This window comes from Toxotes jaculatrix, chromosome 6, assembly GCF_017976425.1.
Source record: "Toxotes jaculatrix isolate fToxJac2 chromosome 6, fToxJac2.pri, whole genome shotgun sequence".
In the NCBI taxonomy this organism is placed as follows: Eukaryota; Metazoa; Chordata; class Actinopteri; family Toxotidae; genus Toxotes; species Toxotes jaculatrix.
Window position 1 is genome coordinate 25420632 of NC_054399.1, and position 72089 is coordinate 25492720.

Genomic DNA, 72089 nt, shown 5'->3' on the forward strand with positions numbered 1-72089 from the left:
AACACAATTATTTCACATGTCACCATAATGAAAGACACAAAGGTGGAAAATAACTATTTACGTAGAAGCAAAGTTGTTATTAATAACATTAACAGTGGCTCTGTTTAATGGAAGAGCCCATTTCCACCTGTGACTGGATCTACGTTATCTGGATAATGACATTTGATCCACGGGCCTTTGCTTTTAGACCTGGTGCTAATAAGGTTGCACTTTAACTCTGATCAGATTTCAATATGCAAATTAGTAACAGAACATGACCTGCCTGAGGCAAAGCGAGGCAGTGACATTTAGATGACTTTTTGAGAGGGAAGACTTGTTAGCTGCTGCTGCTACTTCTAGCTTTTGCAAGAAATGCTTAAGTAGCAGGAGGAGGTGGAGTTAGGTGACCTTTCAACCTTTTTATGACCTTTTTCTTAAGAATGTGGTCATAATATACACGTCACATTGTAAATTCTGCATGCATCTACACCTACATTAACACAAGTTTTTCCTTACCCAGACAGGACATCCAGATACAGATCACACGTTAATGCCAGATATAGATGCACTGTAAGTGTCAATCAGTCATGACTGTGAACGTGTGAAAATGAGACAGGACACACGATATCAGCACCCTGAAACTGAAGCAGCTAAACAGAATTCAGCCATCGTTGTTTCAAATGCGTCATTTTATTATTTACACCAGGGCCTTTCCCACTGTGACTTATCATAATGTCATCTGTGAAAAAGGCCAGTTCGCCCAAGAACTGTACTTATTTATTACATGTAGAAATACTACAAACGTGCATTCTCATTAAAACCACAACTTGCTGTTTTTGCATGCTGGTTTGTCTATGGATTAAAGGGTGTTATTAATCTGTTAATTAGTGAGCTTTAGAGGGGCTTTTTTCATCCAGGGACAGAGCCGGGCTAGCTGTTTCCCATGGCGTGCAAGCCTAAACTAGGCTAATCACCCGCCTGTTCTAGCTACATATGTAAAATACAGATATTAGAGTGGTATTAATCTTCTCATCTCTCAGCAGGGAAAAGGAGGAAGTCTGTTCCTTAAAGTGCTGAACTGTTCCTTTACATGCCTTATCTTAAATGCAATAGCCTCATGCCGAAACCTTTGTAATCATTATACAAGCTCTGCCAACTATTATTTGGGTCTCCGTTCCACATGCATCATGAAAACCAAGCTAAGGACACAGGTTAATAAACTGAACACTCTCACTCACGCAAAGTTGAACAGATCACATCATCCCTGTTACACAGTCTATGTAGATAACACCTTTCAAATTAGATCATTTCCATTTCTGCTTCTTAACTGAGCTCAGGATGATGTTGTTTGCTTGTGGATTGCTGTATGGGAATTTAGCAATTTACCTTTACTTATATTGTTTGCAAATACAGGAGTACTAATAATATGATAGTTGATTTTAGGTACAGAAGGCAAAGATGAATTATTTCAGGATTTTAAAATGCGTCCCTATTTGAGTCCAAGTCCTTGGTTATAGTAAGTCATGTTTTTCTTACTACTTTATCAATACTTTATCAAAGCAAACATTGATGGGTAGTAGTAGTAGTGGAGGTGGTGTGTGTTGCTGCAGAATGACGAGAGAAGAAGAAAACACTGAGGCTGAGTGCTGCGTATAGATGGTGTGTTGTGGTTTCCCAGAGAGTCATTACCCTGACAGTGGTCTGCTGCACCCCGAGGTGTTTCACTTCACAATTTGCCACAGTGGAGCTCTTTCTGCATCACTGTTTTTCTCTTCATTCATGGGCCACAAAAGCAGCAAAATGACTTACCACTGCTGTGATCGCTGTGTCTCCTCTCAAAATAAAACAGTACACAAAATAACAAAGTACAGACATTAAGGTCTTCAAATGAGAACAGTGTAAAATGATTGTCCCTATCAAATTTGTAGGGGCCCTCTTGTACTACAAACATCCCCAGGCATGTGAAAATACAGGGTGAGGAAATGCACTGATGTCCCCCCTGTATAAGAGTTATTACCCATCCTCCACTCTCCTATTACAGCCACGCTAAAGCTCACACTATACACCACCCCAGGGCTTTCTGTCTGTCTGTTTATTTCAGCTGGGCTTTATCTGCAGTGTGTGTGTGTGTGTGTGTGTGTGTGTGCATGTTGATGAGCATACGATCTCATTTAATGCATACAAGCACGCATGAGTAGTTGTCTATTTTTCTTTGTTTACATCTGCAGAATAGGCCTCTGTGTGTGTCTCCTGCATCTCTGTAGAAAAGCCTAATGCTCCTGCCTCTCCTTGTATTGTGTGGTTTGAACTAAAAATGTGCAAACACCTCTGGCTCTACCACCACCACCTCCAACAACTGCTTCCCTCACCAGAACCACTTGGTTTGTGTTTAATTTGCTACTTTCACACTGAAAACACATAGTTGTCTAATTCAAGTTAAATATAACCATGTCACAAAGACCCAGGATACTACTTTTGCAATGCAAAATAAACACAGGTACTGGTTTGAGTAAAAGCCGCAAACGTAAAATAACTGTAATGCAGTTTAATGACTTAATTACCATTTTGCTGAAAATTTAGTGGTTTTCCACCCAATTGGAATACTTTTTATTTGATTGAAGGGTTTTCCCCAAGTGAAAGTTAGGCCTCATTCCAATGAATCAGCCTTTCACTCTCCTATTACAACTGGTATGGCTGAAATTTACAGGGCACAGAGTTCAGTACTGGTTCCCACGCATTATGACTAATAACTGATGAACGACAAAACTAAATTACATTTCAGTTCATTATAAGTAGGCCAAAATGATTTCCCATTCAAATAATTATTTGGTCGTAGTTCAGGGACTAAAACCTTAACAGATGTTTCACCTGCTCATATAACTGAAGGCTTTTAACATTCATTTTAAAAGCATAATTATTGCAAATGTGGTTTTGGGTTTGCCCAGATTTATATTGATAAATCAGGGGGTGTGGTTTTAAAAATGAGGAAAACAGCACACATTTCCAGACAGTCTCTCCAGGAGGTCATTTGTTGTATTGCACTCTGTTGTTCAAATGAAAAATGCCACATATAGCTGTGTCACAAATGAAAAAAAAAGAGATCTAGAAAGAGAATTGGAAGAAGAAACCCAGTGCCCTCCCTAACCTCCACATAGCTGGCCTATCATGATGTGAAGTGGGTGTGAATGTCAGATCCTTGGTTTAGGAAAGTTACAGTAATGGCTGCACATAGACCACCTCCCCCAACCCATTGTTGGAAGGGTGTGGAGAGGGAAGGGGGTTTATGAAACAATCTGACCTGCTGACAAGTACTTCTGACAGAGTGTAGGCTACTGAGCACTTCATCACCCCATAGTAACTGTGTTTATATTCTGTCATTACTTCATGATACAAAAAACATTGGGAATATCTGCCTTGTTTTTTTTACTGAATACGGGACTATTCTATCTAGTTGTCATATGTAGGTTGCATTGTTTTATTCACTTGTGAGGCAGCTTTGCAGTGGAGGTGGCTTGGCTAGGTATGTCTTTCTGAAAAGGAGAAAATAACTGAGCCTTTCTTCAGCTTGCTTCATGTTGTCAGCAATGTCGACCGGAAACCAACTTAAAACCATTCCAATTTATTTAGGCAATTAAGTAGTTCAAATATAAAACATAAAAAAGAACATTATGTTATTTTGGTGTAACATTAATAAATAAATAAATATGTCGTCTAACTTCCTTTTTAAGTAGCTGTAACTTATAACAGTAAAACTAGCACACCTACAGCTACAATTAAAAAAATAGCTAATTATAACATGAGACTTAAAAAAATAAAATTGATAAAATTATTTTTAATATAATATTTGTAGGTTTGTCTGTTTGTTTTTATGTTTGTTTGTTTTTTGTGTTTCCGCCAACTGCAGCCCAACCACACCATTCTTCTCCACACTGCGACACCCATTTTGATGTTTATGTGACTGGAGTGTGCTTCCTGCAGAGCGGAGCTCAGGCCTAGCTCATTTTCGCCTGGCGGGTCAGCTGCTCTGTGTTTCAGTCTGAAGCCGTTGGCTGCTACTGAACCGTTTGGCTCTTTTCTCTACTAGCGAGCAAACCTACAATCCAGACCCAACTGTCCATCCAGCTCATTTTTAAGGGGATTTATCAATATATATGCCCGTGTATCCAAAACACATCGGTCATTGGGGATTCTCAGCACCGGTTGGCCGGGTCTGAAGGCCGTTATAACGCTTTTTTCGAGGTTTAAATAGAGCTAGAAAACAACGGTGGTGGAGGAGGAGGAGATTCCATATTAGGAGCACAGAGAAGGCACCCCCCTTGTGTGATTTGGAGCTTCTGGTGAGTTTTTATCGTCTTTTACGTTGTTATTGCCGTTATAAATTATACCCCCGTGTAGAGCGATTACATATGACCGTCAGTGCGAGGTTTGGGCGGGTTATTGTGCTGTTTTGAACGTTTATTTCTATATTTTGTTTCGGGGTGGGGGATGGGCAGCGTCAGCGCGTGAGTAGCGGCGCGCGCGCGCACAGCGTGCATGTGTTCGTAAGGCAGTTCTCGTGCGTGGTTTGTATTTGTGATCGCGCCCTTCCTTCCTGCAACTACTGCTAGGTTTGAATTAAAATCACTCCAGGGATTTTAAATTTCATCCATGAAGATATCATTCCTAAAATATATTTACCGTTAGCAGGATAAACACTGAATTTACTAATTTGTTTTACACAGCTAGCTAACTTTTACTATGCTATGTTGTTTTTGTTTTATTTTTAATTTATCTAATTTCCTAATTAAATATGGCATCCTGTATTTATTTCTAACTTTAACTACTTTTTGTCTGAAAACACTTTGTACCTGTGTTGATGTGTACTTTACTAGTATTGTTTTAAATTCAACTCAGATTATTAACACCTTTCAACTCAGTAATTACGAATCAAAACCGAAACTGTTTAAGCACAGTGAGGATTCTGTCCTGTAGTTGTACTTACCAGTTTGAGGTCTTGTTCTTTACAAACACATAGTTATTACCACTGTTTAAGCCTAGGCTGCTGTTAAACTGTGATTGTCTGCAACACCCAGTATAATCCTTAATGTGCCAAAATGCATTGTATTTTATTATATATTATTTTATTACCTTTGTGTCAATCTTATTTAAAGCTTACTAGAGTGCTGTGCAGCTGGTTGCTCCAAAGCCATGGGTGGTGTGGGGGAGGGGTGAACGCACACACGCACACACGCACACAGACACACACACACACCCAGGAGGGCCACTTGCCAACCTTGTGAAGCTCAACTCAATGACACAATGTACCAGTCCCAGATAAGCCCTGAGTATCTGTGCTGGGAAGGAAAAGGTTGGTAAGATCAACTCTGTTTAACCAGAGTTACAAAATCACATGGTAATTGGGTTAAGGTATTTGTGTGCAGTCATTGAATTTTCAATAATATCACTTGTTTTTTTTTTTTTGTTTTTTTTTTTAAACACATCTGAATACTGTGGAGTGTTTTCTAGTACAGTGTTGCTTTGTCCTGATCAAATATTGCAGCTAATATTTAAAGTGGGTTATATAAATAATAATGAATGAGGTGGTGTCCTGATGAGGTAGAAGTGCTAAATTCATTATTTAATATATTGTAATGCATTGGAGGACACTATCACTCAAACCATGGTCACTCACTGAAGGAAAAAAAGAGGCTGTGTGTGAGTAGTTTTTATTTGTTGTTTGTAGAAGAGCCCGACCAATACAGGGGTTTTAAGGTCATGCCAATTGATATTTGACATTGATATTTGGTATTTATGTCAGATATTATATTCATGTTTTGGAAATAAACAGAAGCACACCTGCTGCCAATGGCTGCCTGTAGTTTTTTTTTTTAAGTTTCAGCTATAATTGGCTTTAGTTAGCATCCACTGTTTGGCTGGTTGACCATGCTGAATGTATCCCATATATCTTGATATTTTTTTCTGCACATTTGATGAGACTGTTTTATCAGCTTTATGGATTAGCATCATTTACTACCGTCTAGTGATTTCCTCTGACACAGCAGTCAGTTGGCCGACACTCTGTGGTGTATTATAGTGCAACTTTTGACAGAAGATAGTGAGGCAACACATCCGTCAGTCTTTTGCGATAGTATGTTGAACTTGGCTTAGTGTGTCAAGTAAGGACACCTGCATTTTTAATGGCCACTTACATATGTAATCTGTTGCTGTTTAATGCTAACAAAATAATTGTTTGTACATCTCCATGAGATGGATGTTCAGACTGTCTTAGGTACAACTGTAGACATTGTTTAGCTTGGTATATGAAGTGAAACCCCTGAGTCCTTAGTCAGCAGTTCAAAATGATGCAGGAAATATTCTGTGCATAAATATATTGTAGAATGGAGGATAGAGGAACTGTAGTCAGTAGTACGCTGGCTTTGACTCTGTATACAGATGCCAATTCAAATCCCAAAAAACCCCATTCACTGAGGCTGGAGGGGATACGTTTTCGTTGATGTTGCCTCTATAGTTTTTGTTGTTGTGCTGTCATGATCACAACCCTAACTTATTTTTGTTATTATATCAGTTAATTGGTCTCATGCCGTTATAATGTTGCAAATGATTATATTTTAAGTATTAGTGACTGGTTATGACTCCTGCATAACGCAGGAATACCCAACTTTCAACTTGGATCTGATGTGGATCAAGCGCTTGTGTAAAACAGTTGTCCTGTGTCCATCATCGATGACCTACATTAAGATCAGGGTCACACCTGCACATGTAATGTGGGTTGTTTGATAAAGAAAGATCTGACCAGTTAATTGGTCAGTCACATGCACCACTCCACTACTGCACCTCCTAGCAGATCATTTTAGGAAGTAACATTCATCATAATTAAGCCTTTCTAACTAGATTGTAAGCTGTTGTCTTGGTATTTAATCACAGCTAAATGGACGCTGACATTAAGGAGAGAATCAAAACACAAAAGATATACCATATTATGAAGACCTCATGTCTGTCCTGTAATGTCTGATTGGCTGTTTGTCCTGTAACATTTTGCTGTTTCTGAACATGTCTCTGCTTGACATCATGCTGAGGCACTGGTCTCTTCTGGTCTTTCTGTATGCCACTCAGAATGTCTTGGACATTTTGGCTAAGTCTGGATGTGTTATTTGGTTTGCCTTATGAAATAATACGGATGGATCTTTAAAGAAAATGCTCAGATCAACATCTCTCCTGTGTAGTGTCTGGTCAAATCAGTTTTCACTCAGACAATATAAAATTTACAGTTTGAAAGTGGGAAGCCATCCATAATGTCTGAGGCATGTATGAGCCTGAATGATATTCACCACATAAACATCAAATTCTTTCTATGGCTGGATCATAATGTGATCCAATTCAGTATCCCAGCAATAAATCCTACCCTTTGTTAAACCCATCACTTCACAGAGTTGTTGATTCACTTCTATGGTCATCTTGAAGGCTGTAGTCCTTGGTGCTGTGGAATTGTGTAGCAGAATACTAAAAGGTGTTTCTGACATTTTGTCCATCCCCAAGTGAACCATATTTAAATAGCAAAAATCTTTTTTTTTTTTGGTGGTTTCTTTATTTAGTGATGCTCCCAGGCTGAGAGGAGAAATCAAAACATTCTCAAAGCCAAACTCTCCCTGTAGTACCCCGACCACCCTTTGATAGCAGAATACGTCAGGTGACGATGGAGGTAAATTAGTTTGCAACACCTGGCTACAGTCATTAAAAATCATCAGCAGCAAATGTTTCTGTAAATGTAAAACATAACATGTCCTGAATCTGTCAGCTTTGTGTATTGGTGGCTCCGGTGGCATCGATAGATAATGTTTTAAAACAGAAGTAAAATTATGTAAGCAACTGACAGTCTTGTGTCATCAAATGCAGTTCGTTTGGTTTCCTTTCATGATGCCACAGTGTTTTGGAGAGCTGGTGTAACAAGGATGGCTCCATTCTTGAGCAGTGTTTTCAGAGTTTTAAAGATGAGCTATAGAGATGTTATTTGAATGGCTGTAATTAACTTGTACATTTTGTACATGTCCTTCTGATGCACAACAAAAATGTGGGGAAACAAATATAATGGCTGTGGTCACCATTTCTTAACCAGCAACAGGTAGGGATGGGAATTGCTAAGATTTTATTGACAGCAATGCCATTATCGCTGTAGCTGCAGTCTGTTTCTCGTCGGCTAAAATGGATGAAATGAGAGAATATTTCTACAATATTCATTTTCAGAGTCAAAGAAAAAAATTTGGTGCTTTACATTTACCACTGTTTTCATCTTTCCTTATGTAATGAAGCAGTTTCTTCTTCTCTGTCGTGACTCCTTCTTGTCGCAAGTTTCCAGCAGTGCAGACAGGAGTTTGACGTTATTGTTTTGCAATGCACAACTGTCAGAAGAACACGCTGACATCGATTAAAGGAACCGCTAAACTCGGAGGCATACGATTCAATTTGGAACCGTTTCTCGATTCCCATCCATAGCAACAGTGTACGACGTTAACGTTGTGAGACACTGGCCTCAAAACAGTTTATGTTTACATTTCACTTGTTCAGGCACAAAAGTCACTTGTCTGGGTATAAATAACAGTAATTTCGTTTTTTAAAATTTTGTTTGCAACTGTGGAATTGAAATGAACAAACAGATGAAAGCATCTGGCTATACAGTATGTAATGTTTTCACCTCAACAGATCGTTCTCATATTCATTTGGGTAACAACAGCCAGTGCAGAGTGACACCAATGAATATACAGACAAGCCAACACAAAGGATTTTAAACAGGCTGGCCAACATAAATGTACAAACTTCCTCTGGGTCACACTGAGTGAATCCTTCAGGGCATCTGCAGCTGTCACTGAACACTTCATCTACTTCCTCTGTTCGACCCGACGCCTTGACTGCCAGGGGTTAAATCCTGGGCGACGCTGCTTTTGGCTGCAGGCCCACCACCAATCCAGCTTCAAAGTCTTGTAGCTGTGGGCCCTGCACAGACAGAGAGAGCAGCCTCTGAAGCTGGGCTGAGCTAAGGCTGCTCCTGCCGTCAGATATGATGCATTTCAGTGTTGGGAAACCCTGTCTCACACACAGCTCTGCTGACCGGCAGGACCAAGTTCACCTCGAGGAGCGTCACCAAACTCTGAAAAGATGTCAAGATAAAGGATAATATTATTAAAAGATAGTATCGTAGGTGTGACATACAGCTGGAACAGTCTCAAGACTGAAAATTGGGAAATGCCATCCTCTGTGTTTACATCCTTCTTACTCAGGAGGACCCTGAGTTTTCTGAGGTGCCTGGTCAGTGTCCTCAGATCCTCCTGACCATTCTCCCTGAACTGAGCACTGGTGTGTGACCTATCCCATTTTGGCCAGCAAGGGGGATCAAAACCTGATCTGCCACCGCATTTACTGCTGCTCCATCACTGCTAAATCCCACTCACCCGTCCTCCCTGTTGTCAAACGCTTCGATGGGAAAAAAATGCTCAAAAAAGTTGAGCACCATAAATTTAAATGTTACCGCGTGCACGCTATGTGCATTAGGAGCTGGCAGATACCATTTGGCCAAAATTGATTGTAGAGACATTGCAGTGCAAAAACATTTGATGTTATGATATTTTAGATGAAAACACTAACTGTACGGCTCTGGTATTTGTCTGTATTGGAGCAGTCTGGGAGTTTCTGGACTGTCCTGTTGATGAGTCCATGAAGTACAGGAAATTGAGCGACGGGTAGAGCCTCCTCTGCAATGTAGGCTGTGTGCATAACATTCTTCATTTTATCAAAAAAGGCCTGCTCCATTGTTCCTACTCCCCGGACTACAGCTGGCACTTCTGCATGAGGATCTTTTGCCTCCTCAGCAACAGCACAGTGCTGGTGGCGTCAGACATGACACACAGCAGTGTGTCAACCGTTGTTTACTAGTTGCTATTGTATTATTATTTTGCAGTCTGCACAGCTCTCTGAAATGTCACACAGTGGGGCATTTATAAACATAATTCTAAGTTATTTATAAGTGATGAATTTTATCTTTTTTTTTATTTAAACTCGAGCTATTACTTCCCTGTTAATGATCTTTTCCGTTGATCCTGTATTGCAAAGCACTTTGTTTAGTCTGTTTCAATATGATCATCCCTCTGATGTTTAATAATGATGATTGTGAGATTTCTGCGATGATGGTTTACATGTACACGTGATGAATTGGGTTCAGGTGCTATAAAGAGCCACAGCCATGCGTAACAGTTGCATGTAAGAACGTCTCTACATCCGTTTATATCCATCCAACCGTGGGAGTGGAAATCAGGCTTGTGTTTGTGTGACGTTCACAGTGAGATTTGTAAAACAGAGTTGGGCATACCTATGATCTTAATGTGTATACAAAGTTGTGATGTACATAGTTTCATCCGCCCTTGGGTCTGCTCCCACAGCACACAGTATAAGAAGCTATGGTCTAGTCCACTTGAGTTATTTTGTCAGAGAATATTTTCAGCACCAACAACATGACCGATTGTGTTTAGGTAACATCAACGTTGGCTAGCAAGCTAGCTCTCGCCCCTCCCCAGTTAGCTATGTTTGTAGCTTAGCCAATCTCAAAATGTGTTTTTGGGTCAGTGCAAGTTCACAGTTCTCCACATTGGTGATTAGCTAAAAGTTTTTGTTCTCTCTTTGACTCGTACGGCTCAGCTGTAACGTTTCATCTTTCTTACCCTGGCACTTGTCCGGGTCGTGGAGTCTGAAGGAACATTGCCGCCACTGTTTTCTGAGGTGAAATGTTTGAACTGCAAGTGCAGAATGCTTGGATTGACTCCTAACTGGTGAATGCTGAGTTGGACACATGGTGGGGAAAAATGCATTTATGTTAATTGAAGTAATGTGTGTGGCCCATAGCGTGAAGACTTGTTAGACACAAGAGAGGTTTCTGTTGATGACCAAACTGTACCAGACACCAGAATTTAAAATGGGCCAGTGAGAGTAATCTGTGGTGTATCTGTCTGTAAATAATCACTTGTTTCTTTCACAGTCTCACTTTGTCACTAGATGGGACCAGAACCGCCTTTGAAATATAATGTGAACCTGTCAGTATATACTGGATTTGTGCTTTCTCAGAGCAAACACTGAGTATAGGACACAGGAATATGGTTAGTTACAGAGCAGGCAGCTGAGTCATGTTAACTACACAGGACACATTGATTAGTTGGCCTTATTAAATCACAGAGGAAGAGTGGTGGAGTAGTGCCGTTATGTAACCAGTGCTCGTCAGTGCTGTGAATTGAAAAAGGAAAGACAAAATGGACAATGAAGCGCAGTGAGTGAAAATGTCTTCCTTAGTTAGGTAATGGCCTGACATGAGATGGAGAGAGACACAAATATGGAGCAGGCCCCAGATCCTGTACATGTGCACGGTTGAGGAAGGAAATTCGCCTTGATGTAGAATAAACAGAGCCTAAGCTCCACAATGAGTTTGTATGGATAATTTTGGTGACGGCAGTCATGTAAATGTTCAACTGAGTTAAATTCACCTGGAATCTAAAATCATCATAATCCCCATAAAGCAACTCTTGACTATGTACATCAGACCCAGTCCCCCTCATCGGAATACAATACCGTGTATTGTAACGATGGACTTTGAGGTGGAGGTGTGACTTAAAGACTCTTAACACATAACTGTGTAATCCAACACAGTACAATGACACCACAAAGTACAACCTCAGAAATGAGAGTTAAATGAAAATCTGACTGACACTCCTTGTTAAAAATCATTCAGTGGTCTGGTATTGTGTGGTTTGGGAAGGTCTTTACGCAAATGAATATTCTCACATTCTCTGTGGGACTTTGATGAGTTTAGACTGAGTAGCTTGATTATATTGGTGAGCTGAAGGATTATGAGGATAATTTTCAAACCATAGAAGCTGCAGTGATAATCATAAGTTATTATTTTCATACATTATTAACAATATAATCTTAACAAGTTTGAAAGAGGTGAGAGCTTTTAGTCTTGATTTTGTGTTGAGATAGTGATACGTAGGTTGGATCTCTCAGCTAAACTCTGCTGTTTTAAACAATCACATCAAAAGCTTTCAATTAAAATGTTCAGGATTTGGAGCCATGAGGCAGCTCGTCTGGTCAGCCTGTGAAGCTAACTTTAGCTCAGGCAGCTACAGAGTACATATGTCAACAGTTTCATAAAATGGCCATCAGTCAGATAATAGTTTGTATCATTACCATAAGTGGACAACTATGTAATTACTAATGACAACATCTAATGTTAGGTGATGTAGTGCAGTGTGGCGGTGAAGTGGTTAGCACTGCTACCTCAATGGCCTCATATAGTCCAAAGTAGCTTTGTGTGGTTCCGTTTCTATGTATGGTTGTATATTTTGGGCTGTGCGAGCCCTTGTATAAATGGGCAGATGAAGATTTGTACATCATGCAGACTGCTGTGGCCATGCAGAGGCTTAAAGTATAGATTAAAGGAAGATGGTCATGGGTTTGAAAATGTCTGTGGCCGTTCTGTGTGGAGTTTTCACGTTATCTACATGGCTTTCCTCTGGGTCCCCCGCTGTCCAGAGACATGCATTTTAGGTTAACCGGTGACATTAAACTACCCATAAGTGTGAGTGCTTGTCTGTATGTGTCAGCACTGTGGTAGTCTGGTGGTGCACCCCACCTCCAAGTACATATCTGTACATAAGGTTCACTGTGAAGTTGTTCTTTGTGTCAGTCTTATGAGACAGCCCGAAAGTGCCTTTATTTTCAGTTTCATCAAGAACAAAATAACTTCAAGCATGTGGGGTAGATGTTTAATAATATGAAGAACACCAATATAAGCCTGGAGCTTGATTTGGAGAAAATTATCACAGTACCATGCCATTAACTGTTTTCCCCAAATTGTGCAGCCCTACTGTGATCGTGTTTGTAATTGTAAGGTGTAAGTGTTTATTGTCTTTGGGTTAAAATAGCCAATTATCTGTCAGGTAGATCAATTTGCTCTGTATGCTCTTGTCTTCAGGACAGTTGTGTGGAAATACATTTTTATCTCACAGCTTACTCAGTTGTGATAGCATTGAAAAGGTAGACAAATTGTTAAAAAAATGTACTGTTACAGATTGTCAGTATTCAAAAATGAAATTCTTGTAGCTTTGCCTTATATTTGGTTACTTTTCAGTATATTTGTTCTAAGAAAAACATTTATTTTCTATGATTTGAAAAGATCAGTGGTCAAATATTATACATACAGAGTCTTGCACCTACAAACATACTGCGCGCGCACGCACGCACACACACACACACACACACACACACACACACACACACACACACACACACACAGAGTTGACAGCAGTCACATGGTGTGTGTGGCAACCCCAGGGGTCAAGTTCAACATTGTGAAGAATGTGTCTGTGCTTGGTTGGCCCTCCCCCTCTTTACCCTCAAGGCTCTGAATTTTACAGGCCTGCAGCCCCTCTTACCCTCTGCTGTGGAGAGACCGAGGGTGATTATTTGTGCCCCATAGCTTCTGTCCCAACCTCTGGGAAAGTCCCAGTTCTCAGTTTAGTTGACTGTATGAATTAGAGGTTTTGGACAGTCTGATCCCATTTGATTATATTAAAGCTAATACAGTTGTGGATGATAACCCAATATGATAGCAGAATTACTGCTCAGTTAATAGTGATCAATCCAACATGTTAAAAGACCATTTGGGAAGTAATTGTTGTTGTGTTTATTAATGACTTTGAGCAAATAATGAATGACCCACTGCAAGAAATCTACTACAGAGTTGAGATTGTGTGAGTTTCATTTTGCACGGGGCATCTAACAAGCAGAGAGCTCATTATTAACTTACTAGCTTCACCTAAGTTCAGACTGTACAGTTTTCACATTTAGCCTGAATCTAGACCAACAATACCAAAGGCAGCTTCCTCATAAGTCTCTGTGAGACCAGTGTGTTGGCACAGCAGGAGTGTTATACAGATGGCTCTTCAAAAAAAAAAAAAAAAAGATCCAAGCCCAACCTATAACACAATTTCATGTGAATCACAGGTTTCTGAAGCATAAGGCAGAGTACTGAAGTTGTGCCCGCATTAGCTGGCTGTTTTATTCATGCTTTACAATCACCAGCTAATTCACATCTGTGTGACTAATCACATCCATCATAGTCATGCAGGTGTGTGGTGTGGCCATGATAACTTGACACTGATCCAGTCTTGCAGTTGCTGCTGCTGCAGCTTATTTGGGCCTCTTCCTTATGTGCTTTAGTTTTTGTTATTGTTCGTTTCACTACGGTTCAATATTGAAGCATGTTTAATTATGGGGACCAGCCCCGGATCCTGTACGTGGCCCCAGGAAAACCCCTGTTTGTGCACAGACTCTGTGAGTACTCCCCCAAAGAGCAGAGCCTTTTCTGTCAAGTCTAACTGTGTAATTACATTGCTATAAATCAAGTCCTTGACATGAGTGTGTCTAATTAAACCACAAGCATCACATTTGATAGTACATTTCGATACAAATGCTCACTTTGCTCATTGGCTGACGTGAAGGCCCCAATACAGCTGGTGTCCCTGTGTTGCCAGAAAGAAATAACAAAGGGACAGTGGGCATTCCTCAGCTTCCAGGACAGGGTTGGCTCGCCAACACCACACCACACTGCAGCTGCACTGTGGGCGCAGATTTGATCCTTTAGTGTGAGCTGCTGAACTGCTTGTGGACCATTGACTCTGGCTCTTTGGTTCATTGCAATCCTGTTTTTGTCACACACATGTTTGGTTTTGTCGATATAGTGTGTCATTGTGGACATTTAGCACGACTAAAGACCAGTATCACGAATCTGATACTGGTCTTAGCCAACAGGAAGGCAGAGATAGACTTGTATTATTCACAGTTTAATTTCATATGTTGCAGTGATGTTGAAAGTTCAGTATATTTTCAATTCAGCAAAATATGGAAGGTAATTTATAATGTAAGTTTTAATTAAAACTCATTATTACTTAAACTCAATAAAGTTCTGTGACTTAAGCACAAACAAATCTCATTCAAGAAAACACTGCAGGCAAATAAAATATTTTTCTAAGGCTCATTGGTGAAGTTTTTTACTTTGTTGAAATTGACAGTAGACATAGTTTGAAGTAAAAATGATGTCTTTGTGTTGATAGAGGTGTTAAGTCTATGAACTCACTAGTTGCATTAACCATGTTTTAATTATTTGGTAGATCTAGTTGGAAATACAGACTTTTGCATTTTAGTAGATATTGCCAAAATGGAAAGATTTGAAACTTGTGCTGTATAGTGGTCCATTGTTAGGATCTGATCAGCTTATTCGAAAGTCGGAAAAGTAGTAATAGTATTTAATATAGGGGAAGTGCACCTTTAATGACTACCAGTTCCCTATTCAAATGAATGAGGAAGTAGTCCCGTTTGAGCCCCTCTGTACATGTGGTAGAGTTTGATTTGAGTGGTGATGGAGCAGACCATGCACAAAGACAAAATAACATTAAACCAGAAACATAATCATCAGGCAGTGGGACGAACAGGCACCAATCTCGCTCAGAAAATAAACACATTTGTTTTAGAAATAGAAGTTTGTGACCGACCAGTTGTTTAAACACAAGCTTTGTCCAAGTTGACGTCAGAAGCACTAGTCATGTAAAATTGGTGCCTTGGGTAGCCTGTGCTTCTAAAAGGAGCCCTGTGTTTAGATCAGTGATTCGTGCTTGTGCAGCGGAGGAGTTTCCAGTGAAACCTCAAGGTATGACAACTGGCCCGCTGTTATCTGAGTACACCTGCTGCCTCTGTCCCTGCTGTGTGTGGTTTTCTGATGCTTTTTCTGCAACAGCGCGACTTTACTTGACCGTATTGCAAAGCATGTCAAACTTTCAGTTTTCACTTGTAATTTTATAACCATCATAAAAAAATAGAAAACAAAACAGGCTATTCATTTCTAGTCATTGACCTTTGATTTCACTGGCTGAAATGATGGCATTTGCTAGCAGATTTTATCAGCTGTAGCCAGCTGACTAGCTAATTAAGGCCAACTCTGTGAGAGGGTTGAAAACCCTGTCTCTATCTGAATCTTTAATGTTTCCAGTTGATTCGATGTAAAACACATTAAAGGGCCTGAAATATGCACCTAATGGCCACATGCATAACATTATCCTCAAAGTCTCAGATTAAACCTGAAATGATATCACATCCTAATATAACCTTGTTTGATGCTAACAATAAAGCAAATACAGCATTGTTTATTTTCAAAAAGACAGGCTATTAAATGGCTACGATGAGGACGAAGTGGTGACTGCCTTGAATGTAAATTTGCCCAAATCCAATGAAGAGCAGGGCAGCCAATGGTATGGCAGCAGGTAATGCCACACAAAATAATGCAGTTAACACAAATTATAACATTCTGTGGCTTTGTAATTAACACCACGTTACTACAGTAAGTAGTAAACTAGTTAGCCAGACATGCTAATGTTTGCAGCTTAAACCAAACACACAGTTTGATCCATTTGGTATTCATTTGTTCTTGTGTTTTTGGTTCTGGAAAAGCCAAAAAGGTTTAGTTTCTGTCTTTCTCTGTGTCTGATTTCCTCTGTCTTACTAATTGATCATTATTGCACAGAACAAGTAGCTACGTTTCCACTGGGAGCAGGAGTGGCACATTTTCTGTAGATCTGACAGAGTAGATCTACAGAATGTCAGTGATGTCAGTGATATACCAGTGAACTAATAATAGTACCAGATCATCCTGATGTGATCTTACATAGTTCGGCATTACTACAATATTAATTTCCAAAATGAAACATTGCTAAGAGCTCAGGCCCAAAATATTCTACAGCCGACCTCCCCCTCTAACAAGCTGTCTGGGACTTGGATTTAACAGTTCACCAGACAGGGGTTTCTCCCCTCTCTCCCCTCTGATGAGGTGTCGCTTGTGTACTTCACGAGTGAGAGAAAGTGAAGGTGCGTTTAACTCCAGATTTAACTCTCATGGGATCCTTGCAGGGCTCTGATGTTTTGCATTATTGTCAGGAAAGCCTGGGATCAGTGCTGCTTTAGGAGTTGATGTGTTTATCTGTAATGCAGGGTTAAGTCCGTAGGATCTCATGTGGCTTTGGCTCAGCCAGTCTTAAAAGAAGACTGTTCTCATCGTGGATTGGTGGGGGTTAGCATGTACTTCTCATCTGACCCATGTTTATGATGTAGCATTGTTGTTGAGTGAAAGGCCTGGTGTCCTTAAGCTTCCTTTATATACAGGGGAGCAGTGATTTTATGTGCTGTGGCTTTTGTATGATTGTGGTTGTTGTTGATGAGTTGCCCTGCTGTTGTCGAGTTGCTTTCAAATTGATCAAAACTAACAAACATGGAACTGTGAACTGTGTGCTGAAATTGTTGGAGTCTCCAGAAGCATGAACATAGCACACACTTAAAAACACCATAAACACAATCACTGATTGTTAAAAGTTTTGGACGGTTGGAGAGAGAGACAAGGACAATATGAACACAAGGGAGAGAGAGAGACAGAGGTAGAGAGTAAGAAGAAAGGCAGAGGGCGGGACCCCTGGAGGATGAAGATCCAGATCCAAAACATCTGGAATGAGGCACCAATAGCCAAATGAGAGAGAGAGATGTCCCATGTTGGCTGAAGGATCAGAGCCTGAGTGAAGAGAGAGGGCAGGAAGGAAAAAATAGGCAGAGAGAGAGAAAAGAGAGAGGGAGAGAGAGTGAGAGAGAGAGAGAGAGAGAGAGAGAGAGAGAGAACACTGCAAGGTATTGTTAGCTAAACTAACAGAGCAGCAACAGACTTACCTGCTGCTACTAAGAATATTTTGAAATAGAAAATAGCAGATATGAAATGATATGAATTTAGCACGAAGCACTCTGTGACTCGCAGAGCACAAGTAATGTAATAAGAGTAGAGATTGGGACGTCTGAAGAGATTAAACAGAAACGAGAATGAGCAGATGGCAGTTGGCGATCTCATGGAAAATGAGCCTTTCTGTATTGTGAACAGTTGTGCTCAGATTATCACAGCCCTCTCCCCCCTCCTACCTGCCTGATGGACATATTAGCTGAAAAACTGACCTGTACTCATTCGATGAAACCGTTCCAATGCCAATACCTAAATGAACTGTGTTGGGAAGAAAACAAATCTGGCTGGTATTCCAGTTCTCTAATCTCAGTAAGTCACAGTAATGTCCCAGCTGTGCCAAGCTAAGGTGTTTTGTTATGTTCACTTAGTAATATTGGTGCTTTTTACTCTGGGAAAAAAACTCCTTCTTAGTCTCCTTAAATCTACACAGTTAGTTACTGTGCAATCCTAAAGAAATGCAATGCATCAGTGTTTCCCTGTGAGCTTTTATCTAGCAGCAGCGGGGTGGTTAGGGGATAGGTTGTTTATATTAGCCCCATATTAAAATAAATTCAGTGAGGGAAATTTATACGTTGCAAGCCCACCCTCAACCACTCCCCCTGGATGCCTCCACATATAAGAATAAATTGTTTTTTAAAGGGTTCCTGGTTTAAAGGGTTACTGATGAAGGCAGAGATAAAAACACAGGTGTTTCATATTTCATGTTCGACCAAAGTGAAAACTATCCTGACAGCCTTGAGTTGCTTACCAACCTCATTCTTGCCATGTATCCTCTAGCAAGCCCTCAGCAACCTTCAACATTTCAGCATTTCTCTGGCCACACCCAACTACCCCCGCTTTCTTTGTGGTAACATTATCTCTCCCTTTGCTCTGCAGCGTCTGCCATAGCCTCACCTCAGAGGCAGCAGAGGCAGGAGGAAGGGAAAGACAGAGGCATGCAGGAGAAGGATGACTAAAGGGAAAGGAAGGACAAAAAGGAAGCAGTGAGCAAGGAGAACAAGCCTTGAAACAAAATCTCGATGTTCAGTGATTTCCAGTGCACTTCACACTATTATGCAATCCAACACCTCTGTCTGCAATCACAGTCTCACCAAAAAACATTATAGGCTTTACAAAATGAGTGTTGGTTGCGGAGCTTTTGCATTACTTTACATTACCCAGGTGTTGCTTTTACTTTTGCATTGGCCGCCCACTGTAAATGTTGGCAGTGAACACGCTCTAACAGTGTGCTGTTGTCTCCCTCTGTCCTCTGACTGAAGAGGTGAATCATTGTTCAGACTTCTGAATGAGCGGCAGTCAGGTGGTAAGACCATTCGGTCCCCATGTACTGCTGACTGAGGCTGCAAGCTTTTGTATTAGTTTGGTAGTTGTTATGGATTATTTTATATATGGTGACCTAACAATGTAGGTACAGACAATGAAAATGTGTGTTGTTACAGTGCCTGCACCTGGTACGCAGCATGTGCACTAAAATCTGCTTTAAAGGGTCTTTGTGTAGCATTGTTGTCAACAAATGCAGTCTTACCAAAAAGCTCTGTGTGTGTCTTTGATGCATTTGCAAAGCTCAACAGTTTATAGCCAGCATTGTTTATATTTGTTTGCTAGCTAGCAGCCCTGTTCTGCTGGAAGATTGCTGCATTTATTCACATGTAACCATTACTATCAACTAAATAGAACACAGTGTCAGCACGAATGTGTATTGTTGTGTGCGCATGCACATTAAGGTTGTGACAAATGCCATTCACAGTCTCCTAAAGCCTAAGACAAGGCCTCCAAACAGTTTGATTGTTTGGCATTTCAGAACCTAAATATATTCAGTTTACTGTCAAATGAGATAAAAGATTTTTAGTGTCTGTACAGTGGTACTATCTACTGTATAGACACTAAGAGAGAAACTGTGTGAAACTTATGACATGTTTGGGTAAAATTGTTTATAGCACGATATGACCTTTAATGTTCAACAGTAGCACTGGTTTTCAAAGCGTTTTCCAAGATACTATTGTTGTCAGTTTTGTCTTATGTCCTCTAACCTAATTCAGAGTCCTCTAACTGAGTCTTGTCTCTTTTTGTTGCAGCTTCTCAGCCCATGGTACAAGGCCCTGACTGAACATACTGGTGGTGCATACATACTTACTACTGTGGTGAGTGATCTACAGCCAGGCTGGGCTGTGAAATGTTTCTACCTGCCTCTTTACACAATAGGTCACGCAGAGTTTGTTTTCTGAGCTTTGGTATGAAAATGTGAAATATTCATAACTCTAAAAAGACAAGGCAACCTGGACTTTGTAGGTTGTCCTTTCATATTACTGGTTTTTGAATAACTTGTAATTAGGTCCTTACTGATGGTTGGTTTGAACATCTTCCTTTCAGAAAACCTACACCCTTAGTGATGTTCCCACTAAATCCCTGTCTTATATCACATTTGCATTTTGAATTGCTTTTATTATGTGTTATTTGTGAGCAACGTCTTTATCTGAGTTACTGGGCAGTTGCTAGCAAACAAATTATAAGTTTTCCATTGGTGTTACCTTATCTTCCAGTCAGAGGAATGTAGCAGATATGAGGTTACTCTACAGAAGTGTCACGTTGCAGGGACACAGAAAGTAAACAGCTGAGGAAATTTCAAAATAATGTCCTATCTGCTGTGCAGTGTACTTGTTGCTAGGCCAGGTCAGACTTCCATACAGGCTCTGGCGAGCTGCTGGCAACTGTTGTAGGGCTGCAGTGATTATTTTCATTATTGATTAACCTGTAATTTTTTTTTTTTTTTTTTTGATAAATCAACTAATTATTTGGTCCATAAAATTAAAAAAGCCCATCACGATTTTTCCCAAGTTGATATATTCTGATGTTCTGATGCACAAAAAGTAATATGTGGTTTAATATCACAGACAGCACTGAAAACCAGCAAAGATTCACTGTTGAGTTGTTGGAACTTGTGAATTTTTGGCATTTTTGCTTAAAAACGTACTCCAGTTGCTTCAGTTGACTGTCAGAATAGTTCCTGGTTAATTTTCTGTAGATTGACTTATTGATTCACTGACAAATCGTTTTATCTCTCTACTGTTGATTTTGCTTATCTCCATTCTAGTCCATAAAGTGCATCAGGCTATGGGAGCTGTTCGAGGTTGGAATTCGTTTGCGTTTGTGAGTCCTCTAAAGGGTCTCGGTGCATTCGTTTTGGTCTACCCCCAACATAGATCTGGAAATGCCCAAAGCTGATGGACAGTCTGTATTACATAAGTAGCATTGTTAGTGCCAGTTGCCAGTGCTTGCCCACACTCTGACCACATTTCCCATAAACCCTTTGCCCTCAGTACCCCCCCTCCCCCACGAGTATCCTATTTTACTGAGGAAAACAAACATATTGGACATGAGTTTATTTTCACTCTTTTAGCCATCTGTGATTGCCAGACGTTTGACAGCTTCACGTTGATTTCCATTGGAAGAAGGGCGCACTCTTCCTGTTTTTTACCGTTTAAGAGTCCAGCAGATTTCCTGTGAGGTCTACACACCAGCACACAATGTTAAATGCCGGATAGGACCGGTGGAAGCGATCAGCCTCCTTGGTGACGCTTATGTTTGTTTACGTTTCGATACCCGAGGACATTCTGCCTGACTTGCTGACATTGTTCCTTTGGTTCTCTGGCTGAACCCGAGATGCTTTGCTGTGACAGCTACGCTCCTGCTGTCACCCATTTTGGCAACTAGCTGTGTTAATATCAGGTCAGTCTTATTGGAGGGCTTTGTTTTTGTTGCTGTAGAGCCCTCAGCCCTTCTTGCTTATTTCATTCATGCTGAAATATTTCAGCGCTGTAGTACTATCATCCAGCGTATATGTGTTATTTACATAAATAGCTTATAAGCACTCATGCATGATTCCCATTTTTACACCAGTCAGCACCAGAAACCAAGAACAAAGTCATTTTGTATATAGCACAGGAAATGTTTTTCTACTGTGATATTAATGTGTAACAGCCGGAGGTTTTATTTGGGGAAAACGAACAGTGATGTCAGAGGAGCATACTGTTCTCATGAATGTGTGTGATGTTGTGTGATTTTATTGTATTGTTTTTGTGTTGAGGATGGCATGTAGCTCAGCCTGCTGTGGTCTTACAGAGCAGCTCTGTTCTGAGCAGTTACTGACTTTGAATCAGAGCTCTTTAGGCCCAGAGTTAAGAAACTTTTCACCAGCAACTTCACACTAAGTCCTTGTGTTGTTTCACAAGTGTAAAATGTGACCTCAGGAGCAAGACATAATTACACAAATGGACGTAACAGATTCTTGACTTTCCTGCTACTGTTTTTAGGAGAAAGTTGGCAGGGTGTCAGACCTTACTAAATTATGAAGAGTCTTAAGAAAACATGGTGTCTGTGTTTTGCACTTTTATTGACGCAGTTTATGGAACAGTGTGTTGCTCACACAAGGCTGTTGTATGAAACAAGAGAAGAAAGAAGTCTTTGTTTTAAAATGATTCAGCCCACAGTATTGATTCAGTGCCTCAGTTTCCCTAGAAATTAGCGTGTATGCCCCCATTCTCAAAATACACCACAAATATTCACACTTCTCACACTTCTCCTCTAGTGTGTCCTAAAAGAAGCCAAAATTTCCACACCAAAGCAAAGGGCTTGTCCTTGGTTAACCCTGATGTTCAAAACCCTTTGAGTCTAAGAGAGCAAAAGAATTGGAGAGGAATGAAGAGAGAGAAAGTGAGCTGGTTAAATACGGATAAGGCCTGGGCGATAGATCGTGGGATTAGGCCTGTCACTGCTCGGTTTTCATCCCTAGCAGAGATACAAAAATATATATCTTGCAGCTTAGTTCAGGCCCTTGAATGATTTTCATCATTTATATTTGAATTTTTGTTGAGTTATAATACTTAAATAAGTGATTAGTCAGATTTGATAGTGCTAACTCACTCACACCTCTAACAATCCAACTAAACTCTGGTCTCACCATAAGCTGCCTCAAACATATCTGCTTTCGCAGTATCTTGCTATCTTCAACTTGCATTTTTTTGTTTGTTTAAGGTTATGTTTTGGAGAATGTTGACATGCAAATTTGCGGTTAAGAATGGTTTGCAGGCAGTTTTGAGACAGGATTCGCACATTCAAGTTGGTTGGCTAAAAGGTGGCCAAAAATGGCAAAATTGACTAACAAACAAAAGCCTCACACACGGCAGGGCTCCAAATAAAACATAGAAATAAGCTGGCAGAGCTGTTGTCACTGTCCAGGACTGGCAGGTCAGATTTTTCATAGCCACCTTGTTTTGTAAATTAACTTCTTGTACATGAATCATTCGTTTGACACACAAATTCTATGGCAAGTCTATGAGCAGTGCTAAAAATAAGCACATTTGTTCTGCACTGTATTAAAGTAGCGTGGTGCACTGGCAGGTCATTGGGTACTTACATAGGTAATGGAGTTTACCACGTCTTATTCTAACCCAAGACTCCAGCTTGCTCACACCTACCCCCAGCTGTCAATAAATTGGCTCATCCTGTTTGTCTGTCGCACTGCCTCCACAGTCTGTTACTGGAAATAGATGCTCGCCTGGTTCTTAGGTAATGGTATGTGGATTAACAGCTTACTACAATGAAATCACCCAAAACAGCAGAAAACTAAGGCTTTAATCTGGGATGTCCCCAAAGCATAAGGCTCATACAAACACTGCACACTGAATAAATTCACTAGCATCTCTAATTAGTGTTGAGATGTTGCACTTGTCGATAAATTAAAAATCACTAAAATTGTATGAATTCCAAGTCTAAAATATTAGAGAGATATTTTGTGATATGCTGATGCTTTGGTGATTTACGTTTAATAATTTGTATCATTGTGCTGGAGTCAGTTGATGTCCATGGTCAGATGATGGTCATGAGTTAATTAACTTCTTGATTAGATCATAGATTTAAGCCTTTCTAGCTGTAGTTGTAGTTTATAATTTATAGTATTTTATGTTCTCAGTGATTGGAGTGTTTTATCACAGATACACGTCTCACTCTTGACTTTTGGTCCCCTGTACCACAGTGGTTTTACTCTGCTGCAAATGTCCACCCGCACCTGTTTTGCTGTAGTCAGTGTGATGTCCAGTACCACTGTGAGATTTGCAAAGCAAGCGGTAACCAAGACCTCGACCTGATGTGTTCATCAGACTCGACCTGCTAAAGGGATTCTTAAAGTGATTGGGTGATGACTTGGACAAGATCTTCTAATCCAAGCCAGCGCGGCAGCTCGCTGTGAGATAACCACCACTGATTCAGTGGCCCTCAATGACCTGCTGCATTCAGATGGACACGAGGTGCCTAGAGCAGGTTTAACTGCCCGTCAAGGCCAACATGCTACCATCTGTCACCGACAGCTAGCTAGACTCACTGACCTCACATAGGCCATGTGAGGCAGAGCTAGGCTTGCCAATGCAATCTGTCGCTCCAGGAGACCAGTAACCCTGGAGGGGAGCAAGAGCCACATGCAGATTGTGGTTCATTTCTGTTGTCATTGCTCCTTAAACAACTGCACGATTGTTTTTTTTTTTTTTATAAAAGCCCCTTGGAGTTTACAGTGCTGTCATTAAGTATTTATGCTTAAAGTTATGAGCGTGCACAAGGAGTGTGTGTTTTTCACTTGGTGTTTTGTACATCAGTTCCAGGATCAGTGTCACTTGCCTCAGTCAGTTTCAACAACACTAAATGGGATGAGTATTGTTTTCATTCTGCTAACATCATCATTGTTGTTAGTTACATTCCTCACAATGCAACTAAACCACCATCAGTTCAGTTCAACATTCATTCATTTTGATGGTGCAGATCAGTGTTTTGCACCTTTGCAGTTCTTCTGTCAGGCTTTTATTTACTGCATTACCATGGATTACTACAGGCTGACAGTAAACCATCTCTGGCCTTTTTTTCCCCCCAACCTTTTTTGTCTGCTTGTGGCAACAGTATAAGTGAGAATCTATTTTCCATGCGGGACTGTAACTGGAGACAGAAATATTTGGATGCATTTTGGAGTGAGAGACACTGAAAAATATCAGTTTGCCATAAACCGTTCCATCCCCCACTGCCTGAATTTCTTTCAGCTACTCTCTGAAAATAGACCCAAACTGTCTGGTCTCAGGCAGAGCCTTTAAATAGGAATAAGCCCAATTTCCACCCGCAGAGGAGAATCAGAGCAGGAGCCATCATAGCTTGGGCCTCCTTATATATTGATGCAAGAAAGCCTTCAAAGAATATGGCACCTAAATGGTGAATATTATCCCAGACTGGGAGAAACAAGAACGCACATGATGCAGTGTGTGTGTGTGTCTTCGCAGTTTCAAAGGGTCGTCTCACACAGTCAGCGTTAACAAAATAAAAGTACTCAGGCTGTTTAAATAAAGTCAGCAGCTTCTTAGCACAACCAAGGCCTTAATGGTAAAATGGCAAAATGATCATTCACATACTATTCCTAATACCAGTAAACACAAAAAATTAGAAGGGTTGTTCCACATATTCTCTGGATGATGTACAAATCACACTCCTAAAGAACCCTCTCTGTCAATATATGCACAGGATTTCAATTATGTATGTCTTGTAGAACCTGACCAGCTCTGGACTTTTGCAGCCTGATATCAATATTTGAATTTTTAAAAAATCTGATAATGATATATTAGCCAACGCTCCTTTGGCTTCAGCAAAGTATAGCATGGATGTCCACTTAAAAATCAGTTTTAGCACATACTGAGCAAACAAGTCCGCACATTAATTCATCTGCGTCTGCTGTTTGCGTTTTGACGAGACACCAGCTTATGGGCAGACTGCTGGCTGGTTAACATTAGCTACCCAGCAGGCAGAGAAAGAGTAGAATCCACAAACTGGTCCATGGACTCCTGTGGCTTCATCTCTCGTAAAAAAAAAAAAGAAATAACGACTCGTTAGCAAATCTATCCAGAGTTTAAGTCAGTGCTCTAAGTCTTTTTGCAGTCTGTCACTCTTATAGCTACGACTGTCAGACTCACTATGAGGTAGCAAGAGCAAGCTAAACCTGGAGTCATTACGATCCTGTAAACCATGCCAGGTGGGCAGCGTAACTATTCATGTTACTGTTTCACAGTGAATACTTTATACACACTATGAGGGAAATAAATCAAATTTTAAAAAATTAATCTGATATATCCCAGCCCACTGAAGAGTTAACTTAGCAGAATAATGTGTTAGCAGCATTTCGTAGTATTTTGCAGTGGCTGTAATTTGTACGAGCAGCGACTGTGTTTGGCCCTGTAGGCTACTTGAGAGAAGCTGGTTGGTTGTGTGCTATGATGAGCACGCACACAAGTTCATACAGCTAAATTATTTACAGGGATTTGTGATGTCTCATTGTTTGTGTGCACAGTTTGACTCCAATGCAATGCAATGTAGAGGCAGTGAAAACAAGCGCCCCTTGCGCTTGCCTAGAATAAAATTGCGTTGCGTTCAGTTAGGCTTTAATGTGTGCACAAACATCACCCGCACGTTATCACTGCTGTTTTTCTTGCTAACAAAAAAAGAAATGACTGCATATTGATAAGGAGTTGTAATATTTTTATCACACCTCTTAGAGTGAGGCTGAAGCCTTTGATTGGATGTTTCATTAGGCTGTTTTGAGTGAATGAATTATGTATGCCAGCTGATAACCCAAGGCAAATATGATTTACTTCACATTTATATTGATTTCACATTGTGAGGGACAGACCCTCCCCGATTCTCATCAGTGTGATTTCACTCTTGCTTTCTCAGTAACATATCACAGCTTGGAAACAGGTTATGTGCTGCATGACTATAATTGCCATGTCCTGATTTTCCTTTGGTGCTGATTGTCTTTGTGGGTCCCTCCGTCCCTCCCTCCCTTCCTCTCTTGTTGAGCTGTGACTTAAGATTTACTGTATGGGCTAGTTTGCCACTGGCAGCAGTCAGTGGCAAACTGGGGAGAGAGAGAGAGTGAGAGCCAGAGGGAGAGAGAGGAGGGAAGAAATGCAGAGACAGAAATTCCCATCTCTTCTCCCATCCCCCCTCTATTCTCTCACACTGTCAACACAGAGGATCCTGGCTGCAGCTGGTGGCTCCACAGTGCCACTGCAGTGGGATGGTGGTGGAGGGAATTACATGTGGCTGTTAACAAACCTGAGGTCCTCCAGAGGCACTGCTGCTGTCAGATGGGATTTAAACAGAGGCTCTGAATGATCTGCAGGTCATCATTTCAACCAGACACAACATCAGTGATTTTACTTAACACTCCGTCTCCTTTTCTGCTATAAGTGGATTATTTAAATCAGCTGTTGCTGTGTTTGGTTCAGATAAATTCCTGTTCGTTCTGTTGCCTAAATGCACTTGGAACTGGCCATCACAGAACATTAAATAAAATTTAGAGTTACTGAAATTCATCCTGACTAATGTCTAGATAAATAGACTGTCTAGAAACTCCATGTGTCTGAGATTCACGCTCTCAAATACCAATACCATGACTACTGAAAATTTTTGAAATACGATGATTTGTCTTCGAATAGAAATAATCTTAATCCATTCGACAGTTTGCTCATTTAAGATATTCAAAACTTCAATATGTGGAAGTCTAACATTTCTGACTCTTCTGGTAATTGTTTAATGAAGAATACACTTTGGAAAATAGCAGTACACGCTGCTGCACCTCACCTCTCACACCGGGAATCCCGGGATTTTCATACCTTGAAAATTGCTGTTATCACCCAAAAAAAAAAAATCTACAAATAGATACTGATCATTAAAATGGAAGTCTTCATGTCCAGTTATGACTCCACAAATTTTATAATGTTACTAATGGAAGCTCAAATTCAGAAAAAACAAAGTGTCTTAATTAGAACTGCTGAAATGTGAGCATTGGGCCTTAAAGTTGTGTGTCTTTGTAGTGTGGGTGCGGTTGTTTTAAATTACAGGGCATAATTGTACATCGTACATTCTATTGAGTGATTTAAGCCTGTAGCAAGCTACAGACACGTTGTAAAACCATGTGTCAAGCCTTCCTGCCTTCGAGCCGGTTAGCTGGTAGCCCAGACACACACAGACAGACAGACAAGTCAAGTCAAGTCAAGTCAAGTGATTGACTAATAGATCAATAGAGAGGAAGGAAGAATTTGTGAGATATGCCTTAGGCCTTAGAACGAGAGCTTACCGCCCTGTTTTGTCTCCTTGTGGTTTTCTAGTTAACAATTTGTCACACACTTTTGAACATGTTGTCCATGAGCCCAGAATGACTCTGCAACCATCTTTCTTTTGCCTGGTTTTTCCCATGCGCAGTAATAGTAGGACGAAGTGGGACGAATAATAATAATATTATGAATAATAATAGTAGGATGAAGAATAGTAGCTGCTTTTTAACAGCTGCCAGCTCAACTGTAAAATGTCAGTTGTATCAGTTTCGGTGCAGAGTTTCTGTCCTTTGATGTAAATGTCACTATATAACTAGAGTTATGTGAGATGAATTTGGTTAAATGTGAGTTGTTGATTGTTAAGGCGTGTTAGTTTGATGTGAAATTGTATTGGACAGCATCACGTTAAAATAGTTTTGTGATATTTCACACGTAATGCAGTGTAGTACAACATTACAACCAATTGTCTCAAAAACTGCACTGTATTACAGTGTAAAGATTTTTATTTTTCTGTTCACTTTATGTGTCTATTTCTGTAGAGGTGTGACTAGAGATGTCAAGATGTGAGTATCAGAGCCAGTCACTGAGCATACTCTCAGACAGTTTATTTTTGCTCTGCTCTTATATTTTCAACAGTGAGCGTTGTACATTTATGCCATAGACACACAGTAACCACACAGTGCAGGGGTGTTGCATGTTTTGAAGTTAGCAGGCCGCTGCAGTGTTTGCAGTATGGAGCTGTTGTAAACTGGAAGTGAAAGCAGCCCGACAGCTGCTTATGATTTAGTAATAGGCCTAATTTAGAGTACAGCATGTCTGCAATGCCAGGGTGGTAGTAACAGCTCATGTCAGCATGACAGAGTTTTGCCAGTTAGCACCGGGCTGCTATCGTAGCAGTGAAAGTCTTAGTCAAGGTGGTTTGCATTATTTTGTCTGTGCACTGTACATTTGACCCTCAGAACAATCTGCTCACTGACAGCTGTCTCCATGGAAAACACACTCCACTCTCACTAGAGACAGCGTGGTCCAGGCACAGATAAGTGTCTACTTAGAGCCAACATGCCAGAGAACAGCATCACCTCTTCTTCTGCTGTCTTGGCCACAGGGTTGTTGCTGTCTCCTGAGTCATGAGCAGATCCCCAAACAACTCAGCCACGGCAGCCTTATTCTCCAATGAAGGTGATGCAACTGGCTCTGAGTCAGCTGCCTCGGTCTTTATTGTGGCTTTGGTTGTTGTTTTTGCTCTGTCTTGACTAGAGTACACAGGATTAGCAAAACTGTCAGTCTAAACTAATCATCTCCTCTTATTACCTGTGTGAAATTCTACAGTTTGTTGACCAGTATTTGTTGACACTGCCTGATCCTGAGCACCCCCACCCCCGGTTTGTTAGTCTGGTGCTAAGGCCATGGGTCATGCTAAACGTTTTCCTGTGCCAGACAACGAAAATCTAACGTCCTGGGAAATGAAATGTAACCTAGTGCTCACAGTACCCAGGAGACAGTATTTCATCCACTTAAATGCCATTAAATGCACAGAAAGCCTGCTTCTCCTGGGAGAGGGGGGCTGCAGACACTGAGCTCCAGGCATTACATGGCTGATTATTCTCAGGGGAAATGGGCTTTGAGCTGGTCCTTATTTGGAATCAGCTCTCTGGCTCTCTGAGTGTTTTTAAAGTTGTAGTTCTTAATCCTTTTGGTTTATGAAACCGCAGACAAAAGCAATGTTGAATCATGATCCCCCGCCGTGTGCTTGAATCCACATGCAAGAAGTCATGAGAGATGAGGCATCACAGTCCTGGAGGTTTCTTTCATTCTCGTATTTTCCAGTTTGTAGTGGATTGGAAGCCAAATTAGTGCATTTAAAGATAAATAAGTGGTCAGGTGGAGCAGGAGCAGCTCGGCGCGCAGGCTTTACCTGAAGGAGCGAAATACTATATGTTAACACAAGAGAAGTTCAGTGTTCTTGGGTTAAGGAACTGCTGAGGACTTTGGTGTTACAAAAATCTCCAATTGACTTACCTTCTGGAAAGTATATGTACCACACACCAGCATACAGCCAGCATGTGGTTGGTTCATGTGGGAAACACAGATGACAGAGTGTAAGCTCATCAAAATGTTGTAGCATTTCAACAGCAATGTACCTCATGTATTATGGCAGTATTTACTGTCAACCTGCTCCCCACTGAAACCGGAAAATTCCAACCCATTTCAACCTACTATTAACATCTGATCAGTAGTTGGATGCTGGGTAATGACAGGCAGAGGTAGCTAATTGCATCTGTTGGCTACATTTTGGTAGCCTTGTTAGAAAGGCTAATCTTACTTGCGGATGTTCAAACTGAAAACAACCGTGCTTCAAACGAGACTAGGTCAAAAACTGGCATATGGCTGGATCTTATATGGTCAGTTTGGGAAACTGAGGACACCACTGTAAACAGCTGCTTCCAAAGGAAAGTCATCATGTCGTATTTGCCTTCTGCCTAGTATGAGCTGGTTTCAGCCCTTTATGTGTTTGCTTCTCTTTTTCTCTCCGTCCTCACATATACAGTGATTTCATACAGCTGAATTCCCAATAAAGCTGTTCTGATTTACATGGTTTTCTGTTTCTGTTGTCAGACAACAAAACAAGTATGAAACAGTGACTGAAACACAGCCCATTAAGATACATGTTAACCAGCTGTCACTTTCAAGCCATTTCCAAGCTGCTCCTAAAATCCTGATTTTATAACGAGTGTCATCTGCCAAAATCACCACACACATAAGTTACAGACCCCAGCTCTGCTGTGATTTCAGCTATATCTACTTGTAAAATGATCAGAGTGAAAGTTAGAAGCTCAGCAACACTGAGAGAACTCTCTTTGCTAGTATTGCCTAATTAAAAGTACCTAGGTTTTGTCCAAAAAGTTGCCAGATATCTTTTTTTCTGTTAAGAAAGTCCCTAAAAGGGGCTGAAAATTTAGTAAATCAAGCTACAAAGATGCTGAGTTGGCAACGCTGCCTGTAAAGCCCCCCGATGATGTAATATAAACTGCTCACACCAATTCACTTTGAAAAAGCAACGGCCTATGGGGAAACTCCAACACTTGAATGGTGTAACTTTGTCACTTAGTCAGTCAGTTAGCGTCAGACATTTGTGTTTATAGGGATGGCCCTGTTGTCATGGTCCAGCCAAAAATGCAGAGGAGTTTGGTTGGTGGGGATGTGTTGCTGCTACTGGTGAGACGATGAAATACGATCCAGTCTGAGTGAAAAATCCACAAGCTTAAAGGCTTGAAGGCTGATACCAAAACACTGCACAGCGGTTTATAATACTGGAAACTTATCAAAACAATAATCATTTTATCTTCTTTTGTGACAGTTGTGATATAACCGTAAACTGTGGATGGTTCAGATTTTACAGTGTTAGTGTGCAGAGTTATTCGAGAACCTTGCTGGTAGTAGTGTTAGCTCAGCGGCCTCGTAACCCTCTGCCAGTTCCCTCTACAGTAACCTGAAATGATGCTTCTGTGTGGGCTCTGCTTTTATTGTCTTTGCTGAGAAAGGGCGTGTGCAGAGCTTCTGTCTAGTCTTGCTTGCGATGGCAGGAAGAGGTGGAGTTAGGTGACTTTTCAAGTTGTTGGGTAGACTTTTTTTTTTAATTTGAAGAATGTGTTCACACACATTGGATTTACACCTGGCTGAGATCAGGTCACAGTGCAAGCCAAACTACCCCCAGACGTAATCTGGCCAATCCATTCTGTGTACATTTACATCTGCAGTAACGCACATTTTCTGAGCCCAGCAGCTGTTTCTGTTTCTCCACAGTCTCTGCAGTGGCCAGTTATCTTGGCTGAAACTGAAACAGGTTGATGGTGAAAACTGCTGACGCTCTGATGTTCAGACTTCAAGAAACTTGTCTTTATTCTACCGTGGTTACATTTATTGTGTCTGTGTGTCATCTTTGTTGAGCAGCAGTGTTGATGGTGAGTATTTCCCTCCACTGATGTACCCCCCCCCCCCCCCCTCTCTCTCTCTGTCTCTCTGTTTTTCAGGTTAGGTGTGTGCGTGCTGACCTCATGGTGTAACAGGAGTAAAGATGAGCATTAGCAGTGATGAGGTCAACTTCCTGGTCTACAGATACCTACAGGAGTCAGGTATCCTCTGGAGTCCTTACATTCAGCACGTCTGCATTTTTCTTATTTAAAATGTTCAGCCGCTGCTCTGCTGAATCAGCTGTGATTGCATTAGAGCACACTGTTATATGGGGATTAACATATTGGTAGTTCAGGTTTATTAGTGGTTAGCTTTCCTGCCAACCTGCTTCTTACACCCAGTGTCTTTTTGTTTTTCATTTTTTTGGTCAGACTGTGAACATCAGCTGGCAGCATCATGTTGAAAGCAGTTATGTTATTAATTAACCAAACAATGTTTTGGTTTGAAAGTATGGAAGGTCCAAATTATAAGCCCATGAGTCATTACTCCTGCAAGACAAATCTGATCTGTGGAAAACTTAAGAAACCTCTGAATAACTGCAATAGAAGTATGTCCCACAGGCACCTGAAAGCTGCATGTTAGTTTGTTATATCAGCTTGGTCTTTGTGTATACACAACACAGTGGGTGTGGGTCAGCTTGTTGTATGAAAGGCAGAACATAGTGAAGAGAAGATAAACGGCACTGAACCCATACGTAGATGGCCTTGGCATGTTTTCACACTGTGCCTTTTTCATAGATGTCTGCCTTTTTAAAACTGGGTCTGTGCTCAGCTGGTACAGTTTGTGAAATTGTTCTTTTGACTTTCATAAACTCTTCAGTGCGACGTAGATCCTGTTCTCACCATCTGCAGCCAGTCGCTGAACATGAGTTTGGTCATTTTGAGTAAAACGAATCTGTGTCTAAGCCAGTTTGGTCATGTTCTGTTTACTGATTAAAATCATCATGAAACGTTGGACAGCTTAACTGATATTAACACACAGGGAGAGATGTACAGCACTGTATGGATTTGCTTATGCCATTTATTTATTGAATACATTTTAAATGTCACATTGCATTAAGAGACCCACGAGGATCAGAGCACTTAACTGCATTGTAAGCAGTGGAGTAACACTGTGAAGTGTGACATTGAGCGTTCAGTTCAGTTATGTATGTATGTATGTATGTATGTATGTAATGCCGGAGGCAATATCAGAAAACTCTTTTATAAAAACCTCAGAAAGTATGAAATGCTCAGGAAAGCAAAAAGGAAAGAGGCAGTGGTGAGCGAGCAGAAAGACGACTTTATGGTAGACGAGAAAATACAAAATGTTTTTCTCTTATGTATCATGTTGTGTTAAAATTGGGGGAAATAAGATTTAGAGTGATATACAGTAAACTGCTGCTTTCCATTGTTCCAAACGTTCTCTCCATCTCACCCTCTCTGTCCCTCTCTTCTCTCCTCCTCTCCAGGGTTCTCCCACTCAGCGTTTACCTTTGGTATAGAGAGTCACATCAGCCAGTCCAACATCAATGGTGCTCTGGTTCCCCCTGCTGCCCTCATCAGCATCATCCAGAAGGGTCTGCAGTACGTTGAGGCTGAAGTCAGCATCAATGAGGTGGGATACAAACAACATCATAGAAACTCTTTCCTTCTTTCCTCTTTTGTGTTTCCTCTCTAACTGGTTCCCTCTCCTGCTTTCTAGGATGGAACGTTATTTGACGGACGGCCCATAGAGTCTCTGTCCCTAATTGACGCGGTGATGCCGGACGTCGTTCAGACGAGGCAGCAGGCCTATCGGGACAAAATGGCCCAGCAGCAAGCGGCCGCTTCGGCTCCAGCATCAGCCACTGGAGGGAGCATCACCGGCAATGCCAAGAATGGAGAGAATACTGCCAACGGGGAGGAGAACGGAGCCCATGCCTTAGCAAGTGAGTAATATGTTTACTGATTTAAAAGGACATGCAGTGATGACCAAGCTTCTTTTCTTCTTTTCTTCTTATTTTTATTAAGCATCAAAGTTCATCTTTGACCCGTGGAATAGTAGTTTGACAAATTCTTTTCAAATGAACTTTCAGTTAAAATATGTTTGACTTCATTTCATCAAACTACATTTAAAAATATATACAATATAAATATATATTTACATATAAAAATAGATCATATTTAAATCATTTATGACATATTACATGTCATATCCTGGTTAGTGTAGACCACTCATTTACAGTGATTTACAAGAGGCTGATGACAGCAGACTGTCGAGATATTCCTGCCTTGGTATCTTGATATTCTTCCTCACTGTGTGCTACCTGTCAGACAACCACGCAGATCTAATGGAGGTGGACGGGGATGTGGAGATCCCTCAGAACAAGGCCATGGTCTTGAGAGGACACGAGTCAGAGGTCTTCATCTGTGCCTGGAATCCAGTCAGCGACCTGCTGGCATCAGGGTGAGTCACCCTCGCTCGCCTACCTTTCTCCTGGCACCCTGGTCTCTTACTTTTTATAAATAAAACAGTCAGTTTAATGCAGCTCATTCTGTGCTTTTCTACCTTGAGTACTAGAAAAGCCAAGTCTGCCAGAGAAATTATTCAGCTGCTGGGGCTTCAGTGTTATCTAGAGCTGCAAGAGACGATTATGTAGATTATTGATTAATCTGTTGCTTGTGTTTTATTGTTCTGTTTTCAGTGCTTTAAAGCAGAGGGAAGCAGGCGGAAATTGGAATTAGCAAATGTTTGATATCTTTGCTTGATAATTGACTGAAGTGATATATTACTGTTGTTTTTCCCATTGATTTATTAATTGACTTTCAGTGATATGGTATTATGATTATTAATGTTTTGTGCAATTCTGTTTTCTTGAAGATTTCAAGCAAAGTTTATTATCTCACTGCTACAACTTACATGACTGTCAGTTAGACTAATAGGTGGACATTAGCCTAATGTTGTTCTGGACGGACAGTCGCTGAAATGTCTCTGTGTTGGCTTCAGGTCTGGTGATTCGACGGCTCGTATCTGGAACCTGAGTGAGAACAGTACAAGCAGCTCCACACAGCTGGTCCTGAGACACTGCATACGAGAGGGAGGACAGGATGTCCCCAGCAACAAAGATGTCACCTCGCTAGACTGGAATGTAAGGACACAAACACACGCGTGCACATACGCATGATGTAACATGAGTCACCCAGCGTGGCTGTGTGGAAAGTTGTGGGAGTCAAAGTGCTGTTTCAGACATTTTGTACTGGATTATACTTCAGTGTTCACAAAATTCTTTGACTTTGCCATATGAACAGAACACAAAAAACAACAACAAAACATGTAAACACCATGCATGTACAGTGCCGTCTACACCTAGAAGGCAAATTACAACTGATGCTTCCATCACAGAGGGGCTCCCAGTGAGCACTGAACATAACCTGTGATGATATCTAACAGAGGAGGATCAGAGAGAGAGATTTTCATCCAGTTCAGCCAGTGGGCTGGAAAACTGAGCCAAGGGCAGAGGCAAAAATTTCCTGGAAAGCGTCCACGCTGATGGAAAACATAGGCCTCCCTTATGAAAGCAGCTGAATCACAGCAAATGTTCATTCAGCCTGGAATCTTTACACAAACACGGTGCAGCTGAAAAACACAACATGGCTCTGTAAACGTGTCTGAAGTGGCTCTGCAGAAAAATACATCTGTCTGACACACACATACACAACACTGACTGTCTCACTCTTTGTCTCTGACAGAGTGAGGGCACACTGTTAGCAACAGGCTCCTATGATGGATTTGCTAGAATATGGACGAAGGACGGTAAGATGACTTCAACTTGTCAATCAACACGAGCATGTGCTGTTTAATCAAAAGAAACCCTGAGATATCACAGGATGTTTGGAGGGAAATGTTTTTTGAATTTTCAGTTCTTAGGAATATAAAAGTGTATTTTCTTATAAATATTTGAAAACTGCAGAGTATTAAAAACTAACAAGTATTGCCATGGAAATCCCAGTTATGAATGTGGTGTTTCTTGATGCTATAAGTCGTTGCTACACCTGTACCACAGCATGGACACCACATGGCTCAGTTAATCCTTGTACACTGCTGCCACCTACAGGCAGGTTTGCATACTGCCACTGAATCAGGAGTCAAAACATGCCACTTAGAGCCTCGGTGGCTTCTTGTTACACTTGTTTCAAATGTAATATTTATAGACTGTGTTTCCTTTGTGTGTGTTGTGCTCCATAGGTAACCTGGCCAGTACACTTGGCCAACACAAAGGTCCCATCTTTGCCCTCAAGTGGAATAAAAAAGGCAATTTTATCCTGAGTGCAGGAGTAGACAAGGTAAACCAGGATCTGTTATTTAAACCTGCTCATGTTGCTCAGAAGTTAACACATAAAAACTTCTGCATAATGTCTTTGACTAATTGTCCATGGACATGTATCCTCCCAGACAACAATCATATGGGACGCCCACACAGGAGAAGCCAAACAACAGTTTCCCTTCCATTCAGGTACAAAAGCATGTTCACTGCTGTCCCTGTGACTGGTTATGTAGTGTTGTATTAGCTGTAAACCTGGCTGTAATGTCTCACAGTAAGTTTCCTCCTTGCTAACGTCCCTCTGGTCCTCTCTCACAGCTCCAGCACTAGACGTGGATTGGCAAAGCAACAATACGTTTGCCTCCTGTAGTACAGACATGTGCATCCATGTCTGTAAACTAGGACAGGACAGACCCATTAAAACATTCCAGGGACACACAGTAAGTGGTTTGTTTGCATGTGTGTGTGCATATGTAGTGTGCATATATAGTCCCTCATCATTATTGTTGTGAAAAGCACCCAAAGGACAATGAAAACATCTACTGTCACTGATCAAATGAACAGTTAGTGTAAACTGGTTTAGATGAAGGTATTTGTAAGTATCACGTTGGCATTTTGGCCTTTAGTTACGCCTTCATTATAAATGGGATCCTTGGAGGAAGGCTGGGCAGCACAAACACACAACAGACTGTACACCCCTTCATCTCTCCCTTCTCTCTCTTCAGAATGAAGTAAACGCAATCAAGTGGGATCCCACAGGGAACCTGCTAGCCTCCTGCTCAGATGACATGACGCTGAAGGTGAGCTGAGAACTGAACCTGGTGAAACATTGGGCATCTTGTACACTAACCTGTGTAACTGTAATTGCTGTGTGTGTTGCAGGCTGCATGTTAATACACCTGCAGCTTGATAATCAGTCAAAGTGCAGGAGGAAATAGTTCATCTTTGCCTTGGGGTTTGTGTGTTTTCAGATCTGGAGTATGAAGCAGGACTCGTGTGTCCATGACCTGCAGGCCCACAGTAAAGAAATCTACACCATCAAATGGAGTCCCACCGGCCCTGGAACCAACAATCCCAGCGCTAACCTCATGCTAGCCAGGTGTGTGTCTGTGTGTGTTATAAACAACGCATCATCAGTAATGGTAGCTAATTAGATACCTGAGAAGGAAATAAATACACTCTGGCCTTTTTTAATTTACTGTACACACCAGTTTGTAGCTGAATGTTAACATCACGTGCATTAGTCAGTTAGCCTACTGGTTAATGAGCTAGCTAATAAATTTAATTTGGGACCAGGGCTGTCCCTTTGTCTCACAGAGAAAGACAAAATGTTGCAGTTAATACGTGTTGAGAATTTGAACATTGTGGTCCATGAGCTTTACCGTTCATACTTTTGAGGGTCGTTGGGAGGATGGGTACACTCTGACCTGTACCTGATGTTGTGACCCATTAAAACAATGCTGTGACAGTATTTTATTGTTTTGTTTGACTTTATTATTTTTGACGACTACTTGAAAATATTAAGGTTTTAATTATGTCATACAATCTGACATCTGTGCACGTTTCTGCACAGTAAACTTTTTGAGATATCTTTTGTCAGTCTGTTGGTTGTTGTATTGTATGTGTGTCTCGGTTCAGCAGCAAAGCTCCCATAACACCGTTTGTCCCTGTCTCCTACTTCCACAGTGCATCGTTTGACTCCACAGTTCGTCTTTGGGACGTGGAGAGAGGCATCTGTATCCACACGCTGACTAAACACCAGGAGCCAGTCTACAGTGTGGCGTTCAGCCCCGATGGTCGGCATCTGGCCAGTGGCTCTTTTGACAAATGCGTGCACATCTGGAATACACAGGTAGGAAGAGAACAGGAGGGACAATGTGTCTCAGTAGTCTGAACATCCTTTTAATTCCATGTTAAGTTCACTAAACAAGCAGGTTTTGTTGGAAAATATTGTCAAAATAATGCTTGTGTCCCCCGTGTCTGCAGACGGGCGCTTTAGTCCACAGTTACAGAGGGACAGGGGGAATCTTTGAGGTTTGCTGGAACGCAGCAGGGGACAAAGTGGGAGCCAGCGCATCAGACGGATCTGTACGTCTACACAGGAGTTTGGTTGTTTAGCTGCATGTCTTCTTGTCTCTGGCTTTTATTGCAATATAGTTTTCTCTGACTCATCAGAGCGATGCCTTTGCTCTTCCTCCTCAGGTGTGTGTACTAGACCTTCGGAAATAGTGCTGCTGTTTGTTGGAAGCCATGGACCGACCATGAATGTGTACATAGCCAAATGACTGTCCCTGCCTGCCCTGCGTACTGCTCACGCTTACGACTCCGGCCCCACCCACCGACAGACAGGAAGCAGGAAACAGGAACAGGAAACAAGCACCCGACACAGCAGGTCCAGACACGGGGATGAACAGATGGACGGACAGAAGGACGGACGGACAGACGGATAAGCGGGCAGATGGAAGCGCCCCTCTCTATCTGTGCAGACTCTTCCAGAGATGCAGAAGGGACGCAGTGAAAAAAAAAGAAAAACTGAAAAAAAAAAGTTACAGATCCGTATATGTACCAAATTTGGAAGCTATTTTGCTTTTTTGATCTTTAAACCATGCTCATCGTCATCAAAATGAAAAACAATGAAAAAAGTGTTGATCTTTGTTACTAGCTGGATCTCATTGTGCAGACATATCAACTTCTCCACCATAAAACAGGATGGCACTTAGTTTTTTTTAAATTTCAGATCTCTTGTTTCAATGTTTTTATATTTTCTATCTGTGGAGGAGGCAGCAGGGCTCAGAGTTTTATGAAGTGGAGAAGTACATACACACACATACACATATACACTCGGACATGCACACCAAACAGTTCTCATCATGATTTCAAACCAACGTGACAAGCCTAAAGCCCCCAATCCCCACCCCCCCCATGTATTTCGGTTGTGGTTTCTGCAGTTTGTGAGGGGGGTCAAAATTCACGTGTCGTCTTCTCCAGAGGACGAACTTACTTGGGACTCTCCTCGTACATCCACCTGGGCAAATGACACTGATGTACATCTGGATGCTGTAAAAACAGCTCCTTTGCTCACTACTTGATCTATGATGGTTTTACCCCCAGTTCCCCTCTCTGGACTCTTCGGTCACAGCTGTTACTTGTCTGACTGGAAGAAACTGAAATTTCTGAATGAAAGAGGCTGACTGTTCCCTCCACTTGTCTGAATGTTGTGAGTTTTAGGGTAACGCAACAGTACGTCAGGTCCCATCTCACATCAGATTTTCAGCCAGTAACATTTGCAGTAGTTCTTTTGTACCTTTACTAAAAACCATACAGATTGACATTAATAGCTGGTGTACTCCGGATAGTGTCCTCCTTTACACTGAATATATCAAACTTAAAACATTTCTAACTTGATTCATGGACACCCTCAAAGGCCTCAAATCAAACCCACACTGCCTAAGGTGGTGTGGTGAAACGTGTCTACTTACTTATTGCAGATGGCAGATTCTCTGGAGGCAGAAATAATCTCAGTCAGTTAAACCACAGAGGGCAGAGCCAAAGAAAAATCCACTAAGTACAGAAGGACATGGTTAATATTACAGACTGTAGAGCTCCACTACAGACAGGACACTAAAGCTGTGTTCAGAATCGCTACCCTGTTCATTACACATGTAATTTCCTGTAAACTCAATATGCAAAAATAGAGATTTTGGACATAGTGATACACAGTCATTTTTGCATCTATAAGATGCAACACAGACTGTGCGATTGCTAGCAAAATAGTTTCTTGTGGGATTTTTTTTTTAGGCACCATATAAATCATACATTTCAGAATATAAATGCTGAGATAAAATGACAGGGAGTAAATATGGCGCAGTGGAAACAGGAAGAAACAGCCTCAGTGTAGCTATGCTAAGCTAGCTGGCTTAGCTAAGCTTTCATCTTCAGAATAGTCGTACCTGCCCAAAGTAATAACGTGTATTTTTCTGTCTCCTATTTGGTGTTTAGTCAGCCTGTGGATACAGATGCCTCTCTCCACATCCCAAAGACGAACTCTGGAGTCAAACGACGCTCTGTAGAAGTAGGAGACAGGGACAAATAGGGTTGTGTCATCAATGAATGGGAGATCGTCATTGTTATTAAGATCTTTTACATTATATTTTGACCAAAGTTTTGTCTTCAACAGTCAAATTAGCCATTTTGCTTCCACTTTGGCAAACTTAGTTTCTTGGCTCTGCTCTGTTGAGCGTTTAATCCAGAGGTGTCCAAACTTCCACAAAGGGCCGTGTGGCTGCAGGTTTTTGTTCCAACCAAGCAGCAGCACACCAGACTTGACTAATTTAATCAACTGATCTCAGTCTGCAGACAGTTGATTGGTCAAACTGTGTGCTCTTGATTGGTTGGAACAAAAACCTGCAGCCACACGGCCCTTTGTGGAACAGTTTGGACACCTCTGATTTAATCCAAACAGTGAATTAATCAATACTCCAGAGTACCTCTGCCTCCAGGACTGAGATTTTAATCTGCTGATATTTTATTTTTTCAGTCTTTTAATAACACAACCACCCACATTTAACTAGCGTGGAACTGGAGCGTTAAAGGACATAAACGAAGCAGACATGAAATAATAGCTAAAGGTCAAAAGTCTGTTCCCCACGACCTGACAGTCATGGTGAATGAAAAGGACAAACTGTACTTCAGATGTATTTGAATCCATCGGCCCTCTCACCTCCATTATTGATTCTTCACCAAAACTCTGCCCACATTTTATTCTGAGGTTCCCTCCTGACAAAACATTTTCTACTCTTTTAAAGACAAATTTAAAGTGACATTTTTCTAATTTCTATGTAGATTTGAAAAGCAGTGAATTTATCACAGTTTTAATTGACAGGTTCTATAAATTTGACAGGTTTGGTCTTGTTCCTTTGATGCTGTTGCAGATAGTAAAGGTTGACCCGGTAATGTAAAGGCTGACTGAGCTGAGCTGTCATTCTGAAGGCACCTTGCCTGGGAAGAGTTTTCCCAGGAGCAAATTACCACTAAATTTGTCTGTTTTAATAAAGAAATGTTTTACTTTTCTTTTGCTTGAATCTTTTTGGGGAGATTTGTCCCAGGACACCACTTTCTCCTGAAACTCCTCTTGGCTCACACATGAGACAAATTCAATAAAAATTTTTCAATCAAGCCAAGACTCTAGGGAATTTTTACCTCCCCTGTTTCCTCATGGACAAAGTTGGGAGTTGTACAGATGTTGTGTGGAGAAAGTTGTTCTGGAAGCAAATCTACTAACATTGGTTGAGTGTGGAGTTATATTGGTGTCTAATTTGTGTGCAGTGGGACATTTTCAGCCCTTAAGATTTTCTGCACAGTCAAAAACATTTTTTAGACAAACCTTGATCTGACAAAGAATAATTTGATTTGGAAACAAATCTATTCTCTGCTCAGTAAGTTTGTTTGTGTGGCTGCACATTAATAAACTCTCACTTTGTGTTTTTTCACTTGCCCGCTCTCTAATTCTCTGCTCTGTGTTCTCAGACCCTTGAAGACCTGCTCACAGCGTCTGTCTGCTTTGTGCACCTTCAGGTTTGCCTTGCGCACTTGAGAAACACATGGTAGTGTTACAGTGTGCGTCCATTTCAGCTAATTGGATGACAAAGTGAGTGATTTCTGATTGGCTGTTCTATCTCCAAAGCAATCACTAATAGGATCACCTGTCACCAAGGAAAAACGCACATAAAATAAAATGTATGTGCATGTGAAATCTCTTTCCTCTGTTCAGGGATAAAAATGTCCCACGGCACACAAACACAGCTGAGACAAATACAGTTCCATATTTGAGCTACACCTCAGTGGCTGGAACCAAAGAACCATGTTCTCTCTGGCAATATTTGACTGAAGCCCACTGATCAATCATCAGGAATTGGCCAAAAATTAAGTCAGTATGTTTTTTTTTATTTTTTTTATTGGATTTGGACCTTAACATTGCAGGTGTGAGCACACTGAAATTTTAACTTTGACTTCACTGAGGTTTGATTAAACCAAAAACTGCCTCCAGAGCAACAAACATTTGTACAACTACAACTCAAGCATTTTCTCTTGTATCCCCTGTAATAAATTGGAGATTTTTCCTAATGGAGTTGCAGAGAGTTCATGTGTTCCTGTGTTGAATCCTGTGTATGATGTGTTTTGTCGTACCTGTATTTGAAGCACTTGAGCCAACAGTTATGAAATCCAAAAATTCATGCAGATGCCTGACACAGGTGAACTCCTCTGATGTGTTCATGCCATCCTTAGGTCAGTGCCACACAGCTGTCTGGGTGAAGTCAGCCTCTGTGCCTCTTTGTGCTTCTGTGTGGCCATAACAGAGAAACATGTCAGCCCAACAGCATCTCTCCCATGGGTCTTAAAGGCTTTGTTTTTGTTTTTTTCATTTTTTTTGCAACTCTCATCACATGGATCTGTTATCATTTAAGTCAGATCAGTGAAACTAAAGTCCAGAATAAAATCTATTTTGATAAGAGTTCTGACTTTTTATTTGTGTGTGTGTAGAAAAGCTGTGTAGTGTAGGTGCTAACATAACAGCATGGAGTGAGAGCACTCATGTCAGTGACATTAATGAAACCAAACATCATTTACTTTAATGGCTTTAATAAGCCAATAAAACACTGATTTCAAAGAGCTTGAACCTCCCTCCTGTTAACGTCCTCATGCTGCTGCTCTCTGTGGTGCACAGCAGACCACAATGAAATTAAAGAGGCATGCTTCATTCTCTGTGCACGTTTTCAAAGCAGGAGCGTTTACAGTGGGAGAGAGGGGATATATTTTACTCCTCAGAGATATAGCAGAGTCAGTGGACCTGCTGCATATCAACAGTAGGAATCCACAGCTAAATGATTTTTATGCAGTGGGTTTGATTCAATTGGAGGTGAAAGAGAAATGAGTCTGAGTGAGACTAAATGTTGTGAGATCAGCAGCATCCACCAGATGTACTGCTGTTCACCACAGAGGTTCCCAACCCCTGGGCTGGGGACCAGTGCTGGGTCTGGGAATATTTGATAATGGGCCATGATCAAACAACATAATTGTTCCAACTATAAAAATAATGATGTGACTTTATAGGCTGTGTCATTTTCTAAATTGATATCAAGGCTTATTTGTGTGTTGGGAGCAGAAGTTGAGAGCCATCATGCCTAAACAACAGCTATACCCACACCCCACCTCCACACACCTGGCTCCAGGTGTGTGGTGAGGACAGGGCTGGAGAAACAAAGAAAAGAGCACCCCCTAAAGGGGTTATGCCACTTGCCTTACTGTTAGCTTGAGAAGTCGTCATGGGAAAGTGCAGTGCAGACTGGCTGCTGTTGAGTTCCCAGTCAGATCCTGGTAATGTGATTCCAGACTGTGGCTGTAGAAAGGCAGATCAGCGACATCAGCCGGGGTCTGCAGGACGTCACAAAGCCAGAGAGAAACATTAGACAGATCAGAAGAAACAATCACAGACAACCAACACCAACTTGCGTTCCCAATGACTTGGGAAGAATTGACCACACAGATTAAACCTCTCTGTAACTGACATCTGACAAAGAGCTCATCTCCCCCACTTTTTTGTCTGTCTGCCTGGGTACATTTTTCTGTTTTATTCTCTTATTAAAAAAATTTCCTTGACGGACGCTCCAGCTTGATTTAAAAAATCCCTTTGGCTTCCTCACAAAATGCTGCACCACTGACCATGTATTTACCCCTCACTCAAATGTCCACCAAACTAAAAGGTAAGTTAAGATGTTCAAATATTTTATTAATTTCAACTGACTAATAAACTGAATTCTTCATCCAGAGATGAGCTGTTGACCAAGGCCTATATTATTGACTGTGTTTATAAATGAACTTGCTGTTGAGTTGGATCAGAGTTGGTCCTGCTCCTGGCCTCTCCCTCTGTCATAGAAACGTGATGTCTCTGTTTTATGCTGCTGATCTTGTTCTTCTATTTCCTACAGAATGAGGAAAGGACAGCAACAGCCGGACCATAGAAAAATATTTGACCATCAGGGCCACTGTATAAACCCTGTCACACACGAGTGCTAACATTAACTAAAGTCCAGGAAGAAGACGGCGCCCTTCGAACCATTTCCTGTGTCCACATCACTTGGGTTTGGCCACTTCCCAGCCCCCTAGCCTGGAGGCAAGTCCTGAGTTTATTCCCTCCAATGGGAGAAGTGAACGTGAGCACAGATTCTGAGCCAATTCTTTCTCTCCTCAGTCACCAAAGTAAATACTGGAGCCATTTTTCACAGGCCACATTTCCTCTGAATGTTCACACTAAATATATAGGACTGATATGATCCTGTACCGAACTTTAGCAGAGATGAAGCTTGCAGAGAAAAATAAGCAGCAGCACTGGATACAACACTGTATCCAGTGTTGTATTTTTTTGAGATGGATGAGCAATAGTCATCAGTTAGTGTTAAAAATGCTCAAGCTTTGTCCAACGACCCTCAAAAGTATAGATGAGATATACTTATACACATATGTCATTTATATATTTCAGTCCATCCTAAAAGTATCCTATATGTGATCAATTCTACAAATACTAAGCTCACTGCTATCTCAAGTATTATTTACTGTTTCAATAGACAATAGAAGGATCTTAGTAAACAGCTTAGATTTACGTCATAAATGATTTTAATATTATCTATTTTTATATGTAAATATATAAATATATATTGTATATATTTTTAAATGCAATGTTTGATGAAATGAAGTCAAACATTTTAACTGAAAGTAAACATATTACTCACTTGCTAAGGCATGGGCTCTGTTCTCCTCCCCGTTGGCAGTATTCTCTCCATTCTTGGCGTTGCCGGTGATGCTCCCTCCAGTGGCTGATGCTGGAGCCGAAGCAGCCGCCTGCTGCTGGGCCATTTTGTCTCGATAGGCCTGCTGCCTCGTCTGAACGACGTCCGGCATCACCGCGTCAATTAGGGACAGAGACTCTATGGGCCGCCCGTCAAATAACGTTCCATCGTGGAGAGCAGGAGAGGGAACCAGTTAGAGAGGAAACACAGAAGAGGAAACTCTTATCCAAGGGGCTTCATCAGTTCGAATCTAGTCCGCACTAGTCTGCACTAGTCTGACAACATCAGACTAGTGTGGACTAGATAGACCGATGCATTCGAACTGATGAAGCCCCTTGGATAAGAGGCGAAACGTCTTCCCAGATAAACACAAGTCCAGTTGCCTTCGATTCAATTTTCAAAGAGAGAACTATGACCTGGATGAATGAGAACATTCACAGACACAGAAGAGGAAAGAAGGAAAGAGTTTCTATGATGTTGTTTGTATCCCACCTCATTGATGCTAACTTCAGCCTCAACATACTGCAGACCCTTCTGGATGATGCTGATGAGGGCAGCAGGGGGAACCAGAGCACCATTGATGTTGGACTGGCTGATGTGACTCTCTATACCAAAGGTAAACGCTGAGTGGGAGAACCCTGGAGAGGAGAGAAGAGAGGGACAGAGAGGATGAGATGGAGAGAACGTTTGGAACAATGGAAAGCAGCAGTTTACTGTATATCACTCTAAATATTTCCCCCAATTTTAACACATTATACACGAGAGAAAAACATTTTGTATTTTCTCCTCTACCATAAAGTCTTTCCTCTTTCCTTTTTGCTTTCCTGAACATTTCTCATACTTTTTAAGGTTTCTATAAGAGGTTTCTTACATTGAGATGATAATTTCTCTCATTTCTCTGGATGTGTTAGAGAGAGAAAAAAGATGTGTACTTTTTTTTTTTTTTTTTTTGGAACTGTGTTAGAGAGGTTGATTTAACTGTCTGATCATTCTTTGTGTTACAAGTCACTGCTGTGCAGCCAAGAACACTAGGGGAGGACCCAAATGCAGGAACCCCAAGATGGACTAAAGAGTGAATTAAAGCCCTTTTTATTAAACTCAAAAATCACTAGATGAAGGCCAGGAAACAGAAGGGCCAGGAAACAGAAGTTAAGAAACTAAAAATCATCCACAAGGGAGAAAAACTACAAAGAAAAACGACCTAAGCTCTTAAGTCCTTACTTGATGACGAATAAGGAAACAAATCCAAAGAAGAACACAAAACAAATCAATGAGTGAAACAATTCAGGAACACAGGGAAAAAAACAGCAGGCACTAACATGGAACAAACACTGACATGAACACAGGCTGGGACAAAGAAATCAGCTCAGCACAGACTCTGAGTACAGACACAGACAAACTGACAAAGGAAACAATAAGACTTTAATACACAAAGGCTAATTGACAACAGGTGAATGAAATCAGGGCGGGGCAGACAATCACAAAGGAGGGAAACCAAACACAGAAAGGAAATAGGTTATACTATTGAAGCCTTACTATACTATGACCATTTTTATGACATTTTGAGGCCATACTAAAGTATGACTTTTTGCGGCCTATTTTGACGCCTTACTATACTATAACCATTTTTATGACATTTTGAGGCCATACTAAAGTATGACTTTTGCGGCCTATTTTGAAGCCTTACTATACTATGACCATTTTTATGACATTTTGAGGCCATACTAAAGTATGACTTTTTTTGGCCTATTTTGAAGCCTTACTATACTATGACCATTTTTGGCATATTTTGAGGCCATACTAAAGTATGACTTTTTCTGGCCTATTTTCAAGCCTTACTATACTATGACCATTTTTGGCATATTTTGAGGCCATATTAAAGTATGACTTTTTTGGCCTATTTTGAAGCCTTACTATACTATGGCATTTTTTTAATGACATTTTGAGGCTATACTAAAGTATGACTTTTTTTTGGCCTATTTTGAAGCCTCACAATACTATGACCATTTTTATGACATTTTGAGGCCATACTAAAGTATGACTTTTTTTGGCCTATTTTGAAGCCTTACTATACTATGACCATTTTTGGCATATTTTGAGGCCATACTAAAGTATGACTTTTTTATTCATATTTTGAAGCCTTACTATACTCTGACCATTTTTGGCACATTTTGAGGCCATACTAAAGTATGACTGTTTTTGGCCTATTTTGAAGCCTTACTATACTTTGGCGTTTTTTATGACATTTTGAGGCCATACTAAAGTATGACTTTTTTTGGCCTATTTTGAAGCCTTACTATACTATGACCATTTTTATGACATTTTGAGGCCATACTAAAGTATGATTTTTTTGGCCTATTTTGAAGCCTTACTATACTCTGACCATTTTTGGCACATTTTGAGGCCATACTAAAGTATGACTTTTTTCTGCCTATTTTGAAGCCTTACTATACTATGGCGTTTTTTATGACATTTTGAGGCCATACTAAAGTATGACTTTTTTGGCCTATTTTGAAGCCTTACTATACTATGGCATTTTTTTTATGACATTTTGAGGCTATACTAAAGTATGACTTTTTTTTGGCCTATTTTGAAGCCTCACAATACTATGACCATTTTTATGACATTTTGAGGCCATACTAAAGTATGACTTTTTTTGGCCTATTTTGAAGCCTTACTATACTATGACCATTTTTGGCATATTTTGAGGCCATACTAAAGTATGACTTTTTTATTCATATTTTGAAGCCTTACTATACTATGGCGTTTTTTATGACATTTTGAGGCCATACTAAAGTATGACTGTTTTTGGCCTATTTTGAAGCCTCACAATACTATGACCATTTTTATGACATTTTGAGGCCATACTAAAGTATGACTTTTTTTGGCCTATTTTGAAGCCTTACTATACTATGACCATTTTTGGCATATTTTGAGGCCATACTAAAGTATGACTTTTTTATTCATATTTTGAAGCCTTACTATACTATGGCGTTTTTTATGACATTTTGAGGCCATACTAAAGTATGACTGTTTTTGGCCTATTTTGAAGCCTTACTATACTTTGGCGTTTTTTATGACATTTTGAGGCCATACTAAAGTATGACTTTTTCTGGCCTATTTTGAAGCCTTTCTATACTCTGACCATTTTTGGCACATTTTGAGGCCATACTAAAGTATGACTTTTTTTGGCTTATTTTGAAGCCTTACTATGCCATGACCATATTTATGACATTTTGAGGCCATACTAAAGTATGACTTTTTTCTGCCTATTTTGAAGCCTTACTATACTATGGCGTTTTTTATGACATTTTGAGGCCATACTAAAATATGACTTTTTCTGGCCTATTTTGAAGCCATACTAAAATATGACTTTTTCTGGCCTATTTTGAAGCCTTACTATACTATGGCATTTTTTTTATGACATTTTGAGGCTATACTAAAGTATGACTTTTTTTTGGCCTATTTTGAAGCCTCACAATACTATGACCATTTTTATGACATTTTGAGGCCATACTAAAGTATGACTTTTTTTGGCCTATTTTGAAGCCTTACTATACTATGACCATTTTTGGCATATTTTGAAGCCATACTAAAGTATGACTTTTTTATTCATATTTTGAAGCCTTACTATACTATGGCGTTTTTTATGGCATTTTGAGGCCATACTAAAGTATGACTGTTTTTGGCCTATTTTGAAGCCTTACTATACTTTGGCGTTTTTTATGACATTTTGAGGCCATACTAAAGTATGACTTTTTTTGGCCTATTTTGAAGCCTTACTATACTATGATGTTTTTTGGCATATTTTGAGGCCATACTAAAGTATGACTTTTTCTGGCCTATTTTGAAGCCTTTCTATACTCTGACCATTTTTGGCACATTTTGAGGCCATACTAAAGTATGACTTTTTTTGGCCTATTTTGAAGCCTTACTATGCCATGACCATATTTATGACATTTTGAGGCCATACTAAAGTATGACTTTTTTTGGCCTATTTTGAAGCCTTACTATACTCTGACCATTTTTAGCACATTTTGAGGCCATACTAAAGTATGACTTTTTTCTGCCTATTTTGAAGCCTTACTATACTATGGCGTTTTTTTATGACATTTTGAGGCCATACTAAAATATGACTTTTTTTGGCCTATTTTGAAGCCTTACTATACTATGACGTTTTTTGGCATATTTTGAGGCCTTACTATACTATGATGTTTTTTGGCATATTTTGAGGCCATACTAAAGTATGACTTTTTCTGGCCTATTTTGAAGCCTTTCTATACTCTGACCATTTTTGGCATATTTTGAAGCCATACTAAAGTATGACATTTTTTAGCCTATTTTGAAGCCTTACTATACTATGACCATTTCTGGCATATTTTGAGGCCATACTATACTATTACCATTTTTGGCATATTTTGAGGCCTTACTAAAGTATGACTTTTTTTGGCCTATTTTGAAGCATTACTATACTATGGCATTTTTAATGACATTTTGAAGCCATACTAAACTATGACCATTTTTGGCCTATTTTGAAGCCTTACTATACTATGATGTTTTTGGCATATTTTGAGGCCATACTAAAGTATTACTTTTTTTGGCCTATTTTGAAGCCTTACTATACTATGAGCATTTTTGGCACATTTTGAGGCCATACTAAAGGCCATACTACACTTAGGGTGCCGGAGTTATGAGCATTTCAACTTCCCCAATATAAGTGAGTTGGGAGAGTGAAAATTTGCCTAAGTGTGAGAGGCTAAAAGTGTTCCCCCAGCAAGTGTCTCTAGGCCAAAAAAAGTCATAGTATAGTATGGCCTCAAAAAGTCATGGTATAGTATGGTCATAGTATAGTAAGGCTTCAAAATAGGCCAAAAAAAGTCATAGTATAGTAAGGCTTCAAAATGGTCAAAAAAAGTCATAGTATAGTATGGCCTCAAAAAGTCATAAAAATGGTCATAGTATAGTAAGGCTTCAAAATAGGCCATAAAAAGTCATAGTATAGTATGGCCTCAAAATGTCATAAAAATGGTCATAGTATAATAAGGCTTGAAAATAGGCCAAAAAAAGTCATACTTTAGTATGGCCTCAAAATGTCATAAAATACGCCATAGTATAGTAAGGCTTCAAAATAGGCCAAAATAGTCATACTTTAGTATGGCCTCAAAATATGCCAAAAATGGTCATAGTATAGTAAGGCTTCAAAATAGGCCAAAAAAAAGTCATACTTTAGTATGGCCTCAAAATACCATAAAAATGGTCATAGTATAGTAAGGCTTCAAAATAGGCCAAAAAAGTCATACTTTAGTATGGCATCAAAATAGGCCAAAAAAAAGTCATTCTTTAGTATGGCCTCAAAATGTCTTAAAAATGGTCATAGTATAGAAAGGCTTCAAAATAGGCCAAAAAAAGTCATTCTTTAGTATGGCCTCAAAATGTCTTAACCCTTTAACATCCTGCTCAACCATTTGGTAGAGCACATTTTGAGTCACTGTTTCTTATTGAAAAATGTGTTGAACTTAACTCAACCTGATTGAGCCATCTCTACCACTTGGTTGAAGTATCTTATGCCAAAAAAATCCATTAGATGTCACCGTGTCTTTAAATTGTATGCCTTCCCAGCATGCCTACTCACAGGAAGTTAACAAGAAAAAAATCTCGGCAGACATGTGGACATTATTTGGTGAAAATTTCAAAGGTAAGCAAATTTTCTTGACATATTACAGCACCTGAGGTCTTACTGAACAAAATTATGTAACTTAGTCAAAAAAAAAAAAAGATCTTATAAGGGTGAAATAATTTTCTAATAAACATGCTCTACCAAACTGTTGATTTGTCACTCTATAATAAAGTTAGCGAAGTAAGCTAATGTAAATAAAATTAACTTTTTGCTATGAAATATGAACCTTCTGATCATTTTTTGTTGTAAATATGATACATTTAATGTTATTTCATCATATATATGCTAAAATATTTTCAGAAGATTTTTTTTCCACCTAAAAACATGCGTTACCAAATGGTTGATTTGTCACTTTAGGTAACTGTTGTGATTCTATGATAATAAATTTACATTTTTTATATTTAAAAAATACATATGAACATTCACTGTTGTTAATATCATATATTTAATGTTTTGATTAATTAATGATGTTTTTATTAATTAAATATTTGATCAGAAATTCTATCATTATGACAATTTTTGAGATGTTTTGATAAATGTTTCATAAAAATGTTTTCATAAAAAATAAATACAGCTAATAAAAAATTCACATATTTTGGTATAATAACATATTATTAGAATTATAAGAGTACATGGTTTGTAATTGTGATTTTCTTTTTTCTTTCTGGTTTACAAACAATAGATGGATGCTTAATCTTTTTATGGTGCAAGGCCACGCAATTTTTTGGCACTTATACCAGAAAATCCTCAAGACTCTGATGCTGATCAGAGTGACGATGATGATGACCAAGTTGAGGATCCTGATTATCAGCCCACACAAGCAGAAGAGAGTGGCGACACTTCATTTCCATGGATGAGGAGGAGGTTGCCTCAACAAGCACATCTTCTACACTGCCACCCCGTAAGAAGTGCAGAAAAGGGAAAAACACCCCAAACACAGTTTCCTTGGAGGAGCCACAGGATACACGTGACCCAAGTTCACCCTTAGGCCCAAACAAAGGCACAAGGAGAATCTGGAAGCATGAAGACATTGAGGAATTCCACGTTCCTGATTCAAGATTTGAACCCCCTGAGGCTGTAAAGACACCCTTCCAGTACTTCAAAATGCTCTTCACTGACAATATGATTGAACATATTGCTCATCATACCAATCTGTACTCTGCTCAAGAGTTGGGAGATCCAATCAAGACTAGCCCTGAAGAGATTGAAGATTTCCTGACAATACTGCTCTTCATGGGTGTGTTGAACTTCCCAGCCACAGAGGACTACTGGCACCATGACACACGTTTTGGACTAATAGCTGATATCATACCGAGGAAGAGATTCCAGCTGTTGTGCTGGTTCATTCATTTCAATGATAATCAGCAGTGCAATCAGCCCCCTCTTTAAAATGCTTCGTGAGCAGTGTCTCCTGATCCCATCAACTTACAAGCACAGTGTGGATGAAGTCATGGTGGCATATAAAGGCACAAGGGCTGGCACTCTCCGCCAATATATTGCCAACAAGCCGGACAAGTGGGGCTTTAAATTGTTCTGCCGGGCCAGTTCATCTGGCATCATCCATGACCTACTGCTCTATCAAGGGGCATCCACATTCTTCAATGTTGCCTTAAGTGAGGAGGAGCAGGTGCTACCTCTAGGAGCCAAAGTGGTGACAACATTATGCAAAACCATAACACAGCCACGTCTTTCTGTTGTCTTCTTTGACAACTATTTCACCAGTTTCAACTTGATCCAGAAGCTGCATGCAAACTTGGGTGTCAAGTGCATTGGCACCGACCAAACCGCCTCGGTGGAGCTACCTTGATGGCAGACAAAAACCTGATGAAGAAAGGACGTGGAGCTTTTGATTACAGGTCTGCTGAAGGGGTGATCGCAGTGAAATGGTATGACAACAAATGCGCCACCTTCTGAGCAATGCCTGTGGGATCATGCCTCTTTCAACTGTCAAAAGGTGGAGCAAACAGGCCCATGCAAAGATTACCGTCCCATGCCCATCACTCATTCCTGCCTACAGTCGTCATATGGGAGGCATTGATCTTTCTGACATGCTGGTACACCTGTACAAGACCCCGGCTAAGTCAAGGCGATGGTATGTTCCCCTGTTTGGATACATCCTTGACCTGTGCATCTCAAATTCCTGGCTGGTCTACAAGAGGGATTGCAGCCTACTGAATGAGAAACCAATGCCACTCAAAAGATTCCGCCTGGCAGTCGCCCACAGTTTGATGCAAGTCAACAGGTCAGCACCCAAAGTTGGCCGACCATCATCCTGCTCTCCACCACCTCAGAAGAAACGGCACACTGCAAGACCCTCACAACCACAACCAGATGTGCATTATGACAACTGTGGACATTGGCCACTTCACTGTGGCAAGCGTGGGCGGTTCAACCTGTGTCCAAAGGGTGTGTCAAGATGGAAGTGTCAGAAATGCAATGTTTTCCTGTGTTTGAATGCAAGCCAGAAATGCTTTGAAGCATACCATGAGAAATAAAGTGGCTCTAATACCCCCCAAAAAACATTTATGCTGTTGCACCACCACACAGATGAGGTGTGTCAAGATGAAGTGTTAGAAATGCAGTGTTATCCTGAGATAATAATAATGTTCCTGTGTTTGAATGAAAAAAAAAAACTGTTTTGCAGCATACCACAAGAAACTGGTGTGTGAAGTGGATCTAATGCCCCCCCCCCCCCCCCCCCCAAAATGGACTGTTTGCTGTTTATTCTTTCCAAAAGTTAGCACTTTTTCTGCTGTTTTGGTATTTGTTTGTATTTTAATACGTTTACCATGAACAGACATCTCAACCGTTTGGTTGAGGCCTGTATTTTAAAAACTGTGGGGTCTGTTGAAATTTTTTGTTTGATTGTTGTTATTATGGCCCCAAGGAAATAAAAAATGCAAAGAAATAATTTTTCATTTGCTTTTTTCTTAGTAAGGACATTAAAGGGTTAAAAATGGTCCAAGTAAATGAAGGCTTCACAGACAGGAAGTGGATTGCGACACTTCCTGTTTGTGATTGCGATTGCTTGGCGGGTGCTTGCTTGAGGATGGTGTATTTTGGCTTCGGACTGTTTTGTGTATTTTGACTTCTGAATTTGGATCACGTATATCGGACTATCTGCTGACACTCTCGGTTGATCACTGCCTGGTTTGAGACACTGATTTTGGAACACGGACTGAACTACGGTGCTAGTTAGCTAGTTGGGAAACTAGCTAGCGGGTGGCTAAGGCTAACAGCTGACCGTGGGAGCGACCTCTGATACTTGGCAACATGCCTCCAAAGAAGGCACTCACAGCCGAGGAAGGCGACGAGATCAAGAGGTCGCTGGATTTTATGTCAGAGTAAATATCTGATGTTAAACGGCAGCAGAAAGCCATCCTTGACCTGGTTGAGGAAGTGAAAGCGCTCCGAATCCACAACGCCGAAAAAGACCGGCGTCTGGCGTACCTGGAGAGCAGAGTGGCTGAGCTGGAGCAGTACAGCAGAATGAACGATGTAATCGTAACTGGGCTCCGAATCAAGCCCCGGACATACGCTCAAGCGGCGAAGGTGGGCGATGGCGGGGAGGCCAATGAGCAAGATGTCAACTCCGCGGAGCAACAGGTGCTTTCTTTTCTAGAGTCCAAGGGGATTGAGGTGAGTGCTGACAACATCGAAGCATGTCACCCTCTGCCCCGGAAAAATTACAACACTTCAACCATCATCATGCGATTTATAAACAGAAAATACAAAAACGCACTGTTAAAACCAGGAAGGAAACTGAAAGGATCCAACGTTTTCAATAACGAGCATCTGACTAAACGAAACGCCGAAATCGCCAGGAAAGCCCGCTTACTAAGAAAACAAGGCAAAATCCAGAACACATGGACCACGGACTGTAAAATATTCATTAAATTAAACGGAACACCGGAGCAAGTCAAGGTTATGGTCATCAGGAACAGTGAGGATCTGGACAAATACTCAGAATAAGGTATGCCGACTTAAGACTGAAATATGTGTACCGATACAACTAACACACTTCTTGAAGTTAACCAGTTACAACATAGAATTGCTGACTTTGATCACTTACAGTTAGATACTTTTCAATACACCAACCATAAACCACAGGACATTGAAAATGACATTGATCCAGATAACAACTTTTTCTTGAATATCAACAATGACGGCCATTATTATACTGATGATCAGTATAATAGTACATTCAAAACTGTAAAACTGTCAATAATCCACTTCAACAGTAGAAGCATGTATGCCAACTTTAAGGGCATTAAGGAATACCTAAGTCATTTCACACAACCTTTTAACATAATTGCAATATCTGAGACTTGGATTACCAATGAAAAGGGTATGGACTTTGAACTCGAAGGATATGAATTCATTTATATGAGCAGGAAAAATAAAAAAGGTGGTGGTGTGGCTCTGTATGTGGGTATGAGCTATAACTACAAGGTGATTGAAAGGACGTCAATGGTGGTAGATAATATACTTGAATGCATTACAATAGAAATATGTATGGAAAAAATGAAAAATGTCATTGTAAGTTGTATATACAGAAACCATGGGTCTAACAGAGACATTTTTAAAGACTGGATGGAGGAACACTTTGTAATATCAAAACACAAGGTCATGTTCATCTGTGGTGACTTTAATATCGATCTGCTGAATCCAAATAATCATAAAATGACTGAGGAATATATCAACTCATTATACAGCATCGGCCTATACCCTAAAATCACAAGACCAAGCCGGATTACTACCCACTGTGCAACTTTGATTGATAATATACTCACAAACGACATTGAAAACAACACAGTAGGTGGATTATTAGTAAATGACATCAGTGACCACCTTCCAGTGTTTATAATTTATAATTGCAGTCATTTGAATAACAAGTATGACAATATACCGCAATATAGAAGAGTGAGAACAGAAAATTCCATGGTAGCATTACTAAATGATTTACTTGCACAAGACTGGGAAGGAATATATAAAGAAAGTGACATTAATAAAGCATATGACGAATTTTTTAAGAATATTCAAAGTACTGTATGATAAAAATTGCCCAATTAAACAACACTGTGGAAAGAAAAATTATAAAGATAATCAATGGATGTCGAAGGGACTACAGAATGCCTGCAAAAAGAAAAATTTACTTTATAGGGAATTTATAAAACATAACTACAGAAGCAGAAAATATAAGAAATACAAAAACAAACTAACCAATATTTTTAGAAACTGTAAAAAAACATATTATCATGATTTGCTGGATAATAATAAACATAATATTAAGGGTACATGAAATATTTTAAATAGTATTATTAGAAATGGTTCTAGACAGATTAAATATCTACATTACTTTATAGAAAACAATATGATTATTAATAACAAGAATGGTGTGGTTAATAAATTTAATCATTTTTTTGTAAATGTTGGACCTGCAATAACTAAAGAAATCTCAAATGTAGTAGCATCTAATGATAATCTTATAGAAAGAAATCCAAGCACTATGTTTCTTAAACCTGTAGAAGAAAAAGAAATATCGGATATTGTTAATAAATGCAAAAACAAAACATCCACAGACAATAATGACATAGATATGAAAATAGTGAAAAAAGTGAAAAAAGTGATTGTGGGTATTTCTAAACCATTAACACATATTTGTAACCTTTCATTTCAAACTGGTCTGTTTCCCAATAGTATGAAAATAGCCAAAATTATTCCCCTATACAAAACTGGAGATACTCACCACTTCACAAATTACAGACCTGTCTGTCTTCTCTCACAATTCTCTAAAATATTAGAAAAACTTTTCAATAATAGACTCGAGAACTTCTTAGATAAGCACAACTAACTCTCAGACAGCCAATACGGATTCAGAAATAGCCGATCAACAGCACAAGCTTTAACAGAACTCACTGAAGAAATCACAAATTCTATTGATAAAAAGAAATATGCACGTGGGCTATTTGTTGATCTAAAAAAGGCATTTGACACTTTAAATCATGAAATATTGATACAAAAATTGGAACTCTATGGGATTAGGGGGTTAGCAGTGGGTTGGGAGTTATTTGAAAAACAGGACACAATTTGTGAAGCTGGGAGAGTATCAGTCGCAATGTCTAGACATTGTCTGTGGCGTACCACAAGAGTCAGTATTAGACCCCAAACTCTTTACCATCTATATCAACGACATATGTAAAATATCAGAAACTCTGAAATTTATTTTATTTGCTGATGATACAAACATTTTGGGTTCTGGTGAGAATTTACAGCAACTTTTGTCTTAAAAATGGTCATAGTATAGTAAGGCTTGAAAATAGTCCAAAAAAAGTCACACTTTAGTATGGCCTCAAAATATGCCAAAAATGTTCATAGTATAGTAAGGCTTCAAAATAGGCCAAAAAAAGTCATACTTTAGTATGGCCTCAAAATAGGCCAAAAAAAAAGTCATACTTTAGTATGGCCTCAAAATGTCATAAAAATGGTCATAGTATAGTAAGGCTTCAAAATAGGCCAAAAAAAGCCACACTTTACTATGGCCTCAAAATGTCATACAAAACGCCATAGTATAGTAAGGCTTCAAAATAGGCCAAAAACAGTCATACTTTTGTATGGCCTCAAAATATGCCAGAAATGGTCATAGTATAGTAAGGCTTCAAAGTAGGCTAAAAAAAAGTCATACTTTAGTATGGCCTCAAAATGTCATAAAAATGGTCAAAGTATAGTAAGGCTTCAAAATAGGCCAAAAAAAGTCATACTTTAGTATGGCCTCAAAATGTCATAAAAACGCCATTGTATAGTAAGGCTTCAAAATAGGCCCAAAAAAGTCATACTTTAGTATGGCCTCAAAATATGCCAAAAATGGTCATAGTTTAGTAAGGCTTGAATATAGACCAAAAAAAGTCATACTTTAGTATGGCCTCAAAATATGCCAAAAATGGTCATAGTACAGTAAGGCATCAAAATAGGCCAAAAAAAGTCACACTTTAGTAAGGCCTCAAAATTTCATAAAAAACGCCATAGTATAGTAAGGCTTCAAAATAGGCCAAAAAAAGTCATATGGCCTCAAAGTCGTATGGCCTCAAAATTTCATAAAAAACGCCATAGTATAGTAAGGCTTCACAATAGGCCAAAAAAAGTCATACTTTAGTATGGCCTCAAAATATGCCAAAAATTGTCATAGTATAGTAAGGCTTCAAAATAGGCCAAAAAAAGTCCTACTTTAGTATGGCCTCAAACTGTCATAAAAATGGTCATAGTATAGTAAGGCTTCAAGATAGGCCAAAAAAAGTCATAGCATAGTATGTCCTCAAAAAGTCATAGTATAGTATGGTCATAGTATAGTAAGGCTTCAAGATAGGCCAAAAAAAGTCATAGTATAGTATGGCCTCAAAATGTCATAAAAATGGTCATAGTATAGTAAGGCTTCAAAATAGGCTAAAAAAAAGTCATAGTATAGTATGTTCTCAAAATGTCATAAAAATGGTCATAGTATAGTAAGGCTTCAAGATAGGCCAAAAAAAGTCATAGTATAGTATGGCCTCAAAAAGTCATAAAAATGGTCATAGTATAGTAAGGCTTCAAGATAGGCCAAAAAAAAAAGTCATAGTATACTATGTCCTCAAAAAGTCATAGTATAGTATGGTCATAGTATAGTAAGGCTTCAAAAAAGGCCAAAAAAAGTCATAGTATAGTCTGGCCTCAAAATGTCATAAAAATGGTCATAGTATAGTAAGGCTTCAAGATAGGCCAAAAAAAGTCATAGTATAGTATGTCCTCAAAAAGTCATAGTATAGTATGGTCATAGTATAGTAAGGCTTCAAAATAGGCCAAAAAAAGTCATAGTATAGTATGGCCTCAAAATGTCATAAAAATGGTCATAGTATAGTAAGGCTTCAAGATAGGCCAAAAAAAGTCATAGTATAGTATGTCCTCAAAAAGTCATAGTATAGTATGGTCATAGTATAGTAAGGCTTCAAAATAGGCAAAAAATAAGTCATAGTATAGTATGGCCTCAAAATGTCATAAAAATGGTCATAGTATAGTAAGGCTTCAAAATAGGCCAAAAAAAGTCATAGTATAGTATGTCCTCAAAAAGTCATAGTAAAGTATGGTCATAGTATAGTAAGGCTTCAAAAAAGGCCAAAAAAAGTCATAGTATAGTCTGGCCTCAAAATGTCATAAAAATGGTCATAGTATAGTAAGGCTTCAAGATAGGCCAAAAAAAGGTCATAGTATAGTATGTCCTCAAAAAGTCATAGTATAGTATGGTCATAGTATATTAAGGCTTCAAAATAGGCCAAAAAAAGTCATAGTATAATATGGCCTCAAAATGTCTTAAAAATGGTCATAGTATAGTAAGGTTTCAAAATAGGCCAAAAAAAGTCATAGTATAGTATGGCCTCAAAATGTCATAAAAATGGTCATAGTACAGTAAGGTTTCAAAATAGGCCAAAAAAAGTCATAGTAAAGCCTCAAAATGTTATAAAAATGGTCACAGTATAGTAAGGCTTCAAGATAGGCCAAAAAAAGTCATAGTATAGTATGGCCTCAAAATGTCATAAAAATGGTCACAGTATTGTAAGGCCTCAAGATAGGCCAAAAAAAGTCATAGTATAGTATGGTCATAGTATAGCAAGGCTTCAAAATAGGCCAAAAAAAGTCATACTTTAGTATGGCCTCAAAATGTCATAAAAATGGTCATAGTATAGTAAGGCTTCAAAATAGGCCAAAAAAAGTCATACTTTAGTATGGCCTCAAAATGTCATAAAAACGCCATTGTATAGTAAGGCTTCAAAATAGGCCCAAAAAAGTCATACTTTAGTATGGCCTCAAAATATGCCAAAAATGGTCATAGTTTAGTAAGGCTTGAATATAGACCAAAAAAAGTCATACTTTAGTATGGCCTCAAAATATGCCAAAAATGGTCATAGTACAGTAAGGCCTCAAAATAGGCCAAAAAAAGTCACACTTTAGTAAGGCCTCAAAATTTCATAAAAAACGCCATAGTATAGTAAGGCTTCACAATAGGCCAAAAAAAGTCATACTTTAGTATGGCCTCAAAATATGCCAAAAATTGTCATAGTATAGTAAGGCTTCAAAATAGGCCAAAAAAAGTCCTACTTTAGTATGGCCTCAAACTGTCATAAAAATGGTCATAGTATAGTAAGGCTTCAAAATAGGCCAAAAAAAGTCATAGTATAGTTTGTCCTCAAAAAGTCATAGTATAGTATGGTCATACTATAGTAAGGCTTCAAAAAAGGCAAAAAAAAGTCATAGTATAGTCTGGCCTCAAAATGTCATAAAAATGGTCATAGTATAGTAAGGCTTCAAGATAGGCCAAAAAAAGTCATAGTATAATATGGCCTCAAAATGTCATAAAAATGGTCATAGTATAGTAAGGCTTCAAAATAGGCCAAAAAAAGTCATAGTATAGTATGGCCTCAAAATGTCATAAAAATGGTCATAGTATAGTAAGGCTTCAAAATAGGCCAAAAAAAGTCATAGTATAGTATGGCCTCAAAAATTCATAGTATAGTATGGTCATAGTATAGGAAGGCTTCAAAATAGGCCAAAAAAAGTCATACTTTAGTATGGCCTCAAAAAGTCATAGTATAGTATGGTCATAGTATAGTAAAGCTTCAACAAGGCCAAAAAAAGTCATAGTATAGTATGGCCTCAAAATGTCATAAAAATGGTCATTATAGTAAGGCTTCAAAATAGGCCAAAAAAAGTCATAGTATAGTATGGCCTCAAAATGTCATAAAAATGGTCATAGTATAGTAAGGCTTCAAAATAGGCCAAAAAAAGTCATAGTATAGTAAGGCTTCAAAAAAGGCCAAAAAAAGTCATAGTATAGTATGTCCTCAAAATGTCATAAAAATGGTCATAGTATAATATGGCCTCAAAATGTCATAAAAATGGCCATAGTATAGTAAGGCTTCAAAATAGGCCAAAAAAAGTCATAGTATAGTAAGGCTTCAAAATAGGCCAAAAAAAGTCATAGTATAGTATGGCCTCAAAAATTCATAGTATAGTATCTTCATAGTATAGTAAGGCTTCAAAATAGGCCAACAAAAGTCATAATATAATATGGCCTCAAAATGTCATAAAAATGGTCATAGTATAGTAAGTCTTCAAAATATGCCGAAAAAAGTCATAGTATAGTATGGCCTCAAAATGGTCATAGTATAGTAAGGCTTCAAAATAGGCCAAAAAAAGTTATAGTATAGTATGGCCTCAAAATGTCATAAAAATGGTCATAGTATAGTAAGGCTTCAAAATAGGCCAAAAAAAGTCATACTATAGTATGTCCTCAAAAAGTCATAGTATAGTATGGTCATAGTATAGTAAGGCTTCAAAATAGGCCAAAAAAAGTCATAATATAATATGGCCTCAAAATGTCATAAAAACGGTCATAGTATAGTAAGGATTCAAAATAGGCCAAAAAAAGTCATACTTTAGTATGGCCTCAAAATGTCATAAAAATAGTCATAGTATAGTAAGGCTCCAAAATAGACCAAAAAAAGTTATAGTATAGTATGGCCTCAAAATGTCATAAAAATGGTCATAGTATAGTAAGGCTTCAAAATAGGCCAAAAAAAGTCATACTTTAGTATGGCCTCAAAATGTCATAAAAATGGTCATAGTATAGTATGGCCTCAAAATGTCATAAAAATGGTCATAGTATAGTAAGGCTTCAAGATAGGCCAAAAAAAAGTCATACTATAGTATGTCCTCAAAAAGTCATAGTATAGTAAGGCTTCAAAATAGGCCAAAAAAAGTCATAGTATAGTATGGCCTCAAAATGTCATAAAAATGGTCATAGTATAGTAAGGCTTCAAAATAGGCCAAAAAAAGTCATAGTATAGTAAGGCTTCAAAATAGGCCAAAAAAAGTCATAGTGTAGTATGGCCTCAAAATGTCATTAAAATGGCCATAGTATAGTATGGCCTCAAAAAGTCATAGTATAGTATGGCCTCAAAATGTCATAAAAATGGTCATAGTATAGTAAGGCTTCAAAATGGTCAAAAAAGTCATAGTATAGTATGGCCTCAAAGAGTCATAGTATAGTATGGTCATAGTATAGTAAGGCTTCAAAAAAGGCCAAAAAAAGTCATAGTATAGTATGGCCTCAAAATGTCATAAAAATGGTTATAGTATAGTAAGGCTTCAAGATAGGCCAAAAAAAGTCATAGTATAGTAAGGCTTCAAAATAGGCCAAAAAAAGTCATAGTATAGTATGGCCTCAAAAAGTCATAGTATAGTATGGTCATAGTATAGTAAGGCTTCAAAATAGGCCAAAAAAAGTCATACTTTAGTATGGCCTCAAAATGTCATAAAAATGGTCATAGTATGGTAAGACTTCAAGATAGGCCAAAAAAAGTCATACTATAGTATGTCCTCAAAAAGTCATAGTATAGTATGGTCATAGTATAGTAAGGCTTCAAAAAAGGCCAAAAAAAGTCATAGTATAGTATGGCCTCAAAATGTCATAAAAATGGTTATAGTATAGTAAGGCTTCAAGATAGGCCAAAAAAAGTCATAGTATAGTAAGGCTTCAAAATAGGCCAAAAAAAGTCATAGTATAGTATGGCCTCAAAAAGTCATAGTATAGTATGGTCATAGTATAGTAAGGCTTCAAAATAGGCCAAAAAAAGTCATACTTTAGTATGGCCTCAAAATGTCATAAAAATGGTCATAGTATGGTAAGACTTCAAGATAGGCCAAAAAAAGTCATACTATAGTATGTCCTCAAAAAGTCATAGTATAGTATGGTCATAGTATAGTAAGGCTTCAAAATAGGCCAAAAAAAGTCATAGTATAGTATGGCCTCAAAATGCCATAGTATAGTATGGTCATAGTATAGTAAGGCTTCAAAATAGGCCAAAAAAAGTCATACTTTAGTATGGCCTCAAAATGTCATAAAAATGGTCATAGTATAGTATGGCCTCAAAATGTCATAAAAATGGTCATAGTATAGTAAGGCTTCAAGATAGGCCAAAAAAAAGTCATACTATAGTATGTCCTCAAAAAGTCATAGTATAGTAAGGCTTCAAAATAGGCCAAAAAAAGTCATAGTATAGTATGGCCTCAAAATGTCATAAAAATGGTCATAGTATAGTAAGGCTTCAAAATAGGCCAAAAAAAGTCATAGTATAGTAAGGCTTCAAAATAGGCCAAAAAAAGTCATAGTGTAGTATGGCCTCAAAATGTCATTAAAATGGCCATAGTATAGTATGGCCTCAAAAAGTCATAGTATAGTATGGCCTCAAAATGTCATAAAAATGGTCATAGTATAGTAAGGCTTCAAAATGGTCAAAAAAGTCATAGTATAGTATGGCCTCAAAGAGTCATAGTATAGTATGGTCATAGTATAGTAAGGCTTCAAAAAAGGCCAAAAAAAGTCATAGTATAGTATGGCCTCAAAATGTCATAAAAATGGTTATAGTATAGTAAGGCTTCAAGATAGGCCAAAAAAAGTCATAGTATAGTAAGGCTTCAAAATAGGCCAAAAAAAGTCATAGTATAGTATGGCCTCAAAAAGTCATAGTATAGTATGGTCATAGTATAGTAAGGCTTCAAAATAGGCCAAAAAAAGTCATACTTTAGTATGGCCTCAAAATGTCATAAAAATGGTCATAGTATGGTAAGACTTCAAGATAGGCCAAAAAAAGTCATACTATAGTATGTCCTCAAAAAGTCATAGTATAGTATGGTCATAGTATAGTAAGGCTTCAAAAAAGGCCAAAAAAAGTCATAGTATAGTATGGCCTCAAAATGTCATAAAAATGGTTATAGTATAGTAAGGCTTCAAGATAGGCCAAAAAAAGTCATAGTATAGTAAGGCTTCAAAATAGGCCAAAAAAAGTCATAGTATAGTATGGCCTCAAAAAGTCATAGTATAGTATGGTCATAGTATAGTAAGGCTTCAAAATAGGCCAAAAAAAGTCATACTTTAGTATGGCCTCAAAATGTCATAAAAATGGTCATAGTATGGTAAGACTTCAAGATAGGCCAAAAAAAGTCATACTATAGTATGTCCTCAAAAAGTCATAGTATAGTATGGTCATAGTATAGTAAGGCTTCAAAATAGGCCAAAAAAAGTCATAGTATAGTATGGCCTCAAAATGCCATAGTATAGTATGGTCATAGTATAGTAAGGCTTCAAAATAGGCCAAAAAAAGTCATACTTTAGTTTGGCCTCAAAATGTCATAAAAATGGTCATAGTATAGTATGGCCTCAAAATGCCATAGTATAGTATGGTCATAGTATAGTAAGGCTTCAAAATAGGCCAAAAAAAGTCATACTTTAGTATGGCCTCAAAATGTCATAAAAATGGTCATAGTATAGTAAGGCTTCAAAATAGGCCAAAAAAAGTCATAGTATAGTAAGGCTTCAAAATGTCATAAAAATGGTCATAGTATAGTAAGGCTTCAAGATAGGACAAAAAAAAGTCATACTATAGTATGTCCTCAAAAAGTCATAGTATAGTATGGTCATAGTATAGTAAGGCTTCAAAATAGGCCAAAAAAAGTCATAGTATAATATGGCCTCAAAATGTCATAAAAAAGGTCATAGTATAGTAAGGCTTCAAGATAGGCCAAAAAAAGTCATAGTATAGTATGGCCTCAAAATGTCATAAAAATGGTCATAGTATAGTAAGGCTTCAAAATAGGCCAAAAAAAGTCATAGTATAGTAAGGCTTCAAAATAGGCCAAAAAAAGTCATAGTATAGTATGTCCTCAAAAAGTCATAGTATAGTATGGTCATAGTATAGTAAGGCTTCAAAAAAGGCCAAAAAAAGTCATAGTATAGTATGGCCTCAAAATGTCATAAAAATGGTCATAGTATAGTAAGGCTTCAAAATAGGCCAAAAAAAGTCATAGTATAGTAAGGCTTCAAAATAGGCCAAAAAAAGTCATAGTATAGTATGGCCTCAAAATGTCATAAAAATGGTCATAGTATAGTAAGGCTTCAAAATAGGCCAAAAAAAGTCATAGTATACTAAAGCCTCAAAATGTCATAAAAATGGTCACAGTATAGTAAGGCTTCAAAATAGGCCAAAAAAAGTCATAGTATAGTATGGCCTCAAAATGTCATAAAAATGGTCATAGTATAGTAAGGCTTCAAGATAGGCCAAAAAAAGTCATAGTATAGTCTGGCCTCAAAATGTCATAAAAATGGTCATAGTATAGTAAGGCTTCAAGATAGGCCAAAAAAAAGTCATAGTATAGTATGTCCTCAAAAAGTCATAGTATAGTATGGTCATAGTATATTAAGGCTTCAAAATAGGCCAAAAAAAGTCATAGTATAATATGGCCTCAAAATGTCATAAAAATGGTCATAGTATAGTAAGGCTTCAAAAAAGGCCAAAAAAAGTCATAGTATAGTCTGGCCTCAAAATGTCATAAAAATGGTCATAGTATAGTAAGGCTTCAAGATAGGCCAAAAAAAGTCATAGTATAGTATGGTCATAGTATATTAAGGCTTCAAAATAGGCCAAAAAAAGTCATAGTATAATATGGCCTCAAAATGTCATAAAAATGGTCATAGTATAGTAAGGCTTCAAAATAGGCCAAAAAAAGTCATAGTATAGTATGGCCTCAAAATGTCATAAAAATGGTCATAGTACAGTAAGGCTTCAAAATAGGCCAAAAAAAGTCATAGTAAAGCCTCAAAATGTTATAAAAATGGTCACAGTATAGTAAGGCTTCAAGATAGGCCAAAAAAAGTCATAGTATAGTATGTCCTCAAAATGTCATAAAAATGGTCATAGTATAGTAAGGCTTCAAAATAGGCCAAAAAAAGTCATAGTATAATATGGCCTCAAAATGTCATAAAAATGGTCATAGTATAGTAAGGCTTCAAAATAGGTAAAAAAAAAGTAATAGTATAATATGGCCTCAAAATGTCATAAAAATGGTCATAGTATAGTAAGGCTTCAAAATAGGCCAAAAAAAGTCATAGTATAGTATGGCCTCAAAATGTCATAAAAATGGTCATAGTATAGTAAGGTTTCAAAATAGGCCAAAAAAAGTCATAGTATAGTAAGGCTTCAAAATGTCATAAAAATGGTCATAGTATAGTAAGGCTTCAAGATAGGCCAAAAAAAAGTCATACTATAGTATGTCCTCAAAAAGTCATAGTATAGTATGGTCATAGTATAGTAAGGCTTCAAAATAGGCCAAAAAAAGTCAGAGTATAGTATGGCCTCAAAATGTCATAAAAAAGGTCATAGTATAGTAAGGCTTCAAGATAGGCCAAAAAAAGTCATAGTATAGTATGGCTTCAAAATGTCATAAAAATGGTCATAGTATAGCAAGGCTTCAAAATAGGCCAAAAAAAGTCATAGTATAGTAAGGCTTCAAAATAGGCCAAAAAAAGTCATAGTATAGTATGTCCTCAAAAAGTCATAGTATAGTATAGTATAGTCATAGTATAGTAAGGCTTCAAAATAGGCCAAAAAAAGTCATAGTATAATATGGCCTCAAAATGTCATAAAAATGGTCATAGTATAGTAAGGCTTCAAGATAGGCCAAAAAAAGTCATAGTATAATATGGCCTCAAAATGTCATAAAAATGGTCATAGTATAGTAAGGCTTCAAAATAGGCCAAAAAAAGTCATAGTATAGTATGGCCTCAAAATGTCATAAAAATGGTCATAGTATAGTAAGGCTTCAAAATAGGCCAAAAAAAGTCATAGTATAGTATGGCCTCAAAAATTCATAGTATAGTATGGTCATAGTATAGGAAGGCTTCAAAATAGGCCAAAAAAAGTCATACTTTAGTATGGCCTCAAAAAGTCATAGTATAGTATGGTCATAGTATAGTAAGGCTTCAACAAGGCCAAAAAAAGTCATAGTATAGTATGGCCTCAAAATGTCATAAAAATGGTCATAGTATAGTAAGGCTTCAAAATAGGCCAAAAAAAGTCATAGTATAGTAAGGCTTCAAAAAAGGCCAAAAAAAGTCATAGTATAGTATGTCCTCAAAATGTCATAGAAATGGTCATAGTATAGTAAGGCTTCAAGATAGGCCAAAAAAAGTCATAGTATAGTATGTCCTCAAAATGTCATAAAAATGGTCATAGTATAATATGGCCTCAAAATGTCATAAAAATGGCCATAGTATAGTAAGGCTTCAAAATAGGCCAAAAAAAGTCATAGTATAGTAAGGCTTCAAAATAGGCCAAAAAAAGTCATAGTATAGTATGGCCTCAAAAATTCATAGTATAGTATCTTCATAGTATAGTAAGGCTTCAAAATGGTCAAAAAAAGTCATAGTATAGTATGGTCATAGTATATTAAGGCTTCAAAATAGGCCAAAAAAAGTCATAGTATAATATGGCCTCAAAAAGTCATAAAAATGGTCATAGTATAGTAAGGCTTCAAAATAGGCCATAAAAAGTCATAGTATAGTATGGCCTCAAAAAGCCATAGTATAGTATGGTCATAGTATAGTAAGGCTTCAAAATGGTCAAAAAAAGTCATAGTATAGTATGGCCTCAAAAAGTCATAAAAATGGTCATACTATAGTAAGGCTTCAAAATAGGCCAAAAAAAGTCAGAGTATAGTAAGGCTTCAAAATAGGCCAAAAAAAGTCATAGTATAGTATGGCCTCAAAAAGTCATAGTATAGTATGGTCATAGTATAGTAAGGCTTCAAAATAGGCCAAAAAAAGTCATACTTTAGTATGGCCTCAAAATGTCATAAAAATGGTCATAGTATAGTAAGGCTTCAAAATAGGCCAAAAAAAGTCATACTTTAGTATGGCCTCAAAATGTCATAAAAATGGTCATAGTATAGTAAGGCTTCAAAATAGGCCAAAAAAAGTCATAGTATAGTAAGGCTTCAAAATAGGCCAAAAAAAGTCATAGTATAGTATGGCCTCAAAAAGTCATAGTATAGTATGTTCATAGTATAGTAAGGCTTCAAAATAGGCCAAAAAAAGTCATACTTTAGTATGGCCTCAAAATGTCATAAAAATGGTCATAGTATAGTAAGGCTTCAAAATAGGCCAAAAAAAGTCATAGTATAGTATGGCCTCAAAATGTCATAAAAATGGTCATAGTATAGTAAGGCTTCAAAATAGGCCAAAAAAAGTTATAGTATAGTATGGCCTCAAAATGTCATAAAAATGGTCATAGTATAGTAAGGCTTCAAAATAGGCCAAAAAAAGTCATAGTATAGTATGGCCTCAAAATGTCATAAAAATGGTCATAGTATAGTAAGGCTTCAAAATAGGCCAAAAAAAGTCATAGTATAGTATGGCCTCAAAATGTCATAAAAATGGTCATAGTATAGTAAGGCTTCAAAATAGGCCAAAAAAAGTCATAGTATAGTATGGCCTCAAAATGTCATAAAAATGGTCATAGTATAGTAAGGCTTCAAAATAGGCCAAAAAAAGTTATAGTATAGTATGGCCTCAAAAAGTCATAAAAATGGTCATAGTATAGTAAGGCTTCAAAATAGGCCAAAAAAAGTCATAGTATAGTAAGGCTTCAAAATAGGCCAAAAAAAGTCATAGTATAGTATGGCCTCAAAAAGTCATAAAAATGGTCATAGTATAGTAAGGCTTCAAAATAGGCCATATAAAGTCATAGTATAGTATGGCCTCAAAAAGTCATAGTATAGTATGGTCATAGTATAGTAAGGCTTCAAAATAGGCCAAAAAAAGTCATAGTATAGTATGGCCTCAAAATGTCATAAAAATGGTCATAGTATAGTAAGGCTTCAAAATAGGCCAAAAAAAGTCATAGTATAGTAAGGCTTCAAAATAGGCCAAAAAAAGTCGTAGTATAGTATGGCCTCAAAAAGTCATAGTATAGTATGGTCATAGTATAGTAAGGCTTCAAAATAGGCCAAAAAAAGTCATAGTATAGTAAGGCTTCAAAATAGGCCAAAAAAAGTCATAGTATAGTATGGCCTCAAAAAGTCATAGTATAGTATGGTCATAGTATAGTAAGGCGTCAAAATAGGCCAAAAAAAGTCATAGTATAGTAAGGCTTCAAAATGGTCAAAAAAAGTCATAGTATAGTAAGGCTTCAGAATAGGCCAAAAAAAGTCATAGTATAGTATGGCCACAAAAAGTCATAGTATAGTATGGTCATAGTATAGTAAGGCTTCAAAATAGGCCAAAAAAAGTCATAGTATAGTAAGGCTTCAAAATGGTCAAAAAAAGTCATAGTATAGTATGGCCTCAAAAAGTCATAAAAATGGTCATAGTATAGTAAGGCTTCAAAATAGGCCAAAAAAAGTCATAGTATAGTATGGCCTCAAAATGTCATAAAAATGGTCATAGTATAGTAAGGCTTCAAAATAGGCCAAAAAAGTCATAGTATAGTAAGGCTTCAAAATAGGCCAAAAAAAGTCATAGTATAGTATGGCCTCAAAAAGTCATAGTATAGTATGGTCATAGTATAGTAAGGCTTCAAAATAGGCCAAAAAAAGTCATAGTATAGTATGGCCTCAAAATGTCATAAAAATGGTCATAGTATAGTAAGGCTTCAAAATAGGCCAAAAAAAGTCATAGTATAGTATGGCCTCAAAATGTCATAAAAATGGTCATAGTATAGTAAGGCTTCAAAATAGGCCAAAAAAAGTCATAGTATAGTATGGCCTCAAAATGTCATAAAAATGGTCATAGTATAGTAAGGCTTCAAAATAGGCCAAAAAAAGTTATAGTATAGTATGGCCTCAAAAAGTCATAAAAATGGTCATAGTATAGTAAGGCTTCAAAATAGGCCAAAAAAAGTCATAGTATAGTAAGGCTTCAAAATAGGCCAAAAAAAGTCATAGTATAGTATAGGGCTGGGCGATATATCGATATAAAAGATATATCGATATATTTTTAAATGGGATATGAAATTAGGCCATATCGTATATATCGATATAGTTCAAACTTTGGATCCTTGATCCATCCAGTGCGCATGCGTCACTACGTGTGCAGCCTGTTACGGCAGCTCCCGATTTTCTTTCACTTTTATTCTACTTTTCTTATCTTTGAGGCACTTTTCGTTATTTTTCTTTAATACGTTGGATTACTTTCTTTTCATCACACTGAGACATGTGGGTTGTGAGATTTTTGGGGCTTTTGTTTGCCGTTGCGTTACTTTTTTTCGGCGTAGCGACGCAACAACACCACATGGCCCGCATTGTTTACACCAGGGATCAGCTGTTAGACCTCAAGCCGGCTTTTTCACTGACAAGGCAAGAGGAGATCACTGTTGAAATTTGGCGCAAGACACACCGGGGATGCAGAGGAAACAAAAAGTTACGGAGGAAGAGGGAGGCTCTGAAACATCAAAGGAGAAGTATTAAGCCGTGTGTCCCCTCTATCATCATGGGGAACGTGAGGTCCCTCGCAAATAAGATGGACGAGCTGATGGCGCTGGCCCAGAGTCAGAGGGAGTATCGTGAGTGTAGTGTGATGTGCTTCACGGAGACATGGCTGCACCAGGATGTTCCTGATGATAACGCTACCATCAGGGGCTTCCACACTGTCCGTGCCGACAGAGGAGCGGTAAGCGCAAAGGAGGAGGGCTTGCCGTTCTGGTGAATAATCGGTGGTGTAACCCCGCTCACATCACCGTGAAGGAGCGCATCTGTGGCCCGGATGCTGAACTGTGTGCTGTCGGAATTCGTCCATATTATCTGCCCAGGGAGTTTTCTCATGTTATCATGGTGGCAGTTTATGTTCCCCCCTCTGCAAACCCAAACACCGCGTGTGACGCCATTCACTCTGCAATAGCCCGGTTACAGACTCAGCACCCGAGTGCATTCATTGCTATCTCGTGTGACTTCAAAAAATTTCCCTATGGGAATTAATAAAGTTTTTTCTGATTCTGATCTGATCTGATCCAAGCAAGCTGCTAACCCGGAGCTCTCAGCACCGCTTCCAGAGCTGAATGGGTGGCTGAGGATGCAGTGCTTTGGTCACATATTACACTTGGCTATTGGTGTTTTACTTTGTGTTTTACGCTGCTATTTCGACCAGGTCTCTGTTGAAAAACTGATTGTTAAATAGAGGTTAAATAAATTAATCGTGACATGTGACATGTCATATTTGGCTTTGACTTTGACTGAATATTTGCTCTCACTTTGTGATGAAAATATCGGGATATATATCGTAAATCGATATTCAGCCTGAAGATATCGGGATATGACTTTTGGTCCATATCGCCCAGCCCTAGTATAGTATGGCCTCAAAAAGTCATAGTATAGTATGGTCATAGTATAGTAAGGCTTCAAAATAGGCCAAAAAAAGTCATAGTATAGTATGGCCTCAAAAAGTCATAGTATAGTATGGTCATAGTATAGTAAGGTTTCAAAATAGGCCAAAAAAAGTCATAGTATAGTAAGGCTTCAAAATGGTCAAAAAAAGTCATAGTATAGTAAGGCTTCAAAATAGGCCAAAAAAAGTCATAGTATAGTATGGCCTCAAAAAGTCATAAAAATGGTCATAGTATAGTAAGGCTTCAAAATAGGCCAAAAAAAGTCATAGTATAGTATGGCCTCAAAAAGTCATAGTATAGTATGGTCATAGTATAGTAAGGCTTCAAAATAGGCCAAAAAAAGTCATAGTATAGTAAGGCTTCAAAATGGTCAAAAAAAGTCATAGTATAGTATGGCCTCAAAAAGTCATAAAAATGGTCATAGTATAGTAAGGCTTCAAAATAGGCCATATAAAGTCATAGTATAGTATGGCCTCAAAATGTCATAAAAATGGTCATAGTATAGTAAGGCTTCAAAATAGGCCAAAAAAAGTCATAGTATAGTATGGCCTCAAAATGTCATAAAAATGGTCATAGTATAGTAAGGCTTCAAAATAGGCCAAAAAAAGTCATAGTATAGTATGGCCTCAAAATGTCATAAAAATGGTCATAGTATAGTAAGGCTTCAAAATAGGCCAAAAAAAGTTATAGTATAGTAAGGCTTCAAAATAGGCCAAAAAAAGTCACAGTATAGTATGGCCTCAAAAAGTCATAGTATAGTATGGTCATAGTATAGTAAGGCTTCAAAATAGGCCAAAAAAAGTCATAGTATAGTATGGCCTCAAAAGTCATAGTATAGTATGGTCATAGTATAGTAAGGCTTCAAAATAGGCCAAAAAAAGTCATAGTATAGTATGGCCTCAAAATGTCATAAAAATGGTCATAGTATAGTAAGGCTTCAAAATAGGCCAAAAAAAGTCATACTTTAGTATGGCCTCAAAATGTCATAAAAATGGTCATAGTATAGTAAGGCTTCAAAATAGGCCAAAAAAAGTCATACTTTAGTATGGCCTCAAAATGTCATAAAAATGGTCATAGTATAGTAAGGCTTCAAA

The 72089-nt window shown here is 38.7% G+C and overlaps 2 protein-coding genes across 3 annotated transcripts; one reads left to right on the top strand and one right to left on the bottom strand.

Moving 5' to 3' along the window:
- Nucleotides 1–4013: 4013 nt before the first annotated feature.
- On the top strand, nt 4014–42744 carry LOC121183023 (F-box-like/WD repeat-containing protein TBL1XR1). Of its 2 annotated transcripts, none has more exons than XM_041039798.1 (16): nt 4014–4316; nt 19918–19983; nt 32013–32114; nt 33404–33549; nt 33637–33862; nt 34248–34380; nt 34921–35062; nt 35664–35727; nt 36160–36257; nt 36367–36427; nt 36554–36675; nt 36961–37035; nt 37207–37334; nt 37922–38087; nt 38222–38323; nt 38438–42744. In XM_041039798.1, the coding sequence occupies exons 3-16, from the start codon at nt 32057–32059 to the stop codon at nt 38462–38464; spliced, it is 1548 nt and encodes a 515-aa protein (XP_040895732.1). In that variant the 5' UTR covers nt 4014–4316; nt 19918–19983; nt 32013–32056; the 3' UTR covers nt 38465–42744. The 2 variants fall into 2 exon arrangements, with proteins under 2 accessions (XP_040895732.1, XP_040895733.1); XM_041039799.1 differs by lacking the exon at nt 4014–4316 and adding an exon at nt 18765–18825.
- Nucleotides 40134–45910, bottom strand: LOC121182852 (F-box-like/WD repeat-containing protein TBL1XR1). Its single transcript, XM_041039480.1, has 5 exons — nt 45871–45910; nt 45571–45716; nt 45022–45247; nt 41730–41823; nt 40134–40299 (listed from the first exon to the last, which is right to left on the bottom strand). Exons 1-5 carry the CDS (start codon nt 45908–45910, stop codon nt 40134–40136), a joined length of 672 nt encoding a protein of 223 aa, XP_040895414.1.
- Between the last annotated feature and the right edge of the window lie 26179 nt (nt 45911–72089).

Coding starts and splice junctions, on each gene's coding strand:
- LOC121183023 (XM_041039798.1), top strand. CDS start 32,057: ATGAGCATTAGCAGTGATGAGGTCAACTTCCTGGTCTACAGATACCTA. Junction 33,550..33,636: donor CTGAAGTCAGCATCAATGAG/GTGGGATACAAA, acceptor CCTGCTTTCTAG/GATGGAACGTTATTTGACGG. Junction 36,676..36,960: donor AAACATTCCAGGGACACACA/GTAAGTGGTTTG, acceptor CTCTCTCTTCAG/AATGAAGTAAACGCAATCAA.
- LOC121182852 (XM_041039480.1), bottom strand. CDS start 45,910: ATGTTCAGGAAAGCAAAAAGGAAAGAGGAAAGACTTTATG. Junction 41,824..45,021: donor CAGAGCCCATGCCTTAGCAA/GTGAGTAATATG, acceptor GTGTTTCTCAAG/TGCGCAAGGCAAACCTGAAG. Junction 40,300..41,729: donor AGCAGAGAATTAGAGAGCGG/GCAAGTGAAAAA, acceptor CTACTTCTACAG/AGCGTCGTTTGACTCCAGAG.